This window comes from Cavia porcellus, unplaced genomic scaffold (assembly GCF_034190915.1).
Source record: "Cavia porcellus strain 051 isolate PalLab524CR breed Dunkin Hartley unplaced genomic scaffold, mCavPor4.1 scaffold_6, whole genome shotgun sequence".
Taxonomy (NCBI): Eukaryota; Metazoa; Chordata; class Mammalia; order Rodentia; family Caviidae; genus Cavia; species Cavia porcellus.
Window position 1 is genome coordinate 85,396,724 of NW_026947489.1, and position 72,089 is coordinate 85,468,812.

At 40.5% G+C, this 72,089-nt stretch overlaps 1 protein-coding gene across 2 annotated transcripts; it reads left to right on the forward strand.

Moving 5' to 3' along the window:
- Positions 1-22,911: 22,911 nt before the first annotated feature.
- Positions 22,912-53,429, forward strand: Mmd (monocyte to macrophage differentiation associated). 2 transcript variants are annotated; one of them, XM_063251289.1, is made up of 7 exons: positions 22,912-23,282; positions 30,391-30,472; positions 32,301-32,461; positions 36,205-36,279; positions 37,878-37,979; positions 40,062-40,131; positions 51,531-53,429. In XM_063251289.1, the coding sequence occupies exons 1-7, from the start codon at positions 23,128-23,130 to the stop codon at positions 51,729-51,731; spliced, it is 846 nt and encodes a 281-aa protein (XP_063107359.1). In that variant the 5' UTR covers positions 22,912-23,127; the 3' UTR covers positions 51,732-53,429. The 2 variants fall into 2 exon arrangements, with proteins under 2 accessions (XP_063107359.1, XP_063107358.1); XM_063251288.1 differs by having other exon boundaries at positions 22,916-23,226.
- The last annotated feature ends 18,660 nt before the right edge of the window (positions 53,430-72,089 follow it).

The window sequence follows — 72,089 nt, forward strand, 5'->3', positions numbered from 1 at the left end:
AAAATTTTTTCACTGAGGGCAGTGCAAACTTCTTTTGGAAGGGATTGAAGGTTGCTCGTATTATTTATTGTCATTGACTAGTTTTTATAGTTTTTAAATTATGTTGTGTATATGGATATATATATACATATATTTCACTGTGTAGCACTAAGCCCAAAACTAAGCCCAAAGAGCCCTCCAAATCAGTAGGACTCCCTGAGCCACTGCCCCAAAAACAGCAGCCATGAGATCCTGGGATACAGCTCCTTGTCTAAACTCAATGGAAGAAACCCCTTTTTCCAGTTTTAGTATAAGCTTTGCTCAGAGGCTGATCCCCTAGACATTCAGCGCCAGTATGTCTAAATCAGGACCAAGGGCAACAAAGTGTAAACTCTACATTCCATTCCTTATGTAAGAAAGCCCTGTGAAAATTCCTTTCCTGGCAAGTGGGGAGAATAGAGTGCTGGGGACTTGCCAAAGGACCGCACACTTTAAAGACAAGTTCTCCTCTTCTCCTGGAAAGAGACTTGAAATGAAGACTGGTGAGGGCTGCATCTCATATCCCAAAGCTTCATCTTCTGTTACAAAGCAATTTCGGTTTTAAATAAGATTGGGGAGTGATACACGTTAATTCTCTTGGAAAGTCTCTCTGTCTATAAATGTGTTAAAGGTTCTGAGACCGAGAGCTGTAAAGAATCTTGCTTATGCTTAATACCAGGTTTCCAGAAAGCTCTTTGACCATACTTTCTTGTTTCTTTTTTGTATGTAATGCTATTAATAACCTTTCTGAGGACTGTACATTGGGAAATATTGATATATTGGAAAATCATGACCTCTGTAGCCAGCAAACTAGACTGTTCTAATACTTTATCCTTTATTAGGCAATTTGTTTAATCTCTCTCTGCTTCTGCTTAGCCATCTTCAAAATTAAGCTAGTAATTCCCAGCTTCATAAGGTGGGAGGATACAGTCACCAACCTGTTACTTCACATATAATCAGAACCAGATAAATGGTCAGATAAATGGTCATTTATTTTCTCAGCTCCTGGGAATGCTGCAGGAAGACTGCCCTTGGTTCTCGGTTCTCTTCAAGAATTGCCTGGATTGGGAAGAGAGGCAACTGGCCCCAGGGCCACCCCATGCTCAGAGCTGCTGTAGAGAGAGCCGGAGTTCCCAAGGTCCAGCTCTCTTGCTCTGTCTGGGGGCAAGTCTGAAGGGCTGCGTCCGTTTCAGAGCTTCCCCTCAGGTTGTCTAAGGACCTGCCTTGGGAGTGTATTTTAATCTATCTTCTTCTCATTCTTCATCCTCTTTCTTCCTTTTCCTTCTCCTTCCCCACCAAAGTCTTATCTGTCCCCCACTGTAGGTGTTAATACAAGCAAATTTCCTATGGGCTCACCTGTCACCATATTGATTCTAATAGTCTACCTGCCATCTGGACTTTGAATGGTAGGAACGAAGACCCATAGTACTTTAGAAGGCCTCAATAAGACCCAGGTTTGTGCATCAAAATATAATTGAATTCCTTAAAGAAATGAATCACACACTAAGAAAGTGTTTTCCCCATCATGGACCACTTCCCTCACTAAGACAAGGGATGACTTTGATCCTCACAGTGTAACTCTTCAAGAGAGCTTTCCTGATTCATCCCAAGCATTCGAACAGCAAGTCTCAGACAACTTGCTGGGAACCAGCATTTGTAACAAACCTCCAAGTGTTGATGATGCAAACTAACCTTGGGCCACCCTTGGAAAACCAGAGCTGTAAATTTTTTCTATAAGGGTAGACAGCAAGTAGGTTAGGACTAGCAAGCCATATAATCTCTTACAGTTCTGAGCTCTGTTATCACAGCACAGAAGGAGCCACAGACGAGACATTAGACAAATAAATGTGCTGCCTTCTGATAAATTTAGTCATTCATAGGAATGTAGATGCAGCTTGAGATCATAATGCTAAGTGAAATAAATCAGACACACCAGCTTAAATGTCACATGGTTTCTCTTATATGAGAAACTCAAATTATAGGATAGATAATAGAAAATAAGGAGATATATCTTTTGCAAAAGGGAAGGGGACCAACAGATGGAGGGAGGAGGGAGAAGAAAGAAAGAGGATTAAAAAAGATTTAAGATGTGTTATATACTTAGACCAATGCCCCACAAGGTATAGAAGCATTATGTACTACATTCATGTACTAACAAAATAAAATGTGCTGCCTTACAATAAAACTATTTATAGAAAGGGTAATGGGGTAAGTTCGGCCATAGGCTAGGCTTTGCCAATGCCTGCTTTAGTCCCTTGCTATGCAAGCTTGGTCCTAGGTCACTAGCATTTGGGACCATGTTCACTAGGCCAAATCTCAGGCCAGGCTCCCTGTGAAGTAAAGATCTATAATCCAACAAGATCCTAGGATGATTTCTAGCACATTTGAGTTTGAGAAGCAATGCTGTGTGGTATCCACAGGGTTATGGCCACAGATGAAGTTCATTGTGACCTGCTTAGCTTTTCTACTCTATGAATACAGAGAAAAGATTGGAACTGAGTCTGCACTAGCTGTCTTGGAATAGTGATGAACAGAACAGGCTGGATTTATGTTTCCACTCATTGGTCAAACTGAGTTAACTTCTGACTTTCTAACTGGAGGTCAGTGAATAATTACTAAGAAGGGTGCACATTTTTAAATAGATGCAATCAAACTGATATATTGCAGGGGGGAGGATTTTCTTCTCTTGCAGGGAAATAGAGTGGATGAGAGAATTTCAATTGCCAGTCTCTGGAGCTCATCTTTCTGATTCATTCCAGCCTGTTTTTCCAGTACAGACTCTGCAATATTGCATTAGTCAAATGATTCTGCAACATCATTTAAATGACATAAGGTGTCTGTTTGTGTCTGAGCATGATTCTGAGGGTGGACTTGTGCCAACCCTTCTGTTTCTCTGAGAATATGTCCACAATTAATTCTATTAGGAACTCAAAAACAACAGTCTGGCTCTGACATGATAACCCTGGTAAATAGACATAAAAGGACAAAAATGCATGCCAAAAGATACATATTATTCTCTCTCCTGCCCTTACCCATAAAAAAAGCCCAGAGATGCTTTCTTGCTTGGACTTATTAACCACTGTATCTTCTAAAGCAGTGGTCAGCAAGCTTTCTGGAAAAGGTCAAGTATTAGGAGCCCTGACTGGGCCACAGAATTAAATTGATGTGAGACAGTTTAACAGGACAGAGGCATACACATTTAATGTAAGCTTTCCACTACATGGAAAACCTTACAAGGAAATGAAAACCTTATAAAGAATAAAGAAATGCTAAAAAATGGGGTGGGAGGGAGAAATGCTGAGATCTACATACTTTTTATTAGGTTACAAAATTGCAGAAAAGTAACTCTATTATATGGCAAAAGTAAAGAAAAATAAGCCGTATCTTACCAAGATCTATTTGTGCAGAATTCTCTGGGCTATCATTGCCAACCAAAGAATATTTCTTTTCTCTTGGTACAGGAGAGGGCATCTTTCACATGAGAGTTTTAATCTGTTTTAAGAGGAGGAAAAGGAAAGATTAGAATGTCCTTCTTGCATCTGCTGTCTTTCAAATGCCTTTAGCTACCAGTAATCTTTGTGTCAAAGTAGCACATTTCAGAATGACACTGTTCTACCAGCCTCTGTAGATATTTTAGGCTTTCTTAGCTGTAAGACCTGTTACAACTACTCATTTTTGTTACTGTAGCGCCCAAGCAGCCATAGATAATCTGAAAAGAAATGGGTGTGGCTCTGTTCAGGAAAATTTTATTCACAAAAGCAGGCAGTGAGCTGGAGTTGGCCTCTGGACTTTACTTTGCTTACTCCTGCTCTAGAGTTCGATCAATACCTTTGCTTGTCAAATTTTAAAAGTACCTTTTTTAGATGCAGATTCTGGTTAACAGATGGAGACTGGGATTTGGATTTTACCTCTTTTCAAGCTCTTGCATGATGTCTTGGCTACTTTTCTCTAACTGCTGGGACAAAATGCCCAACATCCAAAATTAAGGAAGGAAAGGTTTATTTATCTCACAGTTTGTGGAGGTTTCAGTCTGTAATCGGCTGACTCCAAGACAGAATGTCAGAGGGCAACAGTTCACAGTGATAGAAAACAGCACAAGCAACAATAGCAAAAAAAAAAAAAAAAAAAAAGGAGCACAGAGAAAGGATTCTTTCTGTCCCTTACATTGAACATAGACCACACACACTTGGGTGTGACAATCCTGGCCATAATCCCAGCATTGGACCATGAGTCAGTCACAAACTAGAAACCTACCTCCATAACTGCATGAGACTTGGGTGGGAGGGGACATCCAGACTCAAACCATAACACATGGTGATGATAAAATGTTCTAAGCAGCATATTTGAGTGCAAATGGTATTTAAACCAGTAGTTTTCAAGCTCAAATACATTCTAGAATCACTTGGCAAGTTTTAAAAATACCAACTCCTGGTTCTGACTCTTCCCATTCCCAGTCCCCAAATTATGATTTCATTATTCTGTGATGCAGCATAAGCACCAGGAGTTTTTAAAGTTCTTTGGGTAAGTCTGAGATGCAACTAAATTAAGGACACTGCACAGCAAATGAATGAAAGATTTAGGAGTTTCTTTCAGAAGGATTAAATTCACTACTTGAATTTCTAAAGTGGAACATTTTCTGAGAGCAAAGTTATCCTTTGAAGAAACAAAATATTCTACCCAAGAGGAATGACACCATTTTTTTTAATCAGTGGAAAACCAGGTCCCTGAATTAGCCAAATAGGGTTGGATTTAAAGCCCAAGTGCTTAGCTAAACCATGTAGAAGGGATCAGTCACTTGCTCTGAGATTAGGGCAAAAAGAGAAACAGAGATTTCATTCTGGTACAGTATAGAAGTCAGCTGTTCATGCCAATTATTTTGTAGAGGAAAAGATAGATAACAAATGTTTTCTGAGCACTTAGTTTGATCTAGAGGAAGTCACCTGCTCAGCATGGGACACAGAAATGGAGTAAAAGACTTAAAGAGAATAGAAAAATTTTAGAATAGGTTCTACGAACACTAGGGGAAGATGCTAAGCAGGGCCCAAATGGATTTCCCAGTGCTGTTGTGAGTCAGCTGCAGAGAGAGACTTTTCAACTGAATAAAAGGAGGAATTTGCTGACAGTGAAACTGTCCAAAGTTATCCCAGCCTTCTATCAGAAATGAGGAATTCCCAGTAGCAGCATCTCAGCTACAGGTGAAATCAGCACTTTTCATCCAAAAAAAAAAAAAAATGTCAAGAGCAGCTTAGTGGTGCATTACTAGCAATTTTGGCTTGTGATGATTAAACTGACCACCTTTGCTAGTGTGTGACTTTGAAAATGCACCTTAAGAGTACAGCCAAGGCTTTCTCTATAATAGCAGCCCTCTTAACTACTTGTATTATTGAGTAGAAAAAGAAGGCGTGGCACAAGGTGGTGTGCCAGGAATTGCTTATAACCCACAATCTCTTATCTCACCAGAAGACATAATGCATTTCACACATGAATATTATTTATTGAGGTTACAGGAGGGCATTAAAGGGGCAGAGAACCACTGAGACAGGTGGTGGGAGGCAGGGTAGAGCTACAAATTAAAAATGTGGAGTGTGGATGTTGAATTGAGCAGCAATTCAAAGTCCTTTCAACTCTAATACTCTGTGGTTCTAAGAAAACACCTGTGTTTTTGAAAGCTGTTTTGGTTTGAAAGTAAAAGCTTCATATAAGAAGATGAGTCACCACATAAATTATTCAGAGCTTGAAGTCCTTTAGAGAATTGCTGTCTAGACTCTGATTGAAACAGAGATCTTCTCATCCCTACCCTAGGTCAAGACTGCATTTTTGGTCTCTTACATCTAGAGAAAGGCCACAGGTAATTAGGTCATAAGCATTAGCCACCCCCCTGCTATCTTGTTTCATTATGATCATTAAAGTCATCATTTCCTACATAGCTTATGGTAAGTTCTTTTCCTTAAAGTCTAGAACTGTGTGATACAGATTAGGTGTTGCTACAAAAGGATTTCACAGCAGAAGGACATAGCAGTATGTCTGGGTTTAGATATTAGCTTTACTACATTTTAGTCAGTGACCCCAGATAGGTTGATTTTTATACAGCGCTGTGTGTCATTGATAAAATAAGGATAATCATGCCTGCAAAGGTTGTGAGAGCATAATACATGCTGAATACTTCGCATCTGACAAATACAAAGGTGAGATTCAGCTTTGTTACAATCCCCCACCTTCTAGGAGCATTTAGATAAATGAACATACTTTTACAACATGTAGAACAACAATAGAATCATAAAACAAGCACAAAATTACCAAGGCATCTTATTATTTTTCTTTTATATTTTCTCCTTATTTATAAAATTATGCACTGTTATAGCCTGGGTTTAGATGTCCCCCAGAAGCCTCATGTAGGCTTTTTTAGAGGTGGCTGAATCTAGCATGTGTAATTCTGAGATTCAGGGTGTGTGATTAGTAAATTAGTACACTGATTGGTTTGGCATATTTCTGGGTAGGATTAAGATCGCTCCATCCTGAGTGTGAGTACCCTATACCCAGAGTGCTAGCCTGGAGAAAAATAAAAAGGACAGAAAGAGGGCTAGTGTGGTCGCTCAATGCTTGGTAGCTTGCTTGCTTGGTGCCTTCTTCTTTCTCTCTTCTGCCTACCCTGAACTGTTTTTCCTCTCTGTCTTACTACTTTGTGCTGGAGTCATTTGATTATGTACTGAAACATTTACAAACTGTGAGCCAAAATAAACCTTTCTTCCTCTAGCTTTGAGTGTTGGATAGTTTGTCTCAGCAATGAGAAGAGTAACTAAAACAGAAACAAACTCTTTAGCTTGTATCAAAATCCTTCTATACAATGCCACTATATCGATACGCATAAAATACTCTTCCTCCTTAAGTAAATAGCCTACACTTGAACCACACCAGACCACTTGCTCTGGTTCCAGTGGACACCACACCCACCCCCATCATTGCTGGAAGCTTACTCATGATATTCACCCCATTTGTAACATGCAACATACTTTTCACTCGTTTTTTTGGGTATCTTCCTATCTTTCACTATCCAGGCCAGATTACTTTCTCCATGAGATTTTAAGTGCTTTTAAAGTAAAAAATTGTTCCTTTCTCATCACTGTATCCCACCCTTTTCCTGGACCCACCATCACCATTCCCACAATATTCCCAGTGCATGCAATCATGCCTTATTCGTCATCAGCATTTGATACATCTGAGCTGGGCATGGAAATCTCTGATAAGAACACCTGTAGTTGAAACAGAGATTAAGAAGAGCTCTTAGCCTATGCAGGACAAATAAATTAAATGAGATGAGTACAACCTAGGTGCTGGGTGCACTTTTAAAATCAGATACTTAACACCTGAGAACAAATTCTTGCCTACTCTTACTATTCGGCATCTGTGGGAGCCAAAGCTATCATAAAATGATCACTCAAAACAAGACATTTTGGCACACTGACTATTTTGAATGTAAAAGAAAAGCCATATTAAAACCAAGTCCCAGATTTGTTTAACCACCCCTCCCCCAGCCCATCTCTTACCCTTCTTTTTCCCAGAAGGTGGAGGAGAAAGGCTTCCTCTGAAGCTTCCCTATGTGTGTAAAGGCCAGATCCCACAGAAGATCCAGCCTATTGTCTGTTCCTCTGGCGAATTCCTCTCTTCAAAAATTATTTCTTTCTGAATTGCCTATCTCTCCCTACCTCTATCTCCGCATCAAATGTAGCAGATTCATTTGCAAGGGCACCATGCCTTCCTCATGAGTACTATAAAGAGATTACAGAAGCTTCTAACCCTTATAGCTAGGTACGGCGTACTGACCTTCTGGTACTGCTCCTGTACACTTAGTACAGGTATATGCAAAGCAGGTCAAGGCAGGATTTCTGGAAGGTTTGAACACAACACTTTTTTGAGGGTAGGTAACACACAAGCCATGGAATAAGCAGAAGAAGCCAGTCGACAGGGGAAAAAACAACTCCAAGGAGAAGCAAATTGAGAAACATAAATGAATAATTAAGAAACCAGACTAAGAAAAAAAAGAAACCAGACTAAGACATGAAACAGCCCCCTTTTCCTGTTAGCCATAAAATTCCCAGAGTTTGGCAATACTGTGTTTCCTGCCTTAGGATTTTGGGAACCTCACCAACTATGATAAACTGACCTTTGCACCATCTAAAAGTGGTGCAATGAGAAAAAAACTCACTTGCACACGTGCTGAAAACCTATGTGATTGTATTCATACTGGGCTTGAAAGTCATGGCCATTGCATGGGCTTCACTCTGCAGAGCATCACATTGACAAGGACTGCTTGTTCAGACTCCAGAGACTTGATAGGAGTTCCAGCCCTGTCACATAAAACAGAATGACTTTTTCTGAGGCAGGGTCTTGATATGTAGCCCATGCTGGCCTTGAATTTGAAGTGATTCTCCTGCCTCAACCTCGAGAGTGCTGGGATTACAGACACACACCACCTGGCAAACCGAATGATTCTGAACTGATCTTTAATGAGTTCAACCTCAGCAGCTTCATTCAAAACAGAATCCTGGGGGAAGGGAACAGTTAACAAAACATATTTGCTCTTCCTCCATCTAAAAGTAATGGGCACAGCTCAGTTAAAACAGAGTTTGTAAACTTGCAAATGCAAATTTGGAGCTTTTGTTTCTGTTTTTGGTTAAAGATAGTTTCCCTTAGGGCTTGTGTGTAAATCCCAGCTGTTTTCCGTGTTACTGGGCCAATGGCATTTCCTACTCTGTCTCTGTTTACAAAGTCACAGGTCTGAATACTCACATCCCTTTGTTTACCCTAATGAGTCAGTTCTGGAAGGATAGGTCTCTTGATCAATGAGACAGATCTATTTTTCCACTGCGCTGTTAGCTCGTCAACAAAAATACTTCCCAGGACTACGTATCTGTTTTCTGGCTCTAAGTCTTCCTCTTAGCCAAATCTTACGTCTCTCCACCCTTGGTGCTAGCTCTTCTCCTGTCTCTGCCTCTCCAACATGGACCAGGAGAATCTTAATAATTAGCTTGCTGGAGGAAAAACTTAATTTATCACAGAATTGGACCAGACAGATATCCGTTTGTGAGTCTAGCAAATGGTATGACTTCCTGATACAGTTAAATTTAGTTTAGTACTTAAATGAATTTTGTAGTGGATTCATTTGTAAGTGAACTATGGCTTTCTCACAATACTACCTGGATGAGATTGTTCTCAATTTCTGAAAGGTTTTCGTGTCTCGTTAAAGTCACAAAATTCTGTAATCACAGTTTTCCTATCTTGGAATTAATGATTACAGATTGGCACAAATGCAAGATAACCGAAGCTTCCATTATTAAGTTATGGAGTGGGAAGACTCTTGGGCAGTAGAACTCTGGGTGAGGAATGCCATGTAAAGTACAGGATACTGAGCTAAATTTTAATTTCATATAAATAATGAATTAACAACCAATATTTCATTGGACAGACATACTGCTATAGGAGAAATGCTAAATACCAAACAAATGGAGTTCCTGTTTAGACAAAATTATGAGGCAAGTACGATGTGGCTAAAAATTATGATTTACCAAGAAGATTGAATCTGTAGTTGCTTAGGTAATATTGATTGGCATTTTCACTGTGTTAGTTCGTCCTATCCATGAACAAAGGATATTTTTCCACTTTCTGATATCATCTGATATAATCTTAGATCTCCTTTTTCAGAGTACTATAAGTATCAGTGTATAAATCTTTTGTTTCCTTTGTTAGGTTGATTCCTAGGTATTTCATTTTTTTAATGCTTTTGTGAAAGCATTAAAAAAAATTTCTAATTTCTCTCTTAGTGAGTTTACCTTTTGTGTACAGGAAAGCCAGTGCTTTTTGAGTGTTGACTTTGTATCCAACTACACTACTAAATTTATATAATAAATGTAGAAGTCTTTTGATGTAGCTTTTGGGATATTCTATGTATTAGTATCATGTCATCCACAAATTAATGATATTTAAATTCTTCCTTTCCTTTCCTATTCTTATTTCTTTTACTGTTTCTCTTGTCTAATTCCTCTGTAATATTTCCAGAACTCTATTAAATAGGAGTGGTGATAGCAGATATCCTTGTCTTGTTCTGGATTTAAAGTGAAAGCTTTCAGTTTTTGACCATTTAGTATGTTGCTATTAGTCATAGATGGCTTTTATCATATTGAGATAAAGACCATCTGCTCCAATTTTCTATAAGGTTTTTTTAATCATGAATGAGTGTTGGACTTTGTCAGGTGCTTTTTCTGCATCTGTTGAGATGATCATGTGATTTTTCTTTTTGGTTTTGTTAAGATAGTGTATTACATTTATTGATTTGTGTATGTTGAATCATCTCTGCATCCCTGGGGTGAATATTACTTGGTCATGGTGCATAATCTTCTTGATGATTTGCCACATTCTATTTGACAGTATCTTTTTCAGGATTTTTGCATCTATGTTTATTGGGGAGATTGGCCTGTAGTTTTCTTTTTTGGTTGTGTCTTCCTCTGGTTAGGTAGTAGAATAAAAATTGCTTCCAGAGATGATTTTCAAAGTGCGGCTTCCCTTTCAATTCCTTTAAAGAGTTTCAACAGTAGTGGCATTAGTTTGGCTCTAAATTTCTTGTATAATTCAACAGTAAATCCATCAGGACCTGGGTTTTTCTCTGTTGGTAAATTTTTAATCAGGTTTTCAATTTCATTGACTGGTATCAGGTTACTTAGAACTTTTATATCTTCTTGATTCAGTTTTGGCAGTTCATATGCATCTAGGAATCTGTCCATTTCTTCTGTGTTTTCTATCTTATTAGAGTACATTTTGTCAAAGTAGGTAATGATGATCCAGATGCTGCAGGATCCACTGTGATTTCCTCCTTTTCATTCCTACTTGCTTGAATTTGAGTCTTTTCTTTTCTCTTTTTGATTAGGTTGGCTAAAGGTTGATTAATTTTATTTCATCTCCCAAAGAATCAACTCTTTGACTCATTGATTCTTTGTATTGTTTTCTTAGTCTCCACTGCATTAATTTTTGCTCTTATCTTTATAATTTCCTTCCTTGTATGAGGTTTAGGTTTGATTTGTTCTTTTTTTTCTAGAAGTTTGAGGTTCAATATTATATAGCTTATTTGAGCTCATTCTCTTTCCAGTTATGAGAATTCATTGTAATAAATTTCCCTCTTAGGACTGCTTTCATTGCACCCCATAAGTTCCATTATGTGGTATCAGACTTGTCATTTAACTGTAGTTTAATTTCCTCTGTGACCCACTGATTGTTCAAGAAAATGTTGTTTAATTTTTATGTGTTTATGTATTTTTTGTGGTTTCTTTTGCATTTAATTTCCAATTTCATTGTACTATGGTCATATAATATGCATGGGATGTTTTAAATTTCCCTGCATTTACTTAAACATGTTTTATGGACTAATATGTGATCTACTTTGGAAACTGTCCCATGTGCCTTTGAAAATGTATATTCTTATATTGTGGAGTAGAACACTTTGTAGACACCTACTAAATCCATTTGTCCTCAGGTTTTACTTCTCGTATATATTTGTGGACTTTTGTCTAGTTGATCTATCTTTTTGTGAGTGGGGTACTAAGGTCCCCCATTACAATTGTCTTAGTGCTTATTTAATTTTTCATGTCCATTAATATTTGTTTAATGTAGTTGGGTGCATTGGTATTTGGTGCATATATATTTAAGATTGTTATCTCTTCTTGGATTTTCCCTTAGCAAATATGTAGTGACCTCTTAGTCTCTTTAGACCAGTCTTGGCTTGAAATTCACATTGTCTGTAAACAGAATAGCTGCCCCTGCTTTTTTCTGGGTTCCTGTTGCATGAAGTACTGTTTACTATCCTTTGACTTTCAGACCATGAATTCCTTTTTGAGTTAAATGTGTTTTTGAATGCAGTGAATTGTTGGATCTTGATTCATTCTTCCAGACTCTTTCTTTTAATTGGTGAGTTAAGACCATTTAAACTGATGGTTATAACTCATATGTATTGGCTTACCTTTTTCTTGTTATTTTCCTATTGTTGGCTCCCTGTTTTTCCCCTCTGTTTAATCGCTTGCCATGTTTGGTGGCTTCTTTCTGTTGGTGTTCTTGTGCGTTTGCTCTTCATTGTCTCTTTCTAATACATTCTTCAGGGAATTCTGAAAACCTGGTTTGGTTGTCATGAATTTCTTCAATTTTTTTTTGTCATGGTAGTATCTTATTTGTACATCAACTTTGAAAGATATTTTTGCAAGGCACGTGAAGCTGGGTTTTAAGGTTGCTTTCTTTTAGGGTTTTAAATACCTCAATCCAACCTCTCCTTGATTTGAGGGTTTGTGTTAAGAAGTCTGTTGTGATTGAGATGGGTTTTCCTTTATAGGTGATTTGTTTCTTTTCTCTGGGTGCTTTTAGTATTCTCTTCTTGTGCTGAACTTCTCGAATCTTGATTATTATATGCTTTGGTGTAGATTCAGTTCTATCATTTGGAGTTCTGAATGCTTAATTTATTTGTATGTCAAATCTTTATCCATGTTTGGGGAGTTTTCTGCCATTCTTTCTATGAAAAGGTTTTTAATGGCTTTTGCACTCTCTCCACCTTTTTCACTGACTTCATTCAATCTTATATTGTTCTCCTTTGTTTCATCTTGTACCTGTTGGATTGATTTTTCATGGTATCTTGCTATTTTTAAGATATCTTTCTTTTCATGTTCAGTGGGCACTATCCTGCTTCTTAGACCTGATATTCTATCCTTGCCTTCATTCAGTCTGCTGCATATACTGTCAATCTAGTTTTTAATCGCCTGGATTTCTGCTTGGATCTGTTTCATGGATTCCATTTCCTTCTTATGTTAGGCATTCATGGTTTCCATCATTTTCCTGAGCCCCTATATTTTATTTTTTAACCTGGGTCTGAATAGTGTCTTTCATTCTGATCATCATTTCATTTTGCACCTTAGAGATTATTTTTTTCTATCACCTCTTTTATTGTTTTTTTCACTTCTATTTTTATCATTTCTAAAGGTTCCAGTGGTTGGCTTACAATTTCCTCTCTCATTGTGCTCTGTTCTTGTTCTTGGTAGGCTAAAGGTATGGGGTTTCATTTTGTTTCTCCATCCTGTCATTTCTATTTTTTATTTTATTTTGTTTTCCATATTGGTGCTTGTAGATTCCTTATGGTAAATAGCAGTATTCCTAGTATTGAGGCTTCCCAAGAAAATGCCTGTTTTTAGGGATGTCTTCATGTCTATACCACGAACCTACCTTCCCATTGTAGTAAGGATGAGAAGCTGTTATCTATTTGGTTTAGCATTCAGTCTTTTGGTACTGGACTACAGTCATAGCTATGACCCCATACAATCACAATGTTGTCATACAAGGGAGAAAAACTGATTTTAACAGTACAGATAGCAATAACAATATTCTCAAGTACCACCTGGCTACTGAAAAGCTGTGGTAATTATTAGCCTGATAATTTTAACCATAGGAGCAAATTCTACAGTTACATAACAAAATCTAACATATACCAGGAATTTGTATGCAATTATTTTCTCCTTCATAGACTGATTTTACCCTATTATGGGCTGAGATGATAAAGAGACATAGGTGCAAGATAGAGAAATGAATGAGCTCAAATATAGTAGGAGTAAGGTTGAAGGGCAAAGGATGATCACCCAAGCTATGGAACATCAAAGGACACAAAAGGGAAAGAACAGAAGAGAGCAAAGGAGTATTGAAGTGAACCAGAAAGAGAAAAGACAATGTTTGCTCACCTGAATGTATCATAAAATTAAATGAGATAACTGAAGAGAGAAACAGTGGAGATGAGTAGAAGCAAACAAGAATAAAGGTAATAAATCTAAGTCATGAAAGAAAGATAAAAAAGACAAAAATAACCACAAGAAACAATACAAGACAAAAGAAAACAAAACAAATAAACAAACAGAAAATCCAACTGAACAGAAAAAGAAAAACCAATCTGACAGAGAAAAATAAAAGTAGTAAAATTTCTCTGATTTCTACCATTCTGCGGTAGATCCAAGTTGGATCCCAGAAATGTGTTTTGTACTCTAGCTAAGTTTGCAGTGGGATTTATGCTGGGTATGGGGTTGATCTTGGCTCTGGATGTGGGCGCCAGGACTTGTTTTCAGTTGCTGGAGTTCTCCCCAAGTTCCTTGATTTTAAGAAAATGGCAGCTCCATCCACCAAGTTTTGGTTCTTTAAGTCTATGCCCCAAAGCACAATGCTGCTCACCTAACTTACCAACTGTTGGCTCATAGTGACTGCTGCTTCATGCTTTTCCATGCCGCTGGTCTTGCCTGCCAACCGGGGCCTTACTGGGTCACTGGGGTTCAGTAGTTGCTTAAATTCCCCCGCTTTTCAAATCCTCTGCAAAATGAGCTAGGTGTGGTAGCATCTGCCTGTAATCTCAATCACGCAGGAGGATTACAAAGCCATGACCAGCCCAGGCATAGTGAGATCTTGTCTTAAAAATTTTTCTCTCTTGGGTACTGGGGAGTGACTCAACTTCCCTGAGTTACATTACCAGCCATTTATTTATTTATTCATTCATTTTGAGACAGAGTCTTGTTAAGCCACTGTGTTGCCCAGACAAGGCTCAAACTTGCCATCCTTTTGCCTCAGCCTCTCAGAAGAAAATATTTTTAAAAGTTGAGGATGCAGCCCAATGGTAGAATGCTTGCTGTTCTGGGTACAGCCTCCAGTACAGAAGAAGGAGAGAAGCAGGTAAAAGAGAAGGAAAAGATAGAGGGGACAGGAAAATGAAAAAAGGAGAGTAGAAAAAGAAGAGAAAGAAGAAGAAGGAGAAAGAGAAAAGAAAAACTGTAAGATGAAAAGGCTACAAAAGATGAATGCTTGCAACTCAATAATTATGTAACTCTATAACTGAAATACTAATGAGCTATGTATGTGGTATTAGGTAAGTTATTTAACCTCTTGATGTATCAATTTCCTCATTTTCAAGATGAGGATAATAAAACCCATGATCACAGAGTAGTTAGCTGAATGGAACTGACTCATGTCTCTGTCACAAATAAAAAAAGCTGAACATTAGTGACAGCAGTGAAGATGGATTTTATTTGGTATCTCCAGACAATAAGGGAAAGAGCTGAGCTGCATGTTGATAGAGCTGAGCTGCATGTTGATTTGTGTAGAGATGCTGGAGATTTTAAGGGAGAATGAGGAAGTAGACAGCGGTGGCATGCTGGGTTCTAGCAGAGCCAGAGATGGGAACAATTAAAGCAGGCTGCTCAGAGTAAATGTGGTTAGGCCAGCTATGTCTGCTAAAGGGCAATTATGAAAGTCAAGACTCTAGAGAGAGGCACCTTGTCCTTCCTACTGATTGCATTTCCAAGGAATGGTTTGCAGATCCTAGGAGATGCATGAATGTCTCAAGGGAACAGAGAAAGGGCAGCTCCAAGCTTTTTCTAATACAGCTAGAGAAAAGAGATAAGTGATCCTTGTTAGCGGTTGGGTAGTGCTAACATCAATTCTTTGACATTTTGAATGCAAAATGGGGCTGGATTGTGCCAGTGATGCTACCTTTGGCTGCTAAAAGTCATGCTAAGTAGGATCCTGCCTCATTGCAAGGGTTTGGACTGGCTCTTATTGCTTCTTTGTAGCTCTAACTTTTAAAGTAGCTGCCAGGGTCACTTGACCTTCTCATTCAAAGCACACTAAGAGTCTACATACTCAAGAATTTTAAATCTAACAAGATGTTTTAGTACTTAATTTTATGTGGAGGAAGCATTTTGGAGCAAATTTGAGTATTAAAACAACATAAGAAACTTACTTAAATAATATTGCCAAATTGTTGGCTAACAATGAATGTGATACAGTTTAAATATTACCTTTTCACTAAGACACTTTTTAAAACCTATCATGCTTTTGTTGACAGGGAATTGGTGATTTATAGGCATAAAATAAATGTACTTGAATTATCTTAGTGTTTGTAAGTTTGCTCTCAGTTTGCCTTCCCCTTGAGTGGTCTAAAATAAAAGATGTCTCAGTTTCTGAATAGGTTAGAACTCTATACTGGTTTAATTATATCTACATTGCAGCAGACCTGAGCTCAATATGAGGAAAAGCACTGTGTCCTATTTTTGTTTCTCTTTATTCATTAGATTTCTATTTTTAAATGATACTAAATTGTGTGAGTTGAATGCAAAGCACAGAAGTAGTCATGGATGGGACTGACTTACCCCTGGGCTCTCAAGTGTTTTCACAGATTTATGCTCTGTATAAAGAACTTGGTCTTAGTTACTTTTCTCTTGTTGTTGAGACAAAATACCTACACCCAAAATAGGAAATGGAAGATTTATTTCTTACAATTTTGGAGGTTTCAGTCCATATTTAGCTGGCTCCAAGGCAGGGTGGTATGGCAGGGCTGACATTCAAAACCACTGCAAATCATCAAGAGCGAATCGAACAAAAAGAAAAAAGACAAGCCTTCTTTCTGCCCTTACACTGTATGTTAGCTCCGCCTCTGGACACCATCAATCCCAGGGCTAAAAAATGAACCAATCACAAACCGCTGTATTCAGCTGCATTCCTGATTGCATGAGGCTTTGCGGGGGGCGGTCTGAACATAAATCACAATAAACTCCTTCATCTTTTTTACTGCTGTAGTTTGAATCTTGAACGTTCCCCTCCCCAATTTCAAGTGTTGAAGCTTATGGTGCTATGGAAAGGCTGAAAATTTTAGAAAAGTGGGATCTAGTAGGGAAAAAGTAGATCATTGGGGGTGAGCCCTTGATGAACATATTGGGGCTCCAGCCCCTTATATCTTTGCTTCCCAGCCACCAAGAAGTCAGCAGTTTCCTTTGCTACATAATTTCTATAGCATAATGTGCTGCTTGATCACTAGTATACAGAAAACTGGGCCAAGTGACCATGGGCTGAACTTTCCAAAACATGAGCCAAAGCAAAATTTTTCTCCCATTAATTGATTATCTCAGGTATTTTGTCACAGTACTGGAAACACTGACGAACACACTCAGATTATTTCCTTTTTCTCCATTTACATTGATTTTGCTTTAGTTCTGAGCTTTACCACTTCATGGTTAGACTACTATAATCTTTTTTGTAACCATTCCCTCTTCTTCCAACGTTATGAAGAGTGTTCATCAGGGTAAATTGTATGTGACAGAATAACAGGGTATTCTGGGTAATACAGGTTTGTGTTTCTTTCTTATTTAAAATTATAAGCTGGCACCCCATCTCTGGGCCAGAGTCACTGGGACCCAGGTTCCTTCTGTCGCATTGCTCTGCCATGCCAGACAGTTACCCTTGTTCATCTCGTGCAAATATCTCACATGCATGCCTACATTTCAAACTATGGAGAAACTGGAGTAGATAAGGGAACTCTTGCTTTAAAGTTATGATCCAGAAATTGCACTTCAGCCAGAACTTAATTCAAGGGCCACACTTACTTGTAAAAAGCTGGAGAATGTGGTCTTTATTCTGAGAAGTCATGATTTCAGATTTTTTAAAAAGGTGGAGTTTCCTGTAGTATGTTTCTTTCTTTTCTTTTTTTTTTTTTTTTAGTGCCAGGGATTGAACTCACAACCTCGCACTTGCCAAGCAGGTGCTTATGCCACTGAGCTAATCCTCAAGCCTCCTATAGTATAAATAAGGATAAAAAGGATATAGAACTGTGCCACCCAATATGGTAATGTCTATTCACATATGGTTTAAGTCTAAATTTATGAAACTAAATAAGAATTCAGTTCTTTGTGAGACAGACCAGGAACTTATCGCTCCCTCCCTCACCCTTCCAATGCTCTGTGTTTTCTAGATAATTGTGTTACAATCACCAGCTCCCTTCTAAGTTTATGATGTGCTTCCTGTAACCATCATATCTGCAGAATGCTTGACTTTGATTGTTACATAACTTCCTGGGGTGGCAGCAGCAAGGACAGGCAGACCCAGGCTGTATCAAATCTAAACCTTGGTGCTGAGAGCAAAAGATGGACAATATATGCACAGGAATCCTGAACTGTGTGCAGCATCCACCACCCAGTGTGCCTGCACAGCACTGTAGCAGGGCTTCAAAAGCTTTGTCTAAATTCTCCATCAAAAGCCAGTCTGGGAACCCTGTCTCACATGCTGCTTCCCTTCTGCTCAAGTATAAACCCCAGTAAAACCACTTTTGGTGGCTATCGGCTGCCTATTTGTGATTTCTACCTGAGTTGAGTGAAAGAACATCGGGCTGAATCAGGCATGGTGGCTCTGTCCACAAATCCCAACACTCTGGGAGGCTGAGACAGGAGGACCACAAGTTGAAGTCTTGCTTGGGCAATTCAGTGATAAGGGAGACCCTAACTCAAACTAAAAGAAAAAATGTTTAAATGGCTGAGGTGTATAGTTCAATATCAAGTTTCTGGGATCAGTACACAGTGCCAAAAAAATCAGCCAAACAAGCTCTGGGATGGCTGAGAGCACTCCGAGCACCTTGCAAGGGTTCTCAAGCCACAAGTGGCAATGCAGATCTAGGACATGTCAGTAATCATGAAAACCCTACTGCTAGAGGTGATATAGACAATTCAACCAGCAATTTCATCTGTACTTTCAAACCGTTCTTCATGTAAATTTGTCCTTTTGTTTAATGTTTATTAGTACATGTTTGCAGTATTATAATGATCACATTCATCATTGGGGGCTTGGTACACCTATGTAACATACCCTAATTGTTGCTTCATCTGAATTTGATCAGAGAGAACTTTCTGAATATAAAACTCATCACCTCATTGTATGTTTCAAGTTTTTCAGTGAGTCTCTCCTACTTTCAGTTATAAACTCCCTAGGTCCTTAGTTTAGTAGCAATTAACATTACTTTTTTGGGAGATGAGTATCACTCAGGTTTGTGTTTCTTTTAGGTTGACCCTTGGTTCTGTGGAGCACTGGACCCAAGGGTATCAAATTCCACACTTTGTTGAATATGGAGCTACAGAGCCCATGGATAACAGAGTCAATATCATATAAGGAAACTCCAAGGTCTTATGCCAGAAAGCACAGTGGAACTTGAATTACAAGTGATTGGTGCTATACTGTATCTGGATGACCCATAACGGCAGGTGGGATTTCAGAGTTGAATCTTTCAGTGCGTGCAGGTTTAGAAATATGTATGGACATTCCCAACAACATGCTCTGCTTTCCTCCCTTCAAGAAGAATTATGTTTCCTCTTTGCCACCACTGCTTATTTATCACAAATAAATAGAATATCTGAGACCACACATAGAGACTAACAATCTCTCAAACCTTTTTCCATTCCTGGTTGGCTTTGGCAGAATAAAAGAATTATAGTTTGACTACCTCCACTGGCTTCCTATTACTTCTACCTTAAAAATCAAAAAACATCAGGACAAACAGCTGAATGACCTCCACTGAAGGGGATCTACATTTCGTGGAATATAATTTATTATTCTTTTGGTTGAAATGAAGCCCAGACATGAGTTTTATAAAGTGTCTCTTGTAATCAGATAATGTTAATTTTGGGGAAAGCAAGGACTCTAAATTTGTTGGAAAAGACTAGAGCATCTGACACATGTCCTTAGTAAAATATTCATACTCTGAGTAAGACAGGATTCCTTTCATTTTCTTCTCATGCTTCTTAGTTCGAATTCTATGAATCACTTTCCTTTGCCTAAATTCTTTCTCTAAGTCTTTTCTTTTCCTCCCCAGGTCTTTTTTCTCTTCCCTTTGTTTTCTCATGAAAGTCTAGAAGCTGGAATAACTAGGAACTCACAGATTAGGAATGTAGACTGAAGACCTAATAGGTAAAGACAACATTTTTCTTTCCAGAGGAGGAGGAAATCCTGGGAGCATCTATATTTAAATACTTGTTTTATCACATTTGTGAATATCTGCTTCATATTTGTAAAGACACAGATTGAAAGTCAGAAACAGTGTGAGATCAAAAGTTTCCTTAAGGTTCCCAGGTCTAGAGCTCAAGTTTGAAACAGATCTGCTCTTTTCTGATTGGCTGGCTACGGTCAGGCGATCAGGTCCCAGGTGTTTCCTCATAAGGTCAATATCTTATCTAGGAGCTCTATCCCTTGGCAATCAGAGCAGGTGTCCTCACAGATGTTTCTATTGTATTCGGCATCCGCTCCATTGCAAATCCTTCCTTAAAGTCACAGTCTGGTCCATGCAAATGTGTGTCTTCAGTTTTGCAGGAAGTATTACAGCTCTGAACTTAAAAAAAAAAGTCACATTTTGCAAATGCAAAAAGTTTTCAATTTTCTTCTGCTCCCACCATTTCTAATCTCTAAGCTGAATCTAATCATTCTTTTCTGCAAACAGACCTGAGATTTTTCCCTAGAAACATATGGAAATGGACATCTCACTAAAAATGGGTGGCAGGTACTTACATGATACATTCATTTGAATCTATTACTTGTGTTTTACTTTTGTATTTTGTTTTTTACCTTGGAAAGTGGAGTTCATGAGCAAGGAGGCTAATTTAAATTTGTGACCAGATTTGTATAATATGCTTTCCGTTAACAGTTCTGCATTTCTGTGGATCAAGGTGCTTTATTCTATTCTATTTAAATTTGATCTTCTAAAAATCTCATTATGTTTTCTTTAGTGAATATCAATCACATTGCTGTTCCTAAACCTGGGCTAACCTTTCACATTTTCCCTTCACTGATGATCACCTCTCTTCTTGCAAGCTGTTCCTCCAGTGTGAGAGGCTGTGCCCAGTGGTGCCTTCTCTCTAGCACTTCATTCCCGCATCAGCCTCACCGCACTGAGGTCACTTCTTATCTGCAGATCCCTAAATCATCCACAGGATGTGACCTGGCATCTGTTGATTCACTGTATTGTTATTTTCGGCTATTTTTAAAATTCAGATTCATATAAGTAACTATTAATGGAGTACCAACGACATTATGTGTGAGTCTCTTAAGAAATACAAACCTGGGCCTGGGGATTTAGCTCAGAGGCATAAGCGCCTGCCTTGCAAGCAGGCAGTCGTGAGTTTGATCCCCTGTTTCAATTTTTTATCATTTTATAGAAACTGGTATTAGGAACCACAAATTCACAATGGCTAATTTTGCATCTTTCCTTAAGGGATAAAGGGAGGCTTGGGATTATGGTATCACCCTTTTGAGACTTCCCATGAACTCTTGGGATGGGCCATCCTCTCCCATCCACTAAAGCTAAGCTAAAACTACCAAGATGAAAAAGACCACTTCAGAGTAACATCCTTCTTAGCATAAGATTATCTCTGCCTTCTTGAGACAGTCTAGGATTATTCGTTGCCTGCTGAGTTATGGATCTCTGAATCTTCTGCTAGCCTCTTCTATCATTGTATATACCCACTGCATTGTACATAGTGGCTGGTTTGGAGTATCTGGGTCTTTGCCCATCCTGAGACATTGACCTCCTGGCCCCCCATTGTGCATTACTAAATTTGTCTGTGTTTCTTATATTATCCTTTGCCTTTACCCCCCATGAAGGCAGTTGGTAATTTTGGCCAGGTTTTTTGTTTGTCAAAATTTTTTTTAACAATCTTATTGTGTTATAATTCATACACCACACAATTCACTCAGTGAAGGTGTACAATTCAATGGCTTATACGTATGTTCCTTGCCACAATTTTAGAACGTTTTTATTAGTACCTCAAAGAAATTCTAAGCCATCACCCAAGCCCCATCCCTTCCCACTTCCTTTTCCTAGGCAACTGCTACTCTGCTTTCCCTGTCTATAGATTTGCCTAGTCTGGATATTTTGTATAAATGTAACAGTACAATGTGCAACGGGGTTCTTTAATGTAACAGTGCTTTCAAGGTTTTTTCATGTTTTGGCATGTATTAGTACTTCATTTCTTTCTTTTTTTAAACACAATTTATGAGCAGTTTTAGGGTCACTGCAAAAATGAGAGGAAAATACAGGGATTTCCCATACACTTCTTGTTCCCACCCCCACACAGCCTGACCATTATCAACATCCCTCAACGGCGCGGTACGTTTATTACAACTGAGGTTATTTTTTAACCCTTCTTAGTTTATTTCATATGACTAATTTTAACCTATTTTTATTAATTATTTTGTTGATATCTTTCCCTTCCCCGTTGAAAATGTAGCTCACACATCGCAAGTAACCAATCAATAGTAGACTTTCAACTCTTTTCTCATTCTTCTGATTTAATGTGTGTGTGAGGGGAAACAAAGCATTTATCTGCATGTGGTGGTGTATGCCTCTAATCCTAGCACTGGGGAGGCTGAGGCAGGAGGACTGCCGCGAACTCAAAGTCAGCCTGAACTACACAGTGAGACCCCAAAACAAACAAACAAACAAAAAAAAAAAACAATGAAGTGTCTATGTTTCAAAAGACTTGTTACTACTTTAAAACTAGGGGAGAGGCAGTCTGTCTACCGAAAAGATTAAGGACTTTAATGTTAGGAGGCTAAGTAGAAATTGTACTTTTGTATTTGGCAAGTTTCTTAACCTCTAAAAGCCTCAGCAGCCTCCTTGTCTGAAACAAACAGGATATGTAGCTGGAGGAGTTACTGGCAAGACTGAAGGAGTCATCATGGAAAGCACTCTTCTAAATCCTGGCACTGGGGAGGCTAAAAAAGAGGAAATCAGAGTCATAGGAGAGCTAATTCTCCAGCTTTGTAATGCTTCATTGCAAGCAAACACTGCAGTGAAGACAGCCTAAGGTTTGCCTTTTGAGAGTCTCAAATTTGAGCAGCGAGATGGCACCCCTCCCCTTTCCTATGGCCCCGCCCCCCAGCGCAGGGCCCCGCCCCCGGCCCCAGCTCCGCCTGAATGAATGGCAGCGCCGCGGCCTTGCCGCTTCAGGCTCTGATTGGTCGCTCGGCGCGATGACGTGAGGCCTTGGGCGGGTGAGGCGGGCCGGGCGCGAGGGGTGGGGCGAGGCTCCGGGGCGGGGCGCGGGCGCCCGGAGGCGGAGAAGCCGGGAGGCGGGAGGCGGGAGGCGGGAGGCGCCGGGGCCGTTTAAGCGGCCTCCCTCCCGCCCCCAGCCGCGGGTCTGGCCACGGCCCTGTCCCGACCCCCGCCGTGGCCCACTCCAGCGTTCCCTGGTCGAGCGGCTCCGCCAGGGTCGCGGGCGGCCTCCGGAGCAGCCCAAGCCCATGAGGGCCGCGCGCCCCGCCGCCGGCGCTGACGAGACGGAGCTCCTGGCCCGCGCGGAGGAGCGGAGGATCAATGCGGTTCCAGAGCCGATTCCAGCGGTGAGAGCGCGCGCACGCCTGCCGCGCCTGCGGGGAGCTGGTCTCCGGGCGCCTCGGTGCGCGTGGGTCCCGCTGCTCTCCCGGGCCGTCCCCACCCCGTTGGTCCCGCGTCCGGCCGGACCAGCTCCCGGGGTTCCCCGCCCGCAATCCCCTCCTCCGGGGAGCGCTCTTGGACCCGGGTGGCCGCTCGCGATCTGCCTGCCGGGTCCCCGCTCCTGTATTTCCTCCTTGGCTTCCTCCCCCGGCCGGGTCCCTGGACCCCGACCTGGTTTCGGGCGGGCCTGATGCTCGGTGTGAAGACCGGAGCCTCCGCTTAGCGCCTTCCCTGGGTCTTCGGACCCAAGCCCAGGCCTCAGTCCTTTTTACCCCAGGGTATCGGGTGGAGGGGACATTCCCCGGGGGTCGCTATTACGCCATCAGTGGAAGATCTGTCGAAAAGCAGGGGCCCGGTGGCTTGGGCCTTTTAGGCGCTTCTTCTGTGAACGGCATTAGCAACAGGGAAACTGAGGCACGCACCTCCCGGCGCAGCCTTTTCCTGAGGTATAGGGTGGCCTCCTCGTTCGTTTCAGGCTGGGAATCTCAGGGCGGTGCTATTTTGGCTCTGCTGAGGAGCAAGCTTGCATTCGGGTAGAGATACCTGCTGTTGGGGTGCGTGGGTTAGGAAACCGAGAGGAGGAGGCGCAGCAGAGGCGCCACCGGAAGGTAGGCAGGTCGAAGGAGAGCGGGTAGGAACACCAGGCTAGGGGCTACCAGGGCCGCAACCCTCTCCGGGTCTCTACCCTCCAGCGATGGATGGAGGCTGCTGGCTGGAACTCTCAAAGGAAGCTCTGCGCTTTTCTACGCCTCCTAAGTAGGTGAAAGTTCAGCTCGCCTGTGTTTGTGGGAACTCCATCCCTTTGTCTGAAACCACGGAGACATCCCACTTCCAGACCTTCCCCACCAGCAGGCTGTGCGTGCTGCGGTGAGGAATTTGGAAAAATGCATGTAATCTTCCAAGGAGAGGTTATTGTTGAGTTTTCAAGATACTGCCTTTTATTTCAAAGTGCGTATTTTTTCCTTTCAACTCCTTTTTCTTTTCTTTCTTTCTTTTATTTATTTTTTGGTCTTTTTGAGATAGAGTCTCCCTATGCAATTCAGGCTGGCCTTGAGCTCACTTTGTAGCCTAGGCTGGTCTCGAACTAGGCAATGATTTTCCTGCCTCAGCCTCCTGATGCTCAACATTCCTTTTTCCTTAACTGCTTATTCACCCATTAAGTGTATCTCATTCCACCTCCAGTCCCAAAAGGTAAAGGAGACCACAAAAGAAAGTGGTGGTTAATGCCTTCAGAGGCATAAGCCTGCCAACTTGTATTGACATCTGAATATCGCTCCTCGCTGCGGGTGTTGAATGCTTGGCACTAGTCCTCAAGAAGGAAGTTCAGACCAATACTTTTAAGGGAACCATAGTGTGCAGGCTTTAGAACCTGATGTCAGGCATGAGACTGGAGGGGCTCCAAGCAGAATGGAACATTCAGCCAGACATGATCAGTGAGGTTTGGCGCATGTGGTTTGTTTGATTTGGTTTTATTTGTCTGCACGCCTGTGCTCTTCCTGTTTTTAGAGAACAGTGACTATCTTCAGTGAAATTATCCCTTCCCTATTTGATTAAGGGTTTGCATTTTTTTGTCCACCCCTTTGAATTATTGCAGGACAAGAAAAAAGCCTGTTTTATTGTTTTTGCACAAACAGTAAAACAGTGCTAAAAGAGAGGGGAAAAATTACCATCAGCTGACTGCACTGTCTTCTTTTTGCTGGACAGTAATTTCTCTAGTCCTTACTAACACCATTGTAGTGTGATTTGGGATTCTGTTTTATCCATTAAAAAGTTTAAAACACAAGCATTTTCTTTTGGTGTAGCAAAAACTGTAATTTTCTCAGTGGCTGTACGTTACTGGACTTCATGGGTAGTTCTGTTTTTTATTGGTGACATGTAGATCTACCCTAATTTTGCTTTGAAGATTTACATGATTCCATATTTTCCTGTTTCTCTATCTAATGTAGGTTAGATTGGGGAGCTATTTCTAAGCATCAATTTGAACTTGGAAATAAAGCCTGTAAATAAAAACTAATATGACAAGAAAGGCCTGATTTTTTGTGGTTCACGTGTTAAAATGTTGAAAATACTATTCTATACCTTGCCCCACTGTATTCATTATACACTTTTCTGAGCATTCACTGTAGTTACAGGTAGGCAAATTAAACAGGAACTGCCTTTTAGCCAGTGTATTCTTTCCCCTGACACGTGCATCAGGACTTGATTGAGGAGCCTTGGTTTGCAGAAGAAAACATTTTACTAGGCCGTACTTTGTAGCTATGGCCAATAACAAGAACACCTTGCTGATGTGCGCATAATGGAAAGTTGGCGGTTACTGTGGCTTCGGATCAGCATCCAGAATTCTGCCATTTTTTATGGAGGAAGCTGTAGAGAAACAATCTGCCATCCTGAGTGGAGGGCTTTCTGCAACCGTGGCTTCTCAAGAAGCTTAAGAGATGACAAGTTCCAGTGTGACACAGCATATTTTCTTTCTTTCTTTGTCCCTTTCACAGTTGAGTCTCCCAGGATACCCAGACAGACACAAACACACACACAGACATTGTTTTTCCTTCACAGCATTTCTGCCTGATGATAATAGCTCCTTGCATTCATTGAGAGCCTATTTATACCAGGACACTGGATGGGTACCTGTACATTATTCATCACATCCTTTAACTATAATCCTGAAAGATACAGATTTGATACCCACTTCATAGAAGAGCAGATAGGTTTAAAGAGTAACAGGCCTCCAGCTAGGAAGGGCAGACTCATGAATTCAGTTTCATGGTCTCCCTCTACCACCTTGGCTACTACCTCACCCTCTCTTCCTGCCCACACCACACATCTGTGTTCAAGTTAAAGGATGCTGCCTTATTTAGCTCCAGATTTATGACCAATGGTTTGCTTTAAATTTGAATGTATGGGAAAGCATCAAACACTGGGAAATCTTCCAGAGCTGTGTGTTATCTTTTCATGTTATGTGTTAGAAGATTTAGTCTAGTCGTTTGTGTGTGTGTGTGTGTGTGTGTGTGTGTGTGTGTGTGTTAGAACGTCTAGTGGTAGTCTCTGTGTGGGAGTCTTCCAACATACACCTTTCTCCTTTATATAATTATTAAGTCAGGTGTACCCCTGTTAGCACTGGACACTTCCTGAACTAATATACTTAGTTCTAAAGGGACACTAATAATGAGGTCCTGCATACAGGGTACCTTAAGTTGCAACGTCAAGTCATGTTGAAGGGGAACCCTGGGAATATCTGTCACCTTGGCCTTTGAGTTTTCTTTTCATGAGATTCAAAGTTCTTAGGCTCTAAGACTACCTGTTTCTTCTGTACACAAAACCTGCTGAATCCCACTGAAACTACATTGACTGGGATATCTTTCTGTTAAAATAGTTCAGCAGTAACTGGAATGTCTGTCTTTTTATTCTTTCATTCATCAATTATTTACTAAGCTTCAGCCATAAGCTGGGCATTGTGCTTGGTATTGGAAATGACATGGTGAACAAAACAGCCTTCGTGGATTTTGTTATTACAGCAGGAAATTTACAACAACAAATTCTTACTAATTACAATAAGGATTATGGTTGGATTGGGAAGGCTAAAGTCCTAATTTAAGCTAGGAGGGCCTGAGAGGTCTCTCTGAGCAGGTGGCTTTCCTCTAAGCTTCAAGGCTGCATGAGAAGAGCTGAGGGTTGCTGGGTAGAAACACACAGCCCATGCTTTGAGGCAGACAAGACCTTGACTTGTAGACAAAGCAGAAAGGAAGTGGTACAGCTAGAGAATAGGGGAGAGGAATTGAGACTGGAGGGATTGTGAGAGCAAGTCCACTAAGCCAAGGATGAAGCACAGTGTTTCCTGAAGCACTGTGGGAAGCCAGCAGCAGGTTTGCAGGCTGTGAGGTGATGTGTGTGCCGGAGGTTTGTTTGTTTTTATTTTTCATGCTGACCATTGTTCTCGCATATTAGGCAAGTACGCTACTACTGAACTATACCATCAGCTTCAGCTGTTTTTTATTTCATCTTAAATTTTGAGGCAGGAGCTAGTTTATCTAGGCTAACCCTGAACTTACAATCTTCCTGCTTCAGCCTCTGATTAGTAGGCTTTCAGGCTTATGCTACCATGGCTGGTGTGTGCTGGTCCTCATAGATTCCTGTTGCTGTGTAAAAAAAAGAAAGTCTGCATGGGGACAAAACAGCAAAGCCAGTTAAGAAGCTGTATCTTCGTAGAGTTGAGATGTCGGTGTCTTGATTTGAAGCAGAACTGTGGAGTTACAGAGCAGTGGACCGATTTGGAATATAGAATTGACAATACTTGTGCTTGGGAAAAGAGCACGGAGGATTCAAGGACAAGTTTCGATCGGATCTGTTTGTAGACCTCTGAGACTTGCTGGTGGGTTGCAGAGGCACATCGTTCCCTGATCTTTCTCTCCATAGCTCCTCAGTCTTCTCATGGAGAAGTGTGTACATTAGGACACTGGGCAAGGGGCACACACAGAAAACGCCGAAAGCGAGGTGATGGATGAACAAACCCTGCCTAACTAATAGCTTTATTGAGCGTGGCTTCAACTCCCAGGATGAAATCATCCTCCCTTAGGTCCTCTAAGGCAGGCTGATCACCCTTTTCAGAGTGCTGGGTAACCAGGAGGCTGACTTCCTTAACTGACTTCCATAAACACGCTTGAACTTTCCTCATTTTAGGCAGGCAGGCTGATTCTAGGCTCCTGTGTGGGAGTTTATTTGCATTTTACATCTGTTTTTCCATTTAAGTCTTAGAAGTGATTTCTTCAGAAGGCTGTCGAGGAGGCTTGATTGCGCTCTGGTGGATCAGAGAGAAATGGGAAAATTGCATGAAAATTTCTCAGCAGAACAGTTGTACTGTCTATCCTACTGAGCCCCAGAAATGAAAATATAGCAGCATAGCTGCTCTTAGCTTTCCTTATGGCCCAAGTCTTATGCTGTCCATCAGCAGAGGCTGCCTTAGGTCACCAGAATGGGCCATTTTTTTTCTCATAAATGTCTTACTTTGTTGAACCTGAAATTAGTTCATACACGCAGACTTAAGTTGCCAAAAACCTAGCACCTAGCTTCTTTGCTAGTGGGAGAAAATGAAAGTCTAGCCCTGTTGCTGTGTAATGGCCTGACTATTTTTAGATTGGGCTGCCAGAGATATAAATTGCTATTTTAGTCTGCAGCCTGGTAGTGGGTAGAGAAATCCTACTTACTGCATCCTCCACAGAGCAGTTGGAGTTTAATCCAACCTCAGCCTTTTTGGAGAGTCACTGTTTACTCTCTGACAGCCCTGCCATGGTATGTTATCCATGGCTTTGTTGTTACGACTCAAGGTATTGACGTGGTAGATTCTTCAGTGCTTGGGACACTTAAAAAGCATTCTTCCCAAGAGGGTAATTATTTTTTTGACTCATAAGGACTGTATAGCCACACTCTTGTCCCTTAAGAAATTAGTGGCATATTATTTAAAAGATCGTCAAGGGAGAAAAGATGATGCTTGAAATTATTTATCTGTGTTCAAAAATAGCTTGGGTAAATTTGGATGCTGCTAGCTGTACATTTCTCGAGACAGTTTCAAATCGTCAGGTGATTACACTCAGCAAGTAGTTATTTTGCATACTAGTTGATTATCTAAGCTGTCGGTAGTCCCAGAGAAGTATCTTTACTGTCCCAAATTTGTCCCATAGTAGATGCAACACCTGAACCATGTTATGGGGTTAACAGGCACTGTTTTATTTATTTCATCAAAAGATGCCAGCCCCTTTAAATCAGGGAGATAGCATTGATTAGCCTTATAGTCATAAAACTGGCACTTTTCAGAGTGGTTCTGATATGCATTTCACTCAACTTTTAACAACATAGCTCTGCCTTTTGTCAGCCTCGAAATCATTAATGGTAAAAAGTACTCCCCTTCTCCAGATTAGTTTGAGCAAAATGATTATTGTGCAAAGCCGGCTGACAGGTTGGCCTGTGGAGACCTGAGGGCTGGCAGGGCTCTTTCACTCTGTGTGTTTCTGTAACTGCTTCTTGGCCCATTCAGGCAGCTGCTTTTCTTTCCTTCCGGAGAACATTCTCACTAATCCAGAATCCCCCAGGAAACCTGATGTGGGTGTGGGTGTGTGGGTGTGCCTGTTGCCCAAAACAGAAGACTGCTGCCATCTTTTTCCGTCCTGTGGTATTTAGGTTTCCGGTCTTTGCTGACTGTGATAAAGTTAGCCCAAAGGAAAGTGTGGGATACGGTCAGTCTGTGTGACAGGTGTTGATAAATACAGACACTATGGTGTGTGTTCCTGTGAAATTTAGTCAGAATATCAGGTTCTCATCACATGTTTTGATTTTTGAAGCCAACCCTTTGAATTCAGGAAGAATGAAGGCGTAAATATCCTCTTTGCTTAGCCGACCTACAGGTAGCCAGGTATCAATGTAGCTGCCTGATCCCCAAACAGGTAATACAGTATAGGAAAACAGGTTGGATAGGTCTTGTAATCGTGGACGTAGGTTTTTGATATCTGCATATATAAAGCTTTTTGCATTCTGAGAGGGAAAATAGAAACCTTTCAAGTGCAATGTGTACCTTTTTTATTTACTGACAATAGCTAAAGTTCACAAAACTTCTGTTTTAAAATCTGTTAAGATTTAAGGGCTGGGCTGTAGCTCAGTGATAGAGCATGTTCCTGAAACATACAAGGCTGTGAGTTCAGTCCCCAGCACTGCACACAAGTAAAAAAAGATTTCAGATGTGGTTGTAGCTTTGTTTGCTTGTATGTTTGTTTTTGCAGTTGCAGGGGTACCAGAGAAAGAATTGGGTATGGTGTCAGTTTGCTTTTGGGTGGTTGCAAGGTTATCTTTTGAGTAAACGGAAAGAACACTTCATCTACTAAAGCAGGGAATTTGTTTTGTTTTAGAACCATTGCTGTTGACACAGCCTAAAACTGTTTAATGGCTTTAGTTTTCTTCTGGTAATGAGGTATTTTCACTAGTGACTGCTTTATTTAGAGCAGACCAAACAACCACGGCAGGCTTCCTCCTTGCTGTTCGCAGGCTTTGAGCTTTTCTCACATGACGGTTTTTTGTTTCTGCAGTTTCATGAACCATCGGGCCCCAGCCAATGGCCGTTACAAACCAACTTGCTACGAACATGCTGCTAACTGTTACACACATGCAGTGAGTATGGGTTTTCTGCTGCCACTGATCTTCCCACAGGGATTTAGCTGGAGGGAGAGGTTCTCTCCAGGGACCTCAGCATATCTCTGACCTTAGCCACCAGCCCCCCGGGGTGGTCCTATCACCGGAAGCTGTGAGCACACAGAATGCTTTGTGTTCAGACATGCTTATGCTTACAGGCTTCCCACAACCAGGTCTTCCTTCAAAGAGTAGAAATACCTATGTCCCCCAGTTATAAGACGGTGAGAGAAACCTGTTTATAAAGATTGTTACCCATCAATGAAATAACCACCCCTGTGCTCATTTGGCAAGGAGTATTCACGTTTGTTGAAAAAGATGTTTTTTCACTAGGTGAACTTCTAAAAGCCACATCCTGCCACCCCACAGTAGACTTGCTTCTCAGATCATACGTTATTTTTCAGGTTACTGAATCAAACGTTGATGGAGTCCCTGAGCACTTGATAAAGGTTTTCCTTGTAAAAACAAAGCACATTCATTATAAGAAAACCTTAAAAATTCTGAGAAATATGTAAGCAAACAAATGACCCAGAAATAAATTGGGAGTACTTTGATATATTTCCTCTTTTTGTCTATGTGGCATTTCTGTGTATATTATTGATGGGGTTCCTATTAATGTCACATAATTAACATTTCTTATGTCATCATACATTCCACTTTGGTTTTATTATTCCCTTTGAGAGTTCATTATGTGAGACTTTTGAGGAGAAAATGGTGGCCAAGATACAGTCAGAAAACAAAAGGACAGCTTGTTCCTTTAGTGGCGAGTGTTTAGAAGGAGCCTATGTGATGACCACAGACAGTGTCGTTGGTGCAGTATAGTGGTTTAGATACTGAGATATGCAGCCCACCTTTAGGAATAACATTTGTTTAGGATGGACCTAAACAATCTCAATATCTTCACAAGTGAAGGGATACTTTTATAAACTGAAATTCAGGAAAATTGATCATTAACATTTTGGTACAGAAAATATAGTCTTGTTAAACTATATCCCACATTTTTGGATTTTAGACACCAAAACTTGCCTGTCATTATTTCATTTAAAAGAAGACATTTTAAACACAAAATAGAAAGGACATAATTTCAAAATATGTTCTCAAAGCAAACAAGTTTTATTTTATAAAAAACTTGTATTATTACCCTTTTTCTTCTGGGCCAATAAAAACTTTAGCATCAAGAAATTTGTACCTGTCTCATCAGGAGGATTTCATGTTCCATGCAAGAGAGTGAAAGAGATGTTGGGAAGAAAAAAAAAAAAAAAAAACCAGAAAAATATGATGCTAAAATTTTCATTCTTTGCCAGGCAAATATATTTTAATATCTAACAAGGTAGTCTTATGTTACCTGGGGAATTTCTGTATTATAAAACAGTTTCTTGTCATAGTCATACTCATATGGCTAGACATTGAATTTGTGTCCCTGTGTAGCACGGATAGCAAAATTTTTCTTTCTGGTTCCTTGAATTGGTAGGTCTACTCTAAATCAGATTAGAGTAGAGTGAGATGCTCCCTTATTGAATGAAATTAGGATAAAGAACATCTGTTTTGCAGCAGTTGATATGGTTGCATCTCTGCCTGTTTCTGTATTGGATGGCACTGCTGTGGGCTCTGATCAGCAGAACCCGCTTCCAGCATAGCAGCAGACAACTTCAGCGGGCTCTGCTTGTGTTTATTCAAGAAAGATAATGCTGGTTTTAATATTAGTGTGTCTGTATTCTTCCTGATAAACCTGATAAATATATATTTAGAAAAAAAAAAATTCTCTTTCCGTCAAAGCCGGGCCATGTATTTCTCTTTTCTGTCCCCTCAGTTCCTCATTGTTCCGGCCATCGTGGGCAGCGCCCTCCTCCACCGGCTGTCTGACGACTGCTGGGAACAGATAACAGCGTGGATTTATGGCATGGGTCTCTGTGCCCTCTTCATCGTGTCCACGGTGTTTCACATTGTGTCATGGAAAAAGAGCCACTTAAGGTACTGTGGATGGCGAGCTGTTTCCATAGACCCAAAGAGCTGACTCCCAAGCGGATATGTTTTAGTCGGGCGGGCAGGAGACAGACGTGGTCCTGCCTTGCAGTTCCGGTGCTATCTCATAATTCAGGACATTTTCTTTGGATCGGACAGAGTACGAGGACTCCTCTTTTTTTTTTTTTTTTTTTTTTTTTTAAATTAATTAATTAATTAATTTTTTACTTAAAAGGAAAAAGGGAAAAAAAGCAGAACAAAACAAAACAGTGTAAGGGTACAAGTAATTCAGGACTACAAAAAAAAAAAAAACAGTAAGCTATCATCAGTTAATAGATTACACGCTATCATCTTAGAAACGGTGTTTCAGGTCACAGGATCAAAGCATACAAAGTGAACATTCAAACAGTGAGACTGCAAATAGTTGTGTTCAGTAATCCAATCAAAAATATTAATATGGTCTTCTATTTAACACACCTAAACACCCTTGCTGTTGTATCCTTTAGGGCACTTTTTTTCCCCTCTATTTATTATAACAAAATTTATACATTTTGGGTTTTATTGCTCCCTTAGATCTTATTACTTTTTTTTTGTAAGAGAATAAAATCAAGCATGATAAAATAAAGCTGTCAGTCAAAACCAAGGATAGACATAGCATATGATGTAAAAACAATGTACAAGGTTATCAACAATGGTTACCATAATGCCTCTTGCTTCCTTAAGAAGAATTGTCTATCTCATTAGGTATTATAAAGTTGAACAAAACAGTAGATAACAAGACCAATAAAACCTAAACATTGTAAATCTTACAGAACCTCAAAAGAGGATAATAGTCAAACCAGAATGGGCATCATAGTGAATCTTATTGCCTTCAAAGTAGTTGCCTATACTCTGATACTTGATACTTTCATACAGAGCAGAATAGAGTTCTTTTTTTTTTTTCTTCGAGGACTCCTCTTGCATCTAGGAAGGCAGGCTTCTCGGAGTAACCAGCAGAATTTTAAATTTGAAATCTTGAGAGCTGTCTTCCAATTCTCTCACGGGTACTAAGGAGAAGAGAGCAGTAGCTGTGGCTTAGTGATGAAGTACACTGAGATTGGAGTCAGCGGTGAGTCTCTGTCCTGCTAGTTAACCCTGGGCAAGTCACTCCGCTCCCTGACACCTCAGTTTCTTTATCACTAAAATGAGGATTGTAATGTCTGACTCACAAGGTTATTGTGATAGGCCAGTAAGATAAGCTATGTGAAAACCATCCAAAAATTATAGAAGACTGAAGGATTGTGGGATGTGAGGAGGTGAACTGCTGTTACTGTGGTTTTGTGAAGTTGAACTTTCAGGATGAGGTTTTGAGTCTGTTATTCAGACAATATTATTTTGCAGTTATTGATTGTCAGGGACTTTCCAAACAATATTGTGATGGCCCTGGATCTGCCAACAGGAAGGACAGAAAAGCATTCCTCCTCCAAGTGAGGGATTCACTTGGGAGAGTACAGAAGAAGCCCCAGAAGAAGCCCCACACCTTGTGGCCAGAATAAGTTGCACATGAGGTAGATTCTGAAATGATTTAATAGATAAATCATCAAAGAGTGAAAGTGCTCAAAAAAAAAGAGAGAGAGAAAGATAATACTCAAAATATATGCCTTTTGGTTTTGTAGTGTCCAAAAATAACCAGATACTCTCATTTTTAAAAGTTGTGCTTAATTTAAAAGCAGGATGTAGAATTTCTGCGATGAGTACTGGTTCCATCATGGAGTTTCAGAGCTGGACAGAGCTCATATAACCTGAGAGATCATAGAATCCAAACTTTGACTTTTAGTTGAGGAAACTGAGGCTCAGACAAATGGCCTGGCTTACCTAAGTCAGAGAGACAACCCGTTTTGGACTTCTTTCTACCATATCTTTCCCAATGCTGTGTATAAGTTACAGTCATTTCCCCTTTCCTATAAGGTGATAGTTCTCAGGACTTAAAATAAAACCCCAGCACTGAGTCACAAGGGCCCGTTGGGACACACTCACAAGGGAACCACAGGAGTGGCTGGCTCCTCGGGGCATGCTGTCGCAGAGGCCAGGGGCCAGCCAGAAAGCAGAGCACTTCATTATCTTCTTGGCACGATGTGACGCTTGTGGTTGCCTCAGCAGACTCGGCTTTGATGTCTAGATTTCTGAATCAATAGAGTTGTAGGTGCCTACTTCAGTATTCAGGGCCTGCCTGCCAAGACCAGAGAAGGTGTAATAGAAACCAGAGCCTGAACCTTGAAATAGCGCCTCTAGTGTCGTAAGCCACATGTAGACTGTTGTTGTACACTAAGCTTATAAATCTTCAAATAAAACCTCAATTGAAGTACATAAAAGGAAGTAGCATTTATTGTATGCTACGTACTGTGCTGAATACATGGTCCACAATATCACATTTCATGTTCTGCCTGCTCTAGAGAAAGATCTCCATTCTTTTGTAAAGAAAATGTGTCTCAGACAGGTCTGTAGCAGATCTTCAATACAATTCTAGGTCTGACTATGTGCTCTGACAGTGTCTAATAATTGAGAAAGTAGGATTAGAACCGTCTCAAAAAACGGTCGCTAGAAAAAACATCTTATGCCCTTTCCTCTACCTCGTGCCCCATCTTCTGTCCCTTGTAGCAAATCTCCTGGAATGGAGTCCATGGCTACATTTCATAATGCTGATTATAATACGTAGTCTTTTGAGAAGCACTGATAAATTGTTTGCTTCTTTAGACTTATGACCTGAATTGTTACTGAGGGGTGAAATGTAGCTTTTGGATTAAAACCGTTTTTGCTCCCAGTGTATTTTTTTACTTCTTTACTGACACAAGTCTCCAGCTGTCTGCTTTGGCCAACACTCTGTGTGCGTGGGGCAGGGCAAGGCCTAATAACTTCAGCTCCCTCCAATCAGAACTGTGATGCTGTGGGCAGTGAAAATAGATGCAAGATGATGCTATGTGTTTGTGCTTTTTAATCACCTGATAAGGAGCAGTTCCACCTAACCTAGTTTTTGAAGCAACCTCAGAGACTCATATTTTTATTTTCTCTTTCTTTTTTTTTTTTTTGTACTGCAGATCATGCTTGGCCAGCCAGGTGCTGTGCTGCTGAGCTATATCCCTCGCCCACTCCTTTCTATCCACCCTTCCCAACTTCCTGATTTTGGAAAGAGTGAGTTGCTTACACATCTGAGTTGTACCCTCTTGTAACAAATGCGCTTTTTTTGTTTATTTTTGTTGATTTGACTATTCCCAAATTACTGAATTTATTTAATTGCAACTTATTGTCTATAGTAGAATATTTAAAATAAAAAGTGAGTGAAAAACCTATTCTGGAAAAACTTGTGGAATGTGACCCCATTTAGGGATTGTTTACTGAGCATCAGGACTTTGTGCCCTGCAGTATGACAGGACCTTGGGGATGATCTCCCCTCAAGGAATTTCATCCTTCTGTTAGATAGGCTGGAAAATAAATGAAAACTATCAAAAAAGACGGATTGAGTTTGCCTTCACCACCTTAGGCCTCCTAACTGTGAGAATGACTGTTTTGTGTACAACCTAAAAAAGAATACAAAGCATGGACTTGTGGCTTCGTATCACTAAAAACAAACAATGTGGCTTCAGAGGGCAAGTTATAAATGCCGAAAGAAACTAGACAGGTATGGAAATTGCAACATTGTGCAACTGATAGCCCGTACTTCTGGTCTGAAGAACGTTTTAAATGGTTTATCTGACTTGTTTTCTTCCCCTCCCCAGGACAGTGGAACATTGTTTTCACATGTGTGATAGGATGGTTATCTATTTTTTCATTGCTGCTTCTTACGCACCATGGTAAGATTAAATGTTTCTGTTCTTAAGAATGTGCTTTATTGTTAGCAGTCCCCATTCCTCCTTCCTTCTTCCCTCCCTGCCCTCCTGTTGCCGCCCCCAGCCCTCATGCATACTACTAGCCCCCCTCACAAACACGTACGCATGTGCATTTCCCCCAGTGTGATTTACGTGGGTTAGACTGTAGATGTGAAAAACACGGTGTAGAGTAAATATCTGGGCACTGACTTGTTTAAGAGGAAATGCTGTTGACCTGGGTTTGGGTGGCATGCTCCTTTTGTAACACATAGCCTGTGACCCTCCACCCCCAGTATTCTCCCCATATCCATCTGCTTTTCAGAGTAGGTAGAAATTCAGGGACGCTGTAAGTGTAAATGGCATGAGAAAGTTGCGCTTCCTTTGGAAACTCACACGGTTTGTCTTCTCTTCCCAGCACTGGGCAATACACACTGGCACATTCCGGTTTGGTTTTGCCGTCTGAGTTAAGATAACTAACCAAATCTGTTAACCTCGCACTCTGCTCAGTTTCCTTGGTCTTACTGCCCTTTTGGTACAGAGTGAATGTAATCTTTTGTTCAACCTGCAATTACAGAAACATTAGTTTTCCTCTATCAAGACACGGTCCAGTTTCAAACACTCTGAAGTTTATATTATGCCATCTCCTGCTGTAGTCATTGAAAACAGCAGGCCCTCCGTTCTGGGGAAGGCAGCCTTGTTCAAAAGAAACATAATTATCTGTTAGAATAAAAAGTGAGTGCTGGCTCTCCTCAGTATGTCTTACTAAATTATAGGTCTGATTCATATCGGAGTGAGATTTCTTAAAGGCTTTTGTGAAATATACTTCCATTTAAAATCAGTAAATAAGTAAGAAAAGTATTTAAGTTGAGCTGAAGAATCAAATATCAAAGTAGGCAGTTTGTTCACCTGTAGTGTTAGACATGCAAGTGGTACCTTTTCCATTTGACAATATTAATTTGTAGTGACAGCCAATCAGAACATTTGGGGGTTTTCCTCCATTTATCTGTATTATGACATTAGTATAAGTGAATTTGCAGCATTTTAAAATTTAGATTTCACAGAAATCCACATTTAAATTCTAGCAAAGTACCATCACACACTTTGGGATAATTCTCATGCCTGTCTTGCTGGAGAGGCTGGTGATAGAAACGTGGTCTGTATACTATATACCTGCTGTGGGTGTGTGATCCTGGCTCAGGGTGTTTGGCAGAGTTCTCATTAAGCTGTGTAAGCAGTCTGCTCCCAAATACATGGTCAGAAATAAAAAGGCAAGCAGCCTTTACCTCCTTCTGCCTTGCCAGGGAAAGTTGAGCATGACAGGTATGCTGAGACTCACTTCTCCATAATAACTGGTTCTATTTTTAAACCATGCTAAAACTAATTCTAAGTCTTAAAGGTTGGCTGACAGTTTTATCTTTGAGTTATTAATTTTACCTAAATTTCCATCTGGTGTGTTGAGTGCCTTTTCTTCCTGCTTTTATTCTAGCATTTCCTTAGTTTCCAAGGGATCAAAGGAAAACACAGCTCTTGTGAATTCCCTTCATTTATCCCTCTGTTCTTTGTTGTCATGTTTTCATTTGTAGGTTAAATCTCCGAGAACTTGGACCACTGGCAGCTCATATGCGTTGGTTTATCTGGCTCATGGCAGCTGGAGGAACCATTTATGTATTTCTGTACCATGAAAAGTAAGAAAAAATAATTTACATTTGGTCGTATTAAAATTCATTGCCTAAATTTTTATCTATTCATGTTTCCTCCTCATAATAGTAGAAATACATAAATAGAATAAATACTATTTTAAAAAAATCTTTGAGACCCTTTTGGTATTCATGGTTAGTGGGCAGATTGGTGTGGGATGGTATAAAAGGCACATGTGTGGTGTACTGCGACTGAGAGACTGGGCAGCATGGCTGGTTTCAGTCAGGAAGACCTCGCGTCTCACGCCAAGACAGCCCAGCCTTATCCACTGAGATTTATCAGCACATGGTAAAAGTAGCCTTTTCAGTGTTTCTGTGGAGGCTGAAAATAACAGATATTAGGTACCTAGCACATTTATGTAATCAAGAAATTAGAGAGTATCCCAAAGGGCTTCCCTGAGAAAAGGGCCATGTGAAATGCCAGGTATTTGTAGCCTGAGCACAGTTCTTTACCCCTTACTTATAGATCATTTTCATAAGTGTTTAGTGATTTTTGTAAAAATTTGTTTTTTGAAAGCTTATTGAAATGTATCATCTTGGCTCTAGAGAACCTTCAAGGTTAGTTCTAGAACATTCAGGCTATGTGTCAGATATTTCAAGTGACACATCTGAAAGACAGGGTCCCAGTGTCCCAGTTCCTTTTCTAATAGGTTTGTATTTGAGAAACTTACAACCATGAAATCATTGTCATTAGATTTACTAAATTACAGTGTATTAAATTCTTTATTGTGGTTGGCAGGGTGACTTTGAAAATTAAACACACTTTGTATTTGTCAGTGTGTTGTTTTCTGCTTTCAGAGGAAAATGGTAGCTTTCACTAACCCCGATTTTGAAATTCACTTCCCCATCCTTTGATCATAATTGACAATGCTGAGTGGTATTATGCAGTATGCATACACTCAAGCAGACAGTTTGTTTCTTGCACTCAAACCCCAAATTAACACCCTTGGATAAAAATAGGAAGTAAAGTAAGGCAGCTATTTCTCCTCTTCCAGGCCTTCTCATGTAAACCAAACCTTTGAACCCATCCTTCTGATGTTACTTTTTTGGTAGGTTTTGGCCCTAAAACACTGAGAATGAAGTATAAGTCACCATTGGCCATTTAGTTTGGCAGAAATGCAGAAGTAAGATTGTGTCAGGCACACTGCTAGGCTCTGCAAATCCAAATGTAAGAAAAACCTGGTCCCTGCCTTTGAGGCTTATTGGTGTAGCTGGATTGGGTAAAAATATAGGTTTAACTTTATTTAATACAGTGTGTTTCTTAATGTTTTCATATATTTCATAATGTGATAATCCTTAGAAACCGTAGTTTGTACAAATGCAAAATGAAGAGACAAAGCTCTTTCCTGAGGACTCCCGTCCTTTTTTCCTGATCAAACTAGGCCCCACGGTGTGGTTCCATCTGTCTTCACTGTGTCTGTGCTGTAGCTCGGGATTGAAATGGCAGTAAAGGGAAACACCGTAGGACTGGGGAGGGAAAGACACAGGGTGAATTTAATTCAATTTAGCTATAGTACTTTTGGCAGAAAACATTTTTTTAAAACCAGTTTTTCTGTCTCTGCTTGAGAACTTGTGTCATTTGTTTCATTGGTCTTTATTTTTACTCCATGAAATATAGGATAATAGTAACTTTTTTTGTTGTTTGGCTTGTTTTTTTTTTTTTGTTTTTTGTTGTTTTTTGTCATTTTGAGACAGGGTCTCCCTATGCAGTTCAGGCTGACCTTGAGCTCACTTTGTAGCTGAGGCTGGTCTCGAACTTACAGTGATCCTCCTGCCTCAGCCTCATGAGTGCTGGGATTATAGGCCACCATTCCTGTCTTGGGCAAAAACATTTCCTAGGCAGTATGTGGAGTTTCATACCTTTTCATTCCTAAAAGAAATGCTAACTCCTCATTATACAATTATTGTATGTTAGATGAGACGGCCCAGTGGCCTCCTACTGAGAAATGCATTTCATTTGAGTAGTTAAAAGTTTGTACTTCTCTTTCAAAATAAAAGAGGAAAAGCTGACATATAACAGATCTCAGTATCAAATATATAAACTAATTGGCTATCTTTCTGTTCTTGCAGGTATAAAGTGGTTGAGCTCTTTTTCTATCTCACGATGGGATTTTCTCCAGCCTTGGTGGTGACATCAATGGTAAGAAGTAGCTTCACAACTGCAGTCATTTTATTTTTTAATCAGTGGGATTCTGGCATGATTGTACCTTTTTGAAGTTGGGACATGTCCATTAGCTAGCTAGAAACTAAAAAAAAAAAAAACCCACGAATAGTACGGTGTGCCAATGCCTTGTACTAAGTGCTAAGGTTGGAGAGACTGTACCTCTAGGCATGTTTCTTCCTCTTTGATGTTCTTCAGTTTTTTTTTTTTTTATTTCTTTTGGGTACAAAATCTCTTTGTCATCCCACACCTTCTTAACCCTTCTCCCAAATTGGTATTTATACATGAAGGCTGATATTTCTGCTTGAACTACTTGGCTTCTTAACATTAAATCTCTAGAAAAGAGTAAATCTGGAGATATCTTAAAATGAAAAAAAAAAAAAATGCAAATTGCCAACCTGTAGAGTCTTAACAGTTAGAAGGACCTTAAAGGGCATGTGCTGCACCAGTCTGATATCTTTCAGATTCCTTTCCTGTTACTTTTTCTTCTTTCACTTGATTTTAAGTCATATTTCTCTTCCCAAAAAAAGTTCTTTTTTTTTAAACTTTATTCCAACTGCTTGAGAACTTTGATGTGTAACAAGGTTATGCTACCTTTAGTACGCAGTTGCACTATATATTTTAAATTCTTTTTCACAGTGAATTGCTTTTTAGAAATTTGTGTGTATCTGTCACTTTGAAAGAAATACATATCACTGTGATCTCCATCCACCTGGTACTTGTACCTTTATGTACACCACTGTCTTATGCTCTGTTTTCTTACCACTAATAATTAAGGAGGCTTCCTTGTGTTTGGTGTGAATCCTCTTTCAGTTTGCAGTGGTCAGAAGAACTGTACCTGTGACTTTGCTCCTGAACTCATAAGAGCAACATAAGAACATAATTCTACAAATATATAAAATATCACTTGTGTTAGTCACAAATATACCTGTAGGAGTTAAAACCTGATTCTATTTTATTTTATTTATTTATTTTATTTTTTCCCAGGGACTATGCCTTATGAATATGTAACAAAATGTGTTTCTTTGAGATACAAGGTTTAGAAAGGCTTTAGTAATTACTTTGTACCAAAAGCACATATGGGTTAGTTGGTAAAAGTAGCAGAAAATGATGAGGAGAGAGGCAAATGAGAAGAGAAAATGTCCTTGGTGGCGATATAATTAGAGAGCAATCCAGGACACCCAGAGCAGAGCAAGCAAAGTCTATGTAGATAAGTGGCTGTAGAATTTCAAGTACATTCCCTTTGGGTATCATAAGAACAGGTTTGTCTGGTATTTTTACTGTCCCACATCTTTAATTAGCATTTTCCTAAGTGGTATAATAGGAGGTGACTAACGTTTATGATAACCCAACAGGAAAAGCCCCACACTGCCTTCGTGTAGTTTAGGATTCAACAGGCTAATACAGTTTATACTCAATAGGAGGCTATAAAAAACTTTACAGTAAATCTTTGGGGAAAGTTCAGGTTGCTGTGGGGACACAAAACCAAAGTACATCAGAAGTGACAGTTAGGCAGATTTGGAAAGACGAGGAAGAGCTAAGAGATGGTCAGAGTTATAGGTAGAGAATATAACATGAAGAATCCTGAACTGGGGGATCCTCCAGCATCTTTAAAGAACTGAAAGTAGTTGTTTGTTAGGAACATAGAGTGCACAGGAGATGATCAAAATATACAGTCAGTCAGTATTTAAATCGCAAATGTATTACAAATATACAGTGAATGTTTGATTTTATAAAAATGTATTACAGTAGACACGTACTCCTTTATTCCCCCTCAAGATACTCCCTCTCACTTCAAACACTCCAATCCCTTTCTTCATGCCACTTTCTGAGGCAGTTCTAGAAGTCTTTGACGACTATCTTTATGACGACTATCTTTATGTAGAAACATTACGGAGTGTCCCCATCCACCTTATTCACTGCACTGGTACCATGTGATGTTTGGATCTTACAAAGTCACAATGACCATGAATGATAAACCTTTTAAAGTAAATGGGTTCGGGTCATCCAGGCAGCCACAACAACACAACTGAAGATGCTCATGGAAAAGGACTTCTAGAACTTAAAGTTAAGAAGGGATTCTTTTGAAGGGGATTAATGGCAATGTGTCTTTCACAGTAATTATTTTTTAAAATCAAGCATGCACCATATTGTCTGATCACATGCAGTATATTCCTGTTTGATATGTGCATGCTGGGTAGTGACAGGAGGCGTAAATCTTGTGGTAAAGCTGAGGAGCTGAACAGAGTCCCAATCAAACAGGACGACATAAGCCACCTGAACTGACCAAGTACCAGCATGAACGAAGACTCAGAACTCTGGTGCTGATCGGAATCATGACCATGGGACTTGGGTCTTGAGGAAAGAGTAACCAAAAAGTAAACTTCAGATTCTTCCCAGTTTCCCTAGCTACTTTCCAAATAGCAGCAAAAGGAAGCAGAGGCCAGAAAGTGGAAGAAGAAACAAATCGGCATTTCTGACTGTGAGACAGCTGGGGGACTGGAGAGAAGGGAGCTACGGGGGAAGCCGCTCCAGAAATCCAGACAGGCGTTTCCTTCACTGGAATTAACATGCGTTTGTGCAGAGCAAAACTCTGCAAGCTCTGGATGAGAAAAACTGTTTGCAGGTCATGAGATGAATGGAGATTCCAGAAAGTGCTTGACATTTCCACCAGCCGTGCTGAGCATTACAAACATTCAGGTGACCATACCAAAGCCACACCCTAGCAGCTGTGCTACCGTAGCTTTAAACTGATGGCTGGTCTAGAGCTGTTAGACCACAATCCAGTCTCGAAGTGGCCAGATTGATCCTTCAGTAAATAAACTGCCTGCCGGAAAAAACCATCCACAGAGGAAATCCACAAAATCTATACTCTACAAATATGGCACCCACCACCTAAACAAATACCAGATAGGCAAGAGACAGAAAAATGCACACAGCTAAGGAAAGAAAGGTCAAGAAACAGACCCAAACATGACAAATGTTGAAATTTGTATGCAAGGATGTTGCACCATAATGAGTAAACAGGTGAGGAATCTCAGGAAATGAATAGGGACTACGGAAAGCAAACCAAAGAGAAACCCTAATATTGTCTTGAGGAGAAAAAAATATACACGAGAGGCTTAATAACAGATTGGTTACTGTTAAAAAAAAAAAAAAAAAAAAAGGTCAGTGAACTCCATAAAAACTCCCCACACTGAAACACAGGAGTGGTTAAAAAATAGACAGCCCTGAGTAATCCTTTCGACAGTATCAAGTGATCTAGTGAGGCGTAAGAGTTGCAAAGGTGGTGAAAAATGTCAAGCCACAGATCCACAAAGCACGGTGAAACTTGGGCAGGATAAATATAAACAGAAACTGAAGCACTCCTACTCAAATTGCTAAAAAATAACAATGAAAAAAATCTTAAAATCAGCTAGAGGGAAAGATCAAGCAGAGAAAAATGACCACGGGCATCTCGTTGGAATGGAGGAACAACCATGCGGTGTGATGGCACCTTTAAAACAATGAAAGGAAAAACTACAGGCTGAAATTTGTAACACCACTGTTACAAATAAATCAAAGTGCTAAAAATATATACTCATGAGTAGATATAAAGGACATTTCCATTTCTTAATTTCTTCAAAAAGTAAGTGAGTTATAACATGTAGAAGTGAAACATGTAATAGGAAAGAAGGGGAGAAAATGCAGTGTACTGCTGTAAGGGCCCTGTCCTTGTGTGGGATGAGGTATGATAATTTAAAGTTTTAAAAAATATTATAGTACAAGACACATTGCCATTAGTCCAATTAGTTTATTCTCCCTTAGTTCAAACACACTCCTCCCATCACTCTTGCCACTTTCTGTTTTGTTTGTTTTTGAGACAGGGTCTTGCTGTGTATCCCGGCCAGGCCTCAACTGCAGAAGTCCTGGGATTCCAGACATGCACCAGGAAGGTGCTCTGGCTACTTTCTGAAGCCGTTCTGGGTCTCCTCTTTAATGACTGTCTTTGTCAAGTAGGTTTAAGACACAGTGAATGCTGCTGTGGAATGCAATTCAGTGGAAAGAGAGGCTCTTAGAAACAATGTCTTCGTCCAGCTTATTTGCCAAGTCTGGCATTGTGCAATTCTTGACGGTGAAAGGAAAACATTTGGAGTTGAGTCTAGACGTGGAGGCAGCCATGACAGCTCAACTAAAGATGCTCACAAAAGGGACCTTTAGAACTGCTTCTAGAGAGTGGCAAGAACAGTATTCCAACTGAGGGGGATTAATGGAAACGTGTCTTGTTAATGCATTTTAAAAATTTAAACACACCTTATCACATATCATATTGTGCTAAGGATGTGCTTTGTTATCCACAGAATAACTATCAACAACAACAACAAAAAAAAAAAACAGGTAAATAGTATAGTTAAAATAGTTGAGAAAAAAGATAAAGTAGAATACTCATTATAAAAAATGAGGATAACATAGGCTCCTAAGATGAAATAGAAAACGAATTGTGAGACGAGAGACATAGAAGCAACTGCATCAATAACTATATAATATGAAATATTAGTTACATGAACTAAATACTCCAATTAAAAAGCAATGATTTTCAGACTGGATTTTTTTTTTTTTTTTGTATTGTGGATCAAACTCATGACCTTGCACTTATCAGGCAGGTGCTTGTGCCACTGAGCTAAACCCCTGGACCTCAGACTGGATTTTTAAAAAGCAAGACTCTGCTATTTGTGTTCATGTGAAACACACTTTAAAATGAAGAGATAGGTTAAAAGTCAGAGGGTGAAAAGGAAAACATTGTAAAAGTACTATCGTTAAGAAAACAGGAATGGCTATTTGATATCAGTCAGGGCAGATATGAAGACAAGAACTTTTAACTGAGATGAAGAGGGGTATTTCTTCACAAAGGGCCATCCCATCTGAATTGGGTATGCAACCTAGCAATGGAGCTTCAAAACACGTGGAACAAAAATCTAACAAGTAAAGCAGAAACAAACCCACAGTACAATTGACGATTTTAACAATCTTTTCTCAGTAACTGAATGAGGAATTAAAAATATGGATAAAGGAAGACAGATTTGCGTAATGCAATCCCTGGACTAACCTAGTTTGGCATGTCAGAGTACTCCACTCACATACTGCAGTACACAAATTTTTCTGATCAAAATAGATAATAGACTAAGTCAGTAGGTAATCCTCAGTGAATATCAGAGAAATGAATCATCAACTTGGGTAGGCCATATGTACCCAGATATTTCAAATTTGAAGCAAGATGCTGTGAAGGTATTTTTTAAGTAAGATTAATACTTAAGAGCAGATTATTCTCCATAATGTGGGTGTACATCAGTCAAAAGATGTTTAGAGTTTTTAAAAAGACTGAGGTCCTCTGAGGAAGAATTTTTCTTCTAGACTGGTATCTTTTGATTTGGGGCTGCACCATCAGCCCTTTTCTGAGCCTCCTGCCTGCCAACCCACCCCACAGAATTCAGACTTGCTGTCTCATAATTGCATAAGCCAATATTTTCTTTCTTTCTTTCTTTTTTTGTTTTCTGAGACAGATCTCACTATGTAGTTCTGACTGGCCTTGAACTCACTATGTAGCCCAGGCTGGCTTTGAACTCTCAGTGATCCTGCTGCCTCAGCCTCCCAAGTGCTGGGATTACAGAGGTGGACCACCACATGTGGCAATTTCTTAAAATAAACCAGTATATCCACCCTCACACATACAAGCATGCACATATATCCTATTGGTTCTGTTTTTCTGAAGAACTCTAACACAGAAAAGAGGAAAGTTTTAAAATCAGTGATCTAAGCTTCTATTGTGTGCTATTAAGAGAGAGCAAATTAACTTCAGAATAAATACCTGTAAGGAAATAAAGAATGGAACTTGGAAAAATAGGAAATGAATAAACAAATGAACCTGGAAGTTCTTTGAAAATATTACAGTTGGTAGGACTTCCGGGAAGATGGTGGAGTGGTGAGCAACAGAGGAAGAGCCTCTCTGAGATTTGATGTCCACGCTGGAATATAGCAACATGAGGAAGAGAAGAAGGGTGGAAGTGAGTCCCTGGGACTCAGGAAGGATCTGAATTGAGAATTGGAGCCTACAGACAGAGTGAAGAGAGAGATTTCAGTGAAGAAGGAGGTTGCTAGCCCTGCATCCTCCCACGCCCTGACTCACCATGTGGGAGGAGAAGCTCATACATGCAGATGCACAGTGATGACTGGTATTCCCAGAGGCCTCAACAGAGAATCGCACCAGTATATCAAAGTAGTGGACACAGCGGACCACAGTGGCTGATAAGTTACTCGGGCTCAGATGGTCCCCAGGAGATTGCTGGTAACCACTTTGGAGAGGGGCCAACTGAGTTTGGAACTCAGAGCAGCCACTGAGTGGCTCCCATCTAGTGGCTGCCAGTGTCAGGTTGAAGCTGCCAAGTTCAAGTCAGTGGCGAGGGGTTCAAGATGCTGAGATCAAGCCAGCAGGAGGCATACAGAGTGTTGTAGGCTGAACGAATCAGGTTCCGGTCTCACAGCCAAAGACCACACTGAACTCCAGTGGAACTGAAGGTACAGGCTTGCTGGGACTGTCTGTGACCCTGTCATAAAGCTATGGCTGACTTGCTGGGATTAATCAACACGGATCTGGACTCTGTTTGCTGATTTGTCTACCAGAGACTGAGATGCATTTTGAAGCAGACTTGTCTTCTTTTCTTTTTCTTCCTTTTCATGTTTTTGTTTGGTTGATTTGTTTTGGTTTTTTCTTGGTTATTCTTGTTTTTATATGAGTGTGAGCAGTGTTTCTGGTTTTTGTTGTTCTGTTCTGTTCTTTTTATTTCTCTTTTTCACTGAATTTCCAAAATTTACATAATTTTCATCCAGATGTCCCAAAGTTTGCATAATCTTCTTTGTTCTCCAGCCTTGCTTCTAATCTCTTCTATTTCCTCCTCAACCTCTTTTAAATTTTTTCTGCTGAGCATAAAATTTTCTGGATTGTTTAAGATTTTGTTACATAGCCATAAGTCTGGCTCATGATTAAAGGTGGCACATTAGTAGTTAGCACAGTGTGTTAGTTTCTAGGCTGTGTTTGATGCTGTCGTTATTGCTGCTTGTACTACTTTAGCCAAGGTGACAGAATTGTTCCTGATATCCCAGGGCTGACATTGCCTAAGGGTCATAAAAAATGCTGTAGACCAGTGCCAGAGAACCAGGGTTGAAGGCAAATAGGAAGCAGCTTCTCATCACAAGTAAATTTAAGAGGGAAGGTCTTGCAACAGACTTGAAAGCCAAAAGCCAGCTCTATCTGGAAGACATCTCTGAGAAGTGGTCATTTTCCTAAGGGTTCTGAGTGCCTGCAATAAAGCTACACGCCATAAACAATTTACAAACATCAACACAGAAATTAAGCTAAAAATAGAAAAAAGAAAATATTTCAGGTGGTAAAACTTAGGTAGACTGATCAAGAAACACAAAAACCAAAATACCATTATAAAGAATAAAATAGGAATATCACTATAGATTCTATAAATATTAAAAGGATAAAAAAGAGGATACATGAAATCAACTATATACCAAAAAAATTAGAAACTTAGATGAAATGAATAAATTTCTTGAAAGAGAGCCCCACAGAAGACTCAAAAAGAAAGAAAAGATCTGGTTAGTCATGTATCTTTTAAAAAGAGATTAAATCTATAACCAAAACCTTCCTACAAAGGTAACCCTAGCCCTTGATGGCTTCACTGATAAAGTCTATCAAATATTGAAGGTAAAAATAATACCAATTCTACACAAAACAGAGAGGATGCTTCCTAATTCCCTAATGAGGGAATTAATACCTTAATAACAAAATAATATAAAAGCATTACTGGGGAAAAACAAATAAAACTACGAGGCAATACATGAAACAACAAAAAAAATCAAAATATTTACAAACTAAGTCGTTGGTATATATATGAAAATGTACAATACATTGTAATCAAGTTAGGCTTATTCTAGGACTGCAAGACTGGTACATCATTTAAAAATCAATCATTGAAATTTATTACAGTCAGTCCTTGAGAGAATCAAGGAGAAAAACATTAGTCATTTCAGTAGATACAGAAGAAACATTTGACAAAATTCAGTATTTTGTGATCTAAAAAATTGCTACCAACTTGAAAACTTCATAAATTTGATAAACAAATTTTATGAAAAACCTGCTGGCTGGTATCATCTTCGATGATGAAATACTGAATGCAACAATGTCTGTGTTGCTCCTTCTGTTCAATATTAAGCTGAGGTTATAGCCATGCAGTAAGGTGAGAACTACAAGGCACATGCAGTGGAAAAGAATGGATAAATCTGTCGGCTCACAGATGACCTTGATAGTACATGTATATATGAACTCTCAAGAGACCTACAAAAGGTAACTGGAACCAAAGCAAAGTTAGCAAGGTGGTCGGATGCATAGTTAAAAGAAGTAATTGCATTTTCATATATTTGGAGTTAAAGTAATTCAATGGGAGACTGGAAATTTTTTTTCCCCACAAATAGTGTGGAACAAATATACACTTCAATTTCACACTGTACCGAGACATTAATTTGAGTGGATCAAAGACCTAACTGTAAAGTTTCTAGAAAACACAGGAACTTGAGGAAACATAGCAGCATCATATGATCCTAGTATTGGAATAGGCTCAGGTTGCATGGCCATATCAAAAGCTTTGCTCATCAGAAGATACTATTGAAAAAATGAATAGGAAAGCTGGAATCTGGGAGAAATATTCACTCTTATAGATTACAAAGGACATATATCCTTAAAACGTGTGAGTGTGTGTGTGTTTTAGGTGTATATCTCCAAATCAATACTAAAAGGACAATCCAATACAAATGGGGCAAAACCTTTGAGCATTTCACACAGAAAGATACACTAGTATCCAGTAGACCTTTCAGCAGGTAATCAGTATCATTAGCTATCAGCATAATGAAAATTATAACCCCACTGAGCTATCATTTCATCTAGAGAATGATTACAATTAAAAATACATAAACTCCATTACTAGCAAAGGTATGAAGTAACTGGAACCTCGTAATATATTGTCAGCGCAAATATAAGAGATAATTATTTCAGAAAATTACTTAGTTATATTAGTTAAACATACATTTATTCAGTGACTCAATAGGCAGTACCCAACAAATAAAAAAGTGCATGTCTGTTTTTTACTTTTAAAACCTACATCTTTTGACTTGTAAAATAATGTAAATATTTCATTCATAGTAAGTTCCAAAGAGAAAGAGTTAATAAATTACATTGATTAAATCAATGGTCTACTAAGTAATAAAGTGGCAGTGAATATATAATACATGCATGAGTCTCCACAAATGTTAGACTGAGGAGAAGAAAAGCCAGGCGCAGAAGTGGGTATCTGGTATACGTTAGGTGAAGTTCCAGAAAAGATGGGCTTGGTCTGTGTTGACACCAATAAGAACAGTGGGTATCCAACATTAGGGAGGGATTTCAAGGAATTTTAGGAGTTTTGGGGTTATCTGGATGTGCTCATTTATCAGAAATCATTCGATTCACTTGAGATCTGTACATCATGAAAGTTTTAACACACACGCACACGCACACACACGCACGCACACATCCTGCACCAAATGAAAGTTCAGAAGCCAGACGACCTCAATTCACATCCTAATTCTGACACTTGAGCAAATGACTTAACCTTTTTGTTTGTTTGCTTTTCCACATCTGTAAAATGAGATAGCAACAGGAGCTAAGTTAGTTTTGTGGTGGAAATGAAGATGAGTAAATACAGGGAAGTGCTCCAAAGGCACCCACAGGTTAGTAACATAATGACACAGATAATGAAGAGAACTCTCTTACAGTTACCTATGTGTTAGTCTCTGAAAGTTGCTAAGGTAAATGTGGTATCACAGTGAACTATTAATATCTTGCATTCAAAACCAACTTGTGTACTGGATTCAGTCTCCCGCTTATTTTAACAGAAAGAAAAAGTGGTGTCTGTCAATACGTAGCCAAAATCAAAGCGGTATCTCAAAACAAGAGTGGGACAGTGCCCTTTGTGACTTTGCTCAGGTCACTACGCTGCTGTGGTCCAGGTTTCCTCCTCTCTGAAATAAGAAGGTAGTGGTAGATCAGTCACTCGGATTACATGGGAGTCCTGCACCCCTTGGAGAATCTGATGAAAACCTTAACTTGTGTCCTACTGCACAGAGAATTTTGTATAAGGGATACTTTTGCCATGTAACCTTTAGGAAATAAGAAATGTCTGTGATATATTGCTTTTTTGTTGTTGTTTCATTTTTGAGAAATCTGGCTGAAATCCATTGTCACTAAGTGTAAGAAATCTGATCAGTCAGCATGGGTTAGCTCCCTCCCCTTCTTTGGACCTTACAGAGACTGTAACCTTTCACATGAATGTTAAAAACAGGCCTGACCCACATGCGTGGTGGTTACTTAGCACATGCTTGTCTGTTGTTAGCATTGCTTTTAGCCCAGGCCCGGGAAGCACACGGCTGAGGTCAGCGTCCGTCCCTTGGCTCTCACTGGGATTGGCCACAGGGATGTGCTGTAAGGCGCACCAGGCTGCTGTCATCGGGCCTGCAGATCCTTTGGCCTTGCTCTTGTGAGTCCTCAGAAATCCCAGGGACTGACTTGTTTCATTGTGGGCTTCCAAACACTGCCTCCTTTCTTTCCCCTCTCACTCATACCAGGGCTTCGATCTCTTACGGTGGGCCTAGACTTGGAAAACCAAGATAGCTCACAAAATTTCTTTTTGTCAGAAAAACCACAAAGACTGTTAACTTTCTGCTCAGCTCAAAGACAGGAAGATGAGTAAATACGGGAAGATCTGGAGACATCTGGGAGGCTAGGGACATACCTATGACTTTGGATGTCTCTTCCTAGCTGTGCTTTTCCTGTGTTGGCATAAGAAAGCTATAAACTCACACAGCAGGAAGTCTGAGAAAGCGAGCAGTATTTGGAGAGGTCCAAGGGAAGTAGAAACCTTGGCTGAGATGTAAATTATACCTGGAGTAGTTTGGGCCTGCCTGCCTGGGGGAGGAAGCTTTAAAAGGGGAAGATGAGAAGCAAGGATTGCACTTCATTAAAGCCCACTTCTGTGTCTGCTGCCATCACAGTCTGCTTAAACATCCACTAAATAAGAGCAGAGTGTGCACGTATGGCAGTACTGTCTAATGGAGACCAACCCAAAGGGTAATCCAGGTCAAGGATGAGAGACGCTTTATGGTTTTGATTGGTGTTTTCAGATTAGCATTCTGGTCACACTGAGCCCCTGATTGTCCAGAAAATCAGGAGCCTAAGAAATGACATGTTCCGTCTGGCTTGTCACATCTCAATAACATCAACCTTGTTCTCTTTCCTCCATTGACAGAACAACACCGACGGACTTCACGAACTCGCGTGTGGGGGCTTGATTTATTGCTTGGGAGTTGTGTTCTTCAAGAGCGATGGCATCATCCCATTCGCCCACGCCATCTGGCACCTGTTCGTGGCCACGGCAGCTGCAGTACATTACTACGCCATCTGGAAATACCTGTACCGAAGTCCCACGGACTTCATGCGCCATCTATGACCGGTCTGTTCTAGGTCTCCAAACCAGTATTATCTCCATTATGGCACTGGGGAGTGGGGTAAGAGGTGAAAGTTGCACAGGGCTAGGGGGAACAGCTGCACTGACTTCCTTTATATCCTTTGAAAATAATTACTGTGAACATGTAAAAGCTGTGTTCTGGGATTTCTTTTTCTCCGCTCACAGCAAACAAATAAGGTAGAGAATTAATTCTTCATTCCATCCCACTGTCATGAAGGACTCTGGATAGATTAGGCCAGCTGATGTTTACAAAGCAGACTTTTATATTTTAATTTTACAGGTTTTACTACATGATTTTTCTAAATTCCTAGGGGAGGCTATAAAAGTCAGTGCAATAAGATAACTTCCTTTTTAATAAAAAAAAAAATCGTTTCTATCACTTTCCCATTCACTGTGTAAAGAATCATGGACAGGACTTACACTACTCTTTACCATGTTTCATCTTGGCATAACATGGTTATTTTTTAAATAGAAACTTTAGGTTTTTGTAAATTTTTAAAAAAAACAATTTCATTGAAGCACATCTCTGTGGTTCCTCCTTCATGTTGTAAATTTTTACAGCAAGCAATCAACATTCCACAATTATACCTCTTCTGATAGTTTTATTAAATGTGGAGAAGTTGCCAATTTTTAAAAACTAGTTTTCCAAACTTTTCTGCCAACCTCTAACTCTGAATTCAGTGCTGTTTTCGGCCACATACAGGACCTAGTTTGGTTTACGAGTGATGGAAAAGTATTTTGATATCATTCACTTTTTCAAAAGATCCAACTTTTCTCTATGCCTTTGCCGTGGTTTTTTTTTTTTTTTTCAAGATCTCTTTCGGTAGTGGGTGAATATTCCATCTGTCTTACAGCAGTCTTGTTGGGGTGGCATCTGCTGAGCATTGTGAATTGCAACGAATAATTATTTTTTGCCTGTTTGGTGCACAGTGGTGAAGTCGTTGTCACCTGGCTTTCCAGTACCTGTTTGATACTCATTTTAAATTGTGGAGCTAGATGCACAAATTCACATTCCTGCTTTTCTTCTGCATCTCTCAGTATATTGCTTTTTGATTTTGTTTTTATTTTGTCACAGGAAAAAATATTTAAAGCATTGACAAATAGCAACTCATGTCTCTAGTCCATGAGTTATATCCTGACTCAGTGGAGTGGTATTTATATATGTATATATTATTGTTTTGGTTTTTCCTCGTTGTCTTATATTAAGATTGCCATATTAGTTGCTCTATTGGTGTTTTTAAGAAATGAAATTACCTTGCCTTTAGTTCAGGCGCCTGTATCGCCTGTTTTTCTAGTAATGGGCTTCTCACTGGAATTGTCAATTAACAATAAGCTTATTAACTGAAAATTTAATACTTTTGTCTCTTTAAAAGAGAATTTATTTGATGAGTATGTTTAGAACTGTTTGGTGAGGTGTAGGGGAATGAGGAGCAGAAGAATTGACACTTTCAGTGAATTCTTTAAAAGGCAAGGTACCCAGTGATGACACCCAACCCCACCACCCCTGTATGCATGATTCTGAACATAGGGATGCCTGTTTTATTGTGGACGTTTTACTTTTAATATATTAACTTTTTGTGGATTTATTGAAAATCTGCTCAAAATTAACACTGTCAAAACCACTAAAGTATATGTATAATAATGTGCTGTAAACTGAAATAAAATTGTTACTTGGATTTATTCCACTGTGTCTGAATTAGATGACTGCAAATAATAATGTGTATTTGAGAACTCTGATTCATCTAGTTTATAAGTTGTATACTAATTATTTTAAAACAAAATGGAAAAGAAACAAACACAACTTTCATTCAGTATTTGCAATTCTTCCCCTTAATGCCAAAGCCAGCTCAGCACTAATATGGTCAGGTCTCAAGATTTTAAGTGTTATAGATGATGTGTCCTTACCCAGAGAAGCCTTTTGGTTTAGCTCATACGATACACTGTAAGACCGAGTTACAGGACTTACGTAACCTACTAGACTTACATCCTGTTGTAAGCCTAACCACTCTGTCTGTTAGGTGTTATTCTGTCTCTCCTGTGGTGCCAGAGACAAGGGTCAGAGATTTAATTGTCTCATCTTAAATCAGAGGGTTGGGATAGCAATCGGGGTCTTCCAAATTCAAAGCCTCCCCATTAGTCCTACACTACTGCGTTTCTAAAAACACATCATGGAAAAAAAAAAGCTTAAACTGAAAATTCATGAGATTTGGGCACGGGAAAGAAAATACTTCGTGCAGTTTAGAGGCTCAGACAAATCTCCATCCAATCTGATTTTGAGGACTGAATATCTTAAAGCATTATTATTCCCAAGAATTCTATCCTGAAGTTGACCAGGGTGACATCTGTAAAGCGTTTGCCTGATATGTGTGGCCACTCCTCCCTCTTAGGTAGAAGCAGTTGAAAACTGTCTATGGTCGGACCCTATCGTGGTCTGAATGCCTCCAGGCATATTTTCCTCACTCTACATTAACTGAGTTCATTATCTTTTCCTATCTGTCACCGAATCCTTTTCTCTGACATTTCTCAACTTGCTTCATAGTACAGTCACAGCCACCATCAACCCTTGATTTGTCTTCCCTCATTCCCCAGATCCGACAAATCAGCCAGGGCTGTTACTTTACCTTGGCGATGACTCCCTGAGCACCTTCCTCACTTCCTCTTCCACTGCAAGGCCCTACAAAGCCCTCATTAGTCTGCAGACCACTGCAGCTACCTCCTCACTGGTGCACCTGCCACCCCTTACACCTCTCACACACACTCCTCTTCCATGCCATGCACAGCATTATCTTCCTAAAATAAATCCTACCTTCCCTGCTTCAAGACCTACATTGCCTACTTGGCCTATAAAATTACCACATGCCTTAGTGTGGACTCCACTCTGTGCCAAAGGACTCCACACACCTTTGACGCCTGCACTGCTAAAGCGTTTCACACATCCACCTCCGCAGTACCCTGTGCCCTCGCATGGCCAGAACCGTACTCGTGTACCTACTGTTGCTCGGGTATAAAGTGTTCTTAACCCAGACCCCTCTCTTACCTGGCCCATGCCAGATCTCCATCAGACGCCAAGTCCCTCTACTACTGACCCAAGCCCCATGCAGTGTTACCAGCCTTTTTCTTCTGTTCTATGGTGCTGATTATCCTTCCTATCACATTGCATTGGCAGCTCTACTGTCTCCCCTGTGGTTCTGGGACCCAACTCTTCGAAACAGGAGTGAGTCCCATCCACGTCTCTTCCCAGTGGCTGGCACTGCACTGGGGTTGGGGTAAAGAGTTCGGTAGATGAAAGGGAAAAGGGGTGCAATGGTGCTGTGGAGGAGCACAACCAGGTCCATGGCGTGCGTCTGGGCACCAAGCCGGGCTCTAATGGACCTGCTAGACCGAGGCTCAGCTTTCTTGGAACATTTAGAGCCACCACAGAAGAAACTTGGTGAGAAACTGAGATGAATATCAGCCACGATGCTCTAACTTAGGGACAGTCAAGTTTATTTGTTGATGCTTTTATGAAATCAATTATCAACAATCTAGACCCTTAGAAAATTATTTTGTCTACCTTGCTATTCCTCTCGGATTCTGCTTTCCTGAACATGAACTCAACAGAATCGGCAATCAGTGCCTTACCCCCTGAGCCTTAGAGCAGATTATCCTAAAAAGCAGTAACTTTCAAATAATTGTAATATTTCACATACTTTACCCTAAAAAATGTCACTATAAAAAGGTCTTTGTGAAACACAAGAAAATTAAAATTAGCAGTTTATCCTAATATGTTTTCATAAACTTCCTGCTCATGTTTTCTCCCCCTACATACAGGATTTGGTTTTAAAGAGTTTTAAATAAGCCTTTTATAATGAGATAAGATTTTAAAAGACAGACAGAAAGGTGTCCAGGAAAGGGCCCTATCTCAGCTTTCATAGCTGTCTGCTATGTCTTTCTTGGGTCTAAGGACTTCCTGTGGAACCCTGCCTATAGGGTTGATTTTTGTTTTAGTTTTTTGTTGTTGTTGTTGTTGTTTTTTTCTGGAACCTCTTGGGGTTGCTTTTCTAATGCTAGCTTACTTCTTCCCTTCATTTTGTTTTTTGTTCTGTTTTGTTTTAGTTTGGTTGGTTCTGGGGATCGAACTCATGACCTTACACTTGCCACAAGTACAGCATGTGCCACTGAGCTAAATCCCCAGCTCTTCTTCCCTTCCTTTTATTTGGTTCTAGTATTCTTATAATTATGGACTCAAGTTGGTATGTGATTTGTAGTTGCTAAGTGTAGTTGCTAAAAAGTCCAGACTTTAAACCCTCTCTGAGTTCCCTGTGTGTGTGTAGCAGCTTCCTAAATATGAAGATATTTGGGCTAAATATTTAGTACAGCCAAGCTGTTGAGCACAAATAATTGTCCTTCTTTCCTGATCTGTTGATGATGTTCGGGGCAGCTGTGTGCCAGGAAGAAGGGTGCTCATTCCAGGCGCGAGCAGCAGATTCCTACGTGACTAGCAGGAATACCTAAGCTAGTCAATGACAGAAAGCAAAGCAGAGCTGCTCTCCTGGGCGGTTGCAGTTCTGGGGTAACGGGACAGAGCTGCCAACTGCAGATGGTTCTGAGCCTGGGATAGCAGGAAAAAGCTGCTGCCAGTGTAAATCTGACTCTGGGCAAGTGGGCAGGCTACACACACAGTGCGACCCCAGCATTAGGTGGGGTACGCAGAGCTTGACCCTGGTTGAGGCACACTGCTTATGCAAGTGGCCCTGGTTTGTTGGATGTCATGTATCTGGCATGACCCTGGGATGGGGCGGGCTGTACATGCAGTATAATCCCAGAATGAGATGGTGGTTCCTGCAGCCTGACCTTATGATCTAAAGAGTGTTCCATATTTTCTTGTATGTCTTTTCTTTCTCTCTTTCCTAAAGTACACAGGGGAGCTCTGAAAGGTGTGTCGTACATCTTTATCTGATAGCAGTCCACAAAAATTTTACCTCTAAGACAATCATATTTGTTAAAAACAAACACAAAAAGCAATAGCAGTTCTCTGGCTTTATATTTCAAAGTGCTCAATATCTAGATAAAGTTATGATGGTTAAACCTACTGCTCCCACTTCAATACTGCTATAACTGACCTCCTAGACGTTCAACAACTAAGGCTCGGAGATCAAAGCTTAAAAAAGATGAATAGACTCAGAGGATAGCCAAGAAAAGAGAACTTTTATTTAACCAGGACCCATGGCATGATGGGACCCCTCACAAAGATCCTGCAACTCTGATGAGTCATCCAGCCTCCCAGGCAGGTAGATTGTCCGACCCGGTGGACAAGAGTCAATCAGTGTAAATTGTGTGAAAAGAAAGGTCACTAGAAAGGGGTCTGTCCCCAAGCTTCCAAGGGAAACACAGGTCAAGCAAAGACTGTGACCCACCCTGGCAGAAGGCACTGCCAGAACAACAAGACTATGGAGGAACTAATCAGCTTCTCACATGGACACAAAAATAACCCCTGAGAAGTCTTAACTGATCTTCACTATACAGAGAGAAAAATTAATTTTAACTAACACAGGCCTCCCTTTAACCTGGTCCTAACCACCCGGCAAAGAAGTATAACCAAAATCTGATAGGTAGACAGACAGTAAAAGCTAGGCTTTTAATTGAGGGTCTCCAAATACTGCACCCTGCCCATGCTGACAGTCTTGGGCGGCTGCCATCATTTACAGCCAGAACTTTTGATTACTATTCTCACTAACTATTCAAAAATCTGTCTTTCTGCCTCTTTTATTCTATTCTACTTGATCCCTGACTAGGTAGGATCAATGCCCCTTCTCAGCCTAAAGCGGTTGCCAAAGTCAAAATAGCAGGCCTTTGCACTCCTTAACAATAAGAAATCAAAATAAATTAATTAAATGAAAAAGAATAAGGAATGAAAATTAGAGTAGGGCAGGGGAGGGGAGAGAAGATAGAAGAAAAAAATTAGGCAGAAAGGAGACAAGGGCAATCATAATTTCAAAAAGAAAACTACAGCTTCCGGACGCAAGCCTAGTTCTAATTTCCTTTTTTCTTTCTCTCTTCTCCCAGAGCAGAATAAAGCTGGCCAATTTCCTATCACCTGCAAACAGACCACCTTCCATCTAAAATTAAGATTTCCTCTGTAAATGGACCAGTATCTAGCCTTAGACATACAAAGGGAAGTTATCAATTCTCTCAAACAATGAACTAGGCAAAACTGAAACACGTGTTCACCCCTAGCTTCCCCACCAAACCAAGGCCACAGATTTCTACCCCCAAAGACACATAATGAGCTAAATGTGGTGGAACAGCCTGTAATTCCAACAGTCAGGAGGCTGAGGCAGGAGGATCACTGAAAGTTCAATGCCCACCAAACTACATAGTGACACTTGATCAAAAAACAAAAAACAAACCTCACACATAATAATTCAGAGTTCCAAGTTACAGTGCATTTCTCCGAGCACCCAAGTTCTAGTCTTCAGTATGTCCTAAAATATTTGCCTAATAAGCCCTCTCCATGCTTCTTACTGACATGGAAAAACTATTTTTTCACTATGGAATCCAGCAAACTTTCAAGCATTCTATCTTTAGAGTGGGTTAAGCTTTTCTTCTCAGCTCCAGAAACCCCTTGAAAGAGTGCTTCATACTTTTATATACTTCATTTTATACAGTATTGCTTTCTCTCCACTTATTATATGAACTTTATAATATACAATTTCATAGCCAGATTTTAAATTTCTTTTTCATCTCTTTTATTTCTTCTTTCTTTGCTAAAGTTGAATCCAGGGCCTCATGCACGCCAGCAACTTAGCCAGAATTTCAAATGATTTCATTATTTTTCAGAACAGAAAGTGCAGCTTTGTTTGCTTAATTGCTCCCTGAATTTCAGATTTGAGAGTTGTTTTTTTTAGCTTCATCACTATCATAAACTGTGCTTAAGACAGTCCCGAGCCTTGTCCATATTTATGCTTGGGTTTGGGAGTGATAATAAACAACTGAGCGTCTTCCTGTATCAGGTACTGTGCTAGTTTATGTGCATTATTTAATCGCCATGGGACACCGTACAGATGGATAATTATCCTGCCTCGTTTTACTGATGTGGAGTGAAGCAGACAGGATGGATTTCCTTGCCCAGAATCAGAAGCAGAACCTGACTGAACCCAGGGAGCCTAAAGTCTACTTTCCTTATCAACTCAATTTCTAGGTCAAAGGTTCACTAATGGGTGACCCAGAGGAAGACCTTTTAAAAATACCGTTCATTTGGAGCCTGCACATTTATGTGGGTGTCTTTAGGTTATGAGTTATGGCTTGTCTTCCCATGTGCCAATTAGCGAGCAGAACAGGAAAATTTCCAAATGTGACCGATCTCAGAGAAGTCTGTTCACCTCCTCCTTGTGAAGTAACATACTGTTTTCCAGGAGGACCTAGGGAAAGGTTTTTGTTTAACAGTTACTGCATTCATGTCGTTCTGCTTTTGCTGTTTTAAATAGCGCCGATATGTTCTTACATTCTGTGCCACTGCCACCTACATCCCTGGAATGTTCCAGGGGTGGTATTTTTCCATGAAATAGTGCCACCGTGCACTCTAGCTGCTTTGCAAGGGGAGTTGGCCAGTTCTCATCAGGGGCCTGCTCAGGGCAGTAGAACAGGTTCTCATTCTACCACGTGTCATTATCACCCAGGCTTTCACTGTAGTCAAAAGTCATCCCAAGTCAAAGCAGGCTGAAAGGGCATTTGGAAAAACATGCTTCAGAGCCTTCCCCAGTCTCCTAGGAGAGGCCCGGATTCTTTGCTGCTCTGCTGTACCTGCTCCATGTCAGCCAATGAAAAAGTCAGAAAGTGTTTTCTCTACAAGTATTTGATTTTCCAGAAAACATACCAGTGTCCTCTGAACTCCATTGGTGAGCTGCATGTCAAGTCATCGTGGAATCAGGCAGCCTGTGACAAATGAGCAGGGTGGGCTTCAGCTAGTTACATGTTACCTCTGAGCCCCACTTGTCTCTAAGAGAGGTGTGCCATTTCTCTAAGAATGGTCATAAGGATTAAAATCTGTACTGAAAATGTCCAGCATATGCAATCTGCCATCTTACAACACTAGATAAAATATTCAGGTGTTTCCCTTACCCACTGGGGGAGGAGGCTTTTTAAATTTACTTAATTAATTTATTTATTTTGCTCAATAATCTGAAGGAACTCTAAAAACCTTTCGTGCATTTCTTTTAGCTTTTAAAAAATGGTCCTGGAGCAAACAATGATCAAGGTAAAACTGAAGCACGTGGTCACCCCAAGCTCTCTAATATTTTTATCTGAAGCAAATGTTCTTTAAATATTCAGTAGTTCTTTAGACAAGAAGCTGAGTATTGAAGAAGAAAGGCGGAAGCTGCTGCCGTTCTTTCTTGCCCAGGTGGGAGTTGTATATTCTACTTTTGGAAACAGAAGACCTGAAGTGAACCAGACCCACGCTGTCCAACAGGGCACTTCAGTTGCCAGCTATCATGCCCTGAGCATGCCTCTTGGGGTGGTCCATTTAACCAGCCCTTGGGGGTTTATTGAAGAATTCCTCCTAGTCACACTACTAGTCACATCTCCTCCAACCTGCTTCTTCTCCAGTGATGTTGTGGGGCCTCTTATTGGCATATTCATTCAACAAATATCATTGAGTATCAACTATGTTCCAAGGATGGGTGTAGGCATTGAGGATTCTATAATGAAAGAATAAAAAACAAACTGCCTATTACTCAACTAGATGTTTCCCTGCACCTACTCCTTTAATCTACTTGGGACACCTTGCTGACCTTCTGTAGACCTGTCTGTTAGCACCATATAGATGGCTCTCTGTGGCTTGTGAACACAACAGGGCACATAGGCAAGTGCTCCAGGCTTACCTACCTTCTTAGCATGGAAGCTTCCTTTTTGCAATACATCTGTGCATCTTCTAGGCTGAGTTCAAATTACCTGTCTGAAAGCTGACTCTTCCTTTGGAGAGCACCAAAGCCACGTATTACTTCAAGGCATCTGTAATGAATTCTGCCCGCCAGTGAATAACCTTCATGCATGAATGAATCACCCTCTACTTTAGCTGCTCTTTTGAGTAAGTCTTTCAGGCTCGTTGGCAGTAAGATTTACTTATCCTCCCAGGCAAGGGATGATGAATTAGAAACACCTGCCCAGCCAAGATACTTTACTTGTGTACAGTGTCTGGGATGCCTCTGGGCCCTCTATCATTCTTCCCAGTGCTACAATGTGTCGTAATTGTGATAGTGACTGAATGAGGTAAGTCTCTGCCCTCTAGTTCTCTACAGTCTTCTGGAGAGAAAGACCGGGGAACACATTAACAGTTATAATGCAATGTTTGTGCTGGATTCTGTTATCGCAGGAGAGAACAATCGACTGTGCCCAGGGGAACCAGAGGTCTTGACCCTGCAGAAGCAGTGATTCAGCTGAGACTTGAAATGTGAGTGAGCCATTACCAAGGAGCCAAGAAGTGAGGGGGCAGCAGCAGAGGCAGAGTTGGGGACAGAGGACATTCCAGGCACAAGGAGCAGGAGGGTTTCAGAAGAGCCTTGGATGCACTTGGAAAAGCCCCGTATGTAATGTCAGGAAAGAGATGGCTTGAGTTCCTGCTAGGGGTGTGGCCCATTCTTCACGTTACTGACTCACCTGTTTCTGGGGAGTGAAGATGGCGGGTAATTATGCATGTGCATTCTTTGGCAACCAACTGAATTCTAGAAAGCCACCTTTGTCTCAATGTTTTTGGGGCTCCTTTGCCTCTTATCTACTCCTTACATCCATGAACCTCCATGATACTTTTATGAAGGACAAAGTATTTTATGGTTCATATGCATGAATACTTGTGCTACTAAGTTCAGAAAAAGCATGGTCAAATACGTTGTGAGTGGGTTGGGTGGGTCGCCCATGCTTTACTTTTGCTGTAATCGGGACCTGAGGTATTCAGAAAGACCTTCTTCAGGCATCCGATTCATTCAAAATGAGCTACACGGCAGACACTTTTCCAGGTGTTGGAGTTCAGGCAATGAACAAAACCACCATAACTCCCTGACTCAAGCAACAGACATCCTAGATAGGAGGAAACGGACAATAAACACAATGCAAAAGGTGTTAGATGCTGATGAAGTTAAGGAGAAGAACAATAAGAACTGTGGCAGAGCTGAGGGCTGGAATGGATGGATGCTCATAAGCACAGCAATTTAGGAATGGTCTCATGGAGATGGGGATATTTGCATAAATATCCAAAAGGCAGAAGACTGGCCACTCAGATCCCTCCTGTAAAAGACCTTAGTACAGAAGCCACAGGAAGAGCACAGGCCTGAGCCTAGGGAACCTGGTGTAGAAGGAGGCCCTGAGCTGCGCCTCTATTTGGAGCAAGGGGAGACGAGTGTTGGTGATGAGGTTGGATGACTGAAACTCTTTTTCCACCAGACTGGAGTATGTTTTTCTCAGTCTGTCTGTTGAGATTTCGACCTTGGGCTCTGTCATCCCATTTGGTCCAGTTTAACTTCCTCATGCATGAGGAACTTCTTATTCTCCACTATGACTTCAGAGAGAATCTCGAGCTTGTTTTTCTATTCACTGACTTCCATGTTTCTCCTTGGTTACAAATCTTCACTTTTCCCGTGTTGGAGTTCATCGTAGAATTCCCCTTAAATCAAAGTCTACTTTATCATCCCTAACAAAGTGCCGTGACTTACTTCTCTTTTAATGGGGGTGCTGACTGGTAGGGTACATAGCACCTCCAAAGCCACGTGAAGAGCCAAGGGCATATGCATGTGGAGTCACCCATACTTGGATACTGTATTCTAAAGATCCCAGCATCTGGATTTACAGCTCTAAATTGATTTCCTGGCTCTTAATTAAGAGTACATGGACAAACCCCCAAGCCTCAGTTTGTTATTAAATTCTAGCTGTTCCCATAAGACTATTAACCTCGTGGTGTAAATAAATCAGTATGACAGTGTTAATTTTAAAATATTCATCTCTCTTAAAGATAAAAGTGAAGCAGTGTGTTCCAAAGGGCCCCTATTTCAGGGGGAAATAGGGGACAGATTGCCATGTCGTCATGAGAGGCGGCTGAAGTCATTCTGGCTGAATTTCCAGCCCTTCTGCACACACCCTCTGCTGTCCTCTGCTCCTCTGAAAAAGCATCTCTGCACGGTGTTGTATTTCTTTTACCCACTGACATCACTGTCTATGTGGACGTCACTGTTGTAGAGATGGCATCTTATATCTGGCCCAAGTCTATCTTTATTTTCCTTAGTGTGAGGGGTGTGAACTGGTGAGAACCAAATGGCTCCCACACGTCTGTTTTTGTGACTATGAGCTGGTGACCACCACAGAGCGAAGTACCCAGCAAGTGGCTTGGCCACGCTGAGCCTTAATTTTTTTCCTCCCGAGAGGGAAGATTATGCTTCCAGCCTCCAAGGGCTGTGGTGAGATTATTTGCATAAAATGTCCAGCAGTCAATACTGCTAACAGTCAGTACCTAACAGTCAGTACATGCTGAATTCCATTCCCACCTATTTTCTTCATCTGAGGTCCTTTAATGTGCCTGAAACAGTTCTCGCCTATGAAGTAGGGCAGAGGTGGGCAGGCAGGTTGCTCTCACACTTGCCACCTTCATTGGTATGAGGCAGCCTTCCCCCATCCAAGGGTTTTCCACATGTACATTAACTTTGTGCCGTATTCTACCTGTGCCACGCCCCTCTTCTCATTTTTGGTCTTTAGCATATTTATCCTTTATAAAGCATTCTTTGCATTCCCTTCTTAAATCTCCCCTCAGTTCTGACCTCCCTGACCCAGCTTCCTTCCTGGATTTCCTGTGTATTTTTCTCTTCTTTCTCTGTTTTCCTACCTGGTCCCTTTTGCTGTACTGGTCCTAAAGTAGTGGTGCCCCACAGCATCCTCAGCTCTCTCCTTTTCTGTCCCTACCCACTCTCTTTTGTGATCTCGGGCATTCATGATGAGAATCTCCAGCCCTAATCTCGCTCCTGACCTCTAGACCCTTCAACCCATTCATCTACTGGCTGTGTCCATGTTACTATCCCACCACACCTGCCTCAAAGTCCATATTTTCAAAATTAAGTAAGTCATCTTTCCAAATCAAATCCTTCTGCTGTGTAAACCAAGTCTAGGTACACAATCACCCAAGGCAGAATTGGAGTTATTCTAGCTTCTCCCTCCCTCTTCTATCCTCTATTTTGTGGTCCCCAATTCCCTTGCACTCTCTGTTCACGTGTCTCTAAGCCCTCATCTTCTCTGTAGGGCAGTAGACACTGCCTTGGTTCAGATGCTGGTGCATTTTCAGATGCTTACTCGAATAGCTTCCCCACCCCATTCCTTCAATCTCGCCCTCCTCCAATCTATTCTCTGTATATTTCTGCCAGCATGTTTTTTCTAAAATGAGAATCTGATTCGGTTCTCTGAAACGGTTCTTCTTCTCCTTCAGGCTAAATACAGTGTTGGTCCTGGCTCCAGATAACTTGCCTGGGCTCATCTCCTGCCACTCAAGTTTGCCCATCAACCTGCTTGCTATTCCTCAAATATGCTACTGCTTTTCTTTACCTCCATGCTTTGCCTGCATTCTATCCTCTTCCTAGAATGTTTTTCCTGCCTCTTTGCTCACTTGGATTGATCCATATTGAAAAATCGTAGGTATCCTCCAAATCCGGGGTCAAACACCATCTCTTAGAAGTCTTTTCTGACTACCCTGGATTTAGAATGGGCTCCTCCTTCACATTTTCCTAAGACTCTCCATGACACTGCCATGACTCACACTCTATTTTACCCACCATAAGCCTCATTATTATGGGATGTTTCTAATCCTTGTAGTCCTGATCCTTAAGAAGTTCTTGGCATATAGGAGTCACTTGGAATTTGCTTCTTGATTGAGTGAATGCATGAATGGTTGATGAAGACTTGCTGGTGAACAGCCTCAAAGGGAACATAGAGTGGATAAACATCAGTGATATTCAGAAGACAAGAAACAGAAATGGAAAATGGCCAGGGATATGGCACAGTGCCTGTTGGGCAAGCACAAGGTCCTGAATTGATCCCTGGTTAAAAAAAAAAGAAGAAGAAGAGGAAGAGGAAGAAGAAGAAGAAGAAGAAGAAGAAGAAGAAGAAGAAGAAGAAGAAGAAGAAGAAGAAGAAGAAGAAGAAGAAGAAGAAGAAGAAGAAGAAGAAGAAGAAGAAGAAGAAGAAGAAGAAGAAGAAGAAGAAGAAGAAGGAGAAGAAGAAGAAGAAGAAGAAGAAGAAGAAGAAGAAGAAGAAGAAGAAGAAGAAGAAGAAGAAGAAAAAGAAGAAGAAGAAGAAGAAAGAGGAAGAAGAGGAGGAGGAGGAGAAGGAGGAGGAGGAAGAGAGGAAGAGGAAGAAGAGGCAATGAAAGAAAAAGAAACAAGGAAACTTGCCTGTCATATGAGCTGTGAGAATGTGTACTGAAGTCCTCAAGTGACAGCAAAAAGTGGAAACTCTTGAGACAGAGTCAACTCCAGATGACCTTTATCCCACCACCTAACGTGTACCTAGACCACCTCTCCATTCCATCTTGCAAAGCTCAGCCCAAGGAAAACAAAATTAGGAAGATAAAACTTTATGATTATTATTACTATTATTATTATTGCAATGCAACATTAAAATGATTTACATGCTTTGAGATGATTTGCTCTTTGAAATGAATGCTTTGCCACTTAACACAGGTATTCAAGGGCTGTCCTCATTTTTCTCCCAAATCCTCCTGATGCATCAGAGCAAGTTGATAATAGGTTAGGAGATGAAAGTTGTGTCTAAATAACTAATTGACCAGGAAACATCTTGGAGAACCAGAAAGAGCAAGAGATTCTGAATGTCTGCAATCTCTTCCCAGGTACATGGATCATTTAGATCGTGTCAGCTTTAAATCCAGGGCAGCCAACAGTCCTAGAATATAGTAACCCAGAACCCCAGGTGGTGCTGAGAAATGGTGTAACTAGAATGTCTCCAACCTAAGGCATCCCTCTTTGGAAATGTCCCAAGCGTCTTCATGGATATTACCCTGCCATATTTTCCATTTTCTTGGGAGGTTATCGAGTTGGAAGTGTTCTAACTGCAATGTTACAGTTGAGACTGAACCCCCAGGAGGTTAATAATGCAGAGTTGTGCAGTGAACTAGAGAGCAAGCTAGGACTAGCAGAATATCTTAAGAAAGACTGTTTTATAAGTCCTTTATGACAAATCATCTATTCTTTATTTAAGTCTGGGGAAAATTAAATTTGGGGGAAAAGAATAGAAGCATAATTAAAAGATCTGGTGAGAAAATATAAAACCCAGAGGGAACAAGTCATTCCTTTGTGCCTTTTTTTGTAAGCTGCTTGAGCATTCACATGATTTTTCTTTATCCCTTGTTCCCAAATGTTCCTTCTTCCTTTTAAAAGCCAAAATCAAAGTCCAACCCTTGAGCACCTGACTTCTTTGAGACTTGACCTTCCCTCAACTTAGTTAATCAGGAGCTGAACACAACCCCAATCTTTTAAATTTCTAAAGTCTTTATTATGGAAAACTTCATAAATACACAAATGTTCACAGCAACTCAGCTCTAAACAGAAAAAAAAGAACAAAAACAAAGCAAAACAAACAAAAGCCTAACCTGACAAGGTGTTTAAAAATACATCACGTTCTCCAGACATTCACCTATTTTCCAACTGCACTGAGGTAAAATGAGCTCCAGGACTAGAAGAGAAGGTCTGTATGCTGCTTTCCTCCTCCTAACTCCCTGGTGTTTAGAAAGATGCTCTGACATTTGGTTTCCTCAATGACAGAATCGGAATACTCAAACTAGTCAGCTTCACAGAATGGTCCTGACAATATGATTCAATGATGTCTGAGAACATGCTCTGCAAGTTATAAAATTCTCTTTACTATTTCACAGGGAGCCTGGAGCATGGGCATGGAACAGTGTGTGGATACTGGGCTAAGGAATGGAGCCAGAAGGAGCTCTGCCATGCCCACCTCCTGTTTAAACGCAGTGCTGGCTGAACCAGTCACCTTGCGAAATCTTGTTTTTCACCTATGTGATCATCAACCTTCCTATCTTCCTCCTTACCTCGAGGTCAGTTCTCCATCAGTTTTTCTCTAATTTTACCCAGATTTCTCTAGTCACCAGTTCTGTTTCTACTCACATTATACCAACACAAGCTGTTTGGTTAAATCTTTTCCAAGGCACATCTATAGGATTTTTTTTTAATTCCAGAAAAATCCTAAGTGGCAACACCCTTCCTGTAGCCAGGATCCAGGCAATAAGTAATATGGGCATAGAAAGAGGAGCTCTTACAGTAGACTCAAATTCCACCGTGGGCCAAGGAGGGATCCAGGCTCCTTAGAGGGTGGTTTGGCGATCAGCAGTGACCAAGATGAAGTCCATGACTCTATGAAGCTTATATTCTGCAGGGGCAGCTGAGTATAAACAAATAAGCATATAAATAAATAAAAGTTAAATACCATTTCATGTGAATAACCTGGAAGTTAGATGTGACAAGAAACTAGAAGTAGAGGTTGGCTAATTAAAATAGGGTTTCCAAGGTCACAGGCTTGTGGTTTTACATGAGTGAGTGCCCTCCTTCCATGCATAGCCATTGTGAATAGAGAAGAGCCTTCCTTGTTGTTTGGAGGGAAGTAATCTTTGGAATAAAGTCATCATTGTGGCTAACAAGAGCAGAAAAAATGAAGAATTGAGTCATAGATGCTATGCTAAAGCTGTTGTATTATTGAACTTCAGAGCCCGTGTAAATCTGGACCACCCACTCATCCGAAGCAACAACTTGCTCAGGTCATTTTGATTTGGGTTTTTGATTCCCAGCAACCCAGTACATTGTAAGTAATGCACACCTCCTGTGGGTTATTGTCCTCAGCCTCAGACCCTTCATCCATCCAGTCACACAGAGCTCTTCCCTTGTGAATTCTGGCAAACCCAATCTTACCATCCTCTTACTCTTCCAAACATGTCAGTCCCTGGCTGAGGTGCTTTTTAATGTGCCTAATATATCGCTGGTACTTGACAGATGTCCATGGAACTGAATTGAGTAAATAACTAAGATGACTGTTTAAAAAAGGAAAAAAAAAATGCAAGAAGTCTTGGTTTTCCCAAAGACAAAGACATTCCAAAATAAAACTGTGAGGCTATTCCTAAGTCACAAAAATGCTTCCACATGCCTTGGAGTACTCCAGGGACCGTCACTGTCTTTGTTTTATAGCTGAACAGTTTTATAGCTCTATATACAGCTCTATAGTTTTATAGAGACCAAGAACAGGTAAGTCACACAGCACTTAGGTGATACTTAAATGTTCTGATTCATCTCCTCTGCTTTTCTGGACTTTGAAAATAAATTAGATGATTCAGTAGACACCCCACTTTTAGGTTCACCAGAAGCACACAGGCTTACTGACCTAGAAGAACAAAGCTTCCAGGGGTAACAGTGTGAGAAATGTGTCTATCCAACATCTTCCAAGCAGGAGGGACTCACATTAATGTCTCAGGAGCACAGAGCCCTTGTTCTGCACTATTTCAATGAAAACTGATTTTAAAGCCCAACAGATTCATGGGAAAGTAAAATAAAGTATTCTTTAGTGTATTACCTATTCCTTGTAACACTAACATTAAATTGAATGCATATTTTTTATTTTTTTAGTGTTTTTTTATTTTAAAGAGAAAGAAACAAAAAATGGAGATAAAAAAGGGTAGAAATAATACAGAATTACAAAAAAATAAATGGTAAGAAATCGCCAGTTGATAAGTTACATATTGTCATCTTAGAAATAGCTGTTCGGGTTACAAAAGAATGCATATTTTTTCATTGTGTGACTCATCTTTGTTTTTGTTTGTTGTTGTTGGTTTTTGGTTTTTTTTTTTTTTTTTTTTTTTAGTTTTTGAGGCATGATCTTGCTATGTATTCCAGTCTGATCTTGAACTCACTATGTAGCCCAGGCTGGCCTTAAACTCATAACGGTCCTCCTGTCTCAGCCTCTTGAGTGCTGGGATTACAGGTGTACACAAAAGTTTTAAAGTTTTATTTTTCATACTTGCTTTACAGTTATAGAATATTATGGTTATATTACAGTTCACACTACTGCCATACCCAGTTTCTACTTTTATTATTAATACCTTGCAATAGGATGGTGTATTAGTGACAATTAATGGATCAAAACCAATAAACAAATAAACTGATAAATTATTAAATAAAATCCATATTTTGTTCAGATTTCCTTAGATTTTTGCCTAGCTATCTTGGTTGCTTTTCTCTCACTGTTGAGACAAAATACTTGATGCCCAAAATGATGAAAGGAAAGGTTTCTTCCTTGTAAGTTGGAGGTTTCAGTCTATACTCAGTTGGCTCCAAGGCAAAATGACATGGCGGAGAGGTAGCAGCTGATGGTGGCTGCAAACAGCAAGCACAAACAGCAAAAGAGAGAGAGATGCACCTTCTTCCCTACCCTTACACTGTATGCTGGCTCCACCCCTGAGCAGGTGTAACACACCACCAATCCCAGAGCCAGACAACAAACCAATCACGAACCCTAGATTCAGCCACATCCATAATTGCATGAGAGTTAAAGAGGTCATCTGACATAAACCATAACATTTCACCCCTGCCCCCCCCAAAGACTCTTGCACATCCTTTATACAAAACACATTTAGTCCATCTCCAAAAGTTGCCAAAGTCCTAACAGACTCAGCATTGCTGAAAAGTCCCAAGTCTCCTCTGAGATCTAAGGCAAACTCTTAGCTGCAAACTCCTGTACAAATGAAAACAAGGTTAAATACTTCCAATATGCAATGGCACAAGATAAACATTGCCATTCCAAAAGTTACAAACAGGAGAAAGCAAAGAATTAGAACCAAAACAAGTCCAAAATTCAGCAGAACAAACATAAAGTCCTGGAGTTCCTCGCTTAACATCTGAAGCAATCTGGTTGCAAGCTCCAAAAGGCTTGGGTAACTCCGTACCCCTGCTTCCAGGGATTTCAGCTCCTACAGCTTCTCTCTTAAACCCCCTGTGCTCAGTCTTTGCAGTTTTCCTTGGATGATCCGCATTCCTGGCTTTTTCAAACTTCTGAGGCACACTGCCTTCCCTCACCCCGTCCTTCTGAAATCAGTGTGGAAGCTGCCTTAACTTCAAAACTCGCTATTCTCCATTCCCCTAAAACCAGTGCCATATGGATGCTGCTGAGGTCTGCTGCCAGCTGGAGCAGTAGCCAGACTTGCCTCTCTCTTGGCTGTAGGGGTCAGGTGCCTGGATTGCTGAGCTTTCTGAACCTGATTGTGACGAATAGCTTGTGTATGCCATTGCCATTTTGGAATCTGGTGTGGCTGTTGTCTCTGTCACTGGTGACTCTGGGACCCAGAACTTGCAGCTTTCTCCTCCAAGTCTTTCACTTCTGCAGTTTTGAGGTTTCAAAGTGTAGAGACCCCGCTACTTCTTGGGATGTCCCCGGGGCATCTTTTTTATTTCATTATTCCTTCTTAGCAGTCGAAGTCTCAGCTCTATCTTTATACTCCATAGCTTTCTAGCCAAACTCACAATGTTTTAAATCATCCTGCTGAGCTCTTTGCTGTTGATTTGCAACATAAAACTGGCTAAAAGCCCCCACAATAGCATGCCATCCCCACAACATTAGACTGCCTTGAAATTTCTTTTGCCAGATTAATCAGTTTGCAGCCCTTAATCTCAGCTTCAGGCAAAGTCTCTGGGCATGAGCAAAATGCAGACAAACTTTCTGCCAAGCCATAACACACATCGCGTGGAGTCCAGCAACCAATGCAGTCCTTCCCAGAAGAAACCTCCCAAGCCTGGTCTTTACCAGCAGACCTTCTATCAGCCTTCTGGCCTCCTGACCAGACTCTCTCCTACAGAACAGCCTAAACCGTTCCAGTGCCACTCTTTCAGGCAACATCTCCAAACCTTTCCAAACTCTTCCCATAAGCCATTTCCAAAGGCTGCTGAACTAAATGCTCAGGTAATCACAGCCACCACAGTCACGGTCACCAAATTCTATTAGTTACTTTTGTCTTTTGTTGTTGAGACAAGATACCTATGTCCAAAGTTAGGGAAAGGAAGGCTTATTTCTTACAGGTTGGAGGTTTCAGTCTACACTCAGTTGGCTCCAAAGCAAAATGACATGGTTGCGTGGCAGTGGTTTATGGTGGCTGCAAACAGCAAGGGCAAACAGCAAAAGAGAGAAAACCACAATTTTTCCCACCCTTACACTTTAAGCTGGCTCCACCCCTAAGCAGGTGTAGCACTCACACCACCAATCCCAGTGTTTATTTCATTCGTGGAAGTACAGTTTAATAGTATTTGGTTTATTCTGTTGTTCAAATCATTCTACCTTTGGCCAGTGAGAGGCATTCCTATTGGCTGACTGCACTTTTAACCTAAATGTATGCTCAGATGTCTTTGTATTAACAACATAAAGAAAAGAGTCAGAATCAAGGTTTTTTGTTTTTATTTTTTGCCACACCCAACGCTACCACAAGTCTTTTTGTCACTTTGGTCCAATCTCAATTTGTCTCTCCTTTTCTCTACCTGTATAATGCCATGAATGAAATACACAGCTACACCGGTGATGGCAAACATTTTAGAGCTTTCAGTGATAACAAACAACTAGCTATGCTACTTGTGCCATAGATCTGCCATCACTGCTTCTCACAGAAGAGTCTGTGTCTTTGGCCTCACAGACCATGTGGAGGGAGTGGTGAGCAGGAGCACCTCCACAGTGTCTGGGCCCCAGACAAAGATGTCTTCTGACACTGTCATCTCACCCCTTTTGAATCCAGTTCTGGGAACAGGGATCCTTCTCCATCTAGTTTCCTGCTTCAGTTGTGATCCTCTAATGCTCTTCCTCTTGGGAGGTGGGAGTGGTGGAGGGAAGACAGTTCAACAAGGGCTCACACTTATGCCTGCACCAGAACATTTCTCTCCAGGTCCAATGATTTGATAGTGTTGGTCCTGCTCTTCCATCCTCCTTTGAACTCCCAAGACCTTGTCTACATACTAGGTATAGAAAAACCCAAAGATGACAAAAAGTCAAATATTGCAATTGATTGACACACTAGAATAACAGGAAAAAAGTATTGTCTCCTGCCTGTAGGGACAGAATGCAATGAAGAAAACGGGGCTGAGGTCAATGGATGTCTTCATCATGATATCATCCGGACAACTGATTCAGTCTTCATACATCTCTTTAGATAGTGAGTCTCTGGGTAAAGGAGCTGAGTGCTGTCATCTAGGCTGTACACGTTACCATCTGAGATTCCATAATAAAATGATTGCAGGGCTGCTGAACTTTCCACAGTTTCCTTGTTATCCACCTCTTAGT

Excerpts from the sequence above, each read along its gene's own strand:
- Mmd (XM_063251289.1), top strand. The coding sequence starts at position 23,128 with ATGAGGGCCGCGCGCCCCGCCGCCGGCGCTGACGAGACGGAGCTCCTG. Across the intron at positions 30,473-32,300 it reads CTAACTGTTACACACATGCA|TTCCTCATTGTTCCGGCCAT; the intron begins GTGAGTATGGGT and ends CTGTCCCCTCAG. Across the intron at positions 40,132-51,530 it reads CCTTGGTGGTGACATCAATG|AACAACACCGACGGACTTCA; the intron begins GTAAGAAGTAGC and ends CTCCATTGACAG.